This window comes from Uranotaenia lowii, chromosome 3 (genome assembly GCF_029784155.1).
Source record: "Uranotaenia lowii strain MFRU-FL chromosome 3, ASM2978415v1, whole genome shotgun sequence".
NCBI classification, from domain to species: domain Eukaryota; kingdom Metazoa; phylum Arthropoda; class Insecta; order Diptera; family Culicidae; genus Uranotaenia; species Uranotaenia lowii.
Window position 1 is genome coordinate 64590188 of NC_073693.1, and position 72089 is coordinate 64662276.

The 72089-nt window shown below is 34.0% G+C and overlaps 2 protein-coding genes across 2 annotated transcripts; one reads left to right on the forward strand and one right to left on the reverse strand.

Annotated features, from left to right (window-relative positions):
* Positions 1-26295: 26295 nt before the first annotated feature.
* Positions 26296-35058, forward strand: LOC129752255 (PR domain zinc finger protein 13). The gene is made up of 2 exons (XM_055748040.1): positions 26296-26815; positions 34301-35058. The coding sequence occupies exons 1-2, from the start codon at positions 26296-26298 to the stop codon at positions 35056-35058; spliced, it is 1278 nt and encodes a 425-aa protein (XP_055604015.1).
* A 213-nt stretch (positions 35059-35271) lies between these two features.
* On the reverse strand, positions 35272-49505 carry LOC129756556 (all trans-polyprenyl-diphosphate synthase PDSS2-like). The gene is made up of 3 exons (XM_055753463.1): positions 49142-49505; positions 35949-36688; positions 35272-35890 (listed from the first exon to the last, which is right to left on the reverse strand). Exons 1-3 carry the CDS (start codon positions 49492-49494, stop codon positions 35619-35621), a joined length of 1365 nt encoding a protein of 454 aa, XP_055609438.1. The 5' UTR covers positions 49495-49505; the 3' UTR covers positions 35272-35618.
* Between the last annotated feature and the right edge of the window lie 22584 nt (positions 49506-72089).

Genomic DNA, 72089 nt, shown 5'->3' on the forward strand with positions numbered 1-72089 from the left:
CCCATGGTGGATTACCTACATACATACAACATACATAATTTTAAGCAGTATGTATTAAAAATCTGGTAATATTGTGTGAGGTTATCAAGTCCATGTGGTTTAGATATTTTGATCGCTGTTCAGTAAAGGGCCAAGTGTCCCGAAATTGACAGGAGTCGAGAAACCGATGATGATAACTTATGACCCCGATACTCAAACCACAATACTCGAAGATTTTATGGGTTTTCTTCTAGTAAAATGTTTTCCGGAACCTATCGTAAAGTTCTGTCAATTCAACCGCGAAGGAAACAAGTTCAGAGCTATATGTTCTAGGTGTGTTAGCTCTAGACTAGTAATGGATTAAAGGAAAATATTTCCACTGTAAAAATATTTACTTTGTCGAAGGCGGCCGCGTTTATCTTATTGTAGAATTCAATAAGTTGCAGTGTTGTTTGTGGGGGTTAAGAAGTTCTTCTTGGTGAAGCACTTCACCAAGCCACGCTAACCAGGCGAACGACCGAGACCGTTCAACAAACCGCCACAAGAGCGGAGCGAAGAGATGTGAGCCGTAGTCTTAGAGCGAAGAGGCAAAGTGTGAGATAGAGCGAAGCGAAGATGAGCGCCGGACGGGGACAATGAACGGGAATCAGAGCCGGTAAAAATGAAAATGACCATTTACTCTGCAATTAGTTCGCGAACGCACAAAACCGGACCAACAAGCAACTGATATCATTCTCCTTTCAAAACTTTATAAAATTTTAACTGGGGTAATTTGTTTCACAAGATTCCTAACGAAACAGGAACCACCACCAGCAGATAATTCCTAAAGAAAAGGCCAATCTCGAGTCGCTATGAACTGGAACTTCAGGTAACCCTACGCCATTTTGCGCCTGCCCAAAAATTCCTTTATTCTTACCCTGAACCTTACCAGTACCCCGCTATTTCGGTTTGAGTTGAATCAACTAAACACCGCAGCGCTCTGCAACATCAACCAACCACCGTCGTACTGTGGTTCAAAAGGGCTAAAAGTGGAACTTTTTTCTTAGCGCCTCTGTCTTTTATCTTATCTCTTAAGTGTCTTCAGAACATGCTTCTTTAAACATGTTTCATAACTTGAAAGCATCAATATATATATATATATATATATATATATATATATATATATATATATATATATATATATATATATATATATATATATATATATATATATATATATATATATATATATATATATATATATATATATACCACAAAGTTGTAGATTACGTGAAAATATGAAACTTTATTTAATACATCAAAATTCTATCTCTTTTCAGAGCAGAGTTATAAAGGTTTTTTTTTGAAGTTGTTTAAAAGTAAGTTTTTAAGACTTAACTATAGTTAGATGAGGATATACATAAATAAAATGATCTGAACATTTGTTGGGGCATTCAAATCACACATTTTGCACAAAATTTCAACATTCTACGACGTTTCTTAGCCAACTTATTGCAACTTTAAATTTTATTTTTACACAACTTCACGAGCGCTTATTGCAAAAACGTGCAAGTGAATTTTTAAAACTAATGAACCACATTGAAGCTTGAAAAAGTGATGGGTGAACAAAACTGCGCTTAATAAAAGGTAACGACTGACGGTATCGGTAACGAGTTTTCTTTAGCTCCCGAATTTTCCTGTAACTTGTTTTTGCATAAGCTTGCCAACCCTAAGGATTATTAGGGGTTCACCGCACTCTACCGATAGGCAAACAGCCAATCTTCCAAAATTCAGGGTGCCAAGATTCCTTAAACAGTTTTATGAGAATGATCATTGGGAAATACAAAAATCCAAACTTTGCCCTTAACACATTACCTTTCCAAAAATACTCGGATGAGTGTATTCTCAATGAAGCTAAGTATGTTGTTACTGGATAATTGCATATTGATCGAGGATCTCAGTGGCTTCGACCCAAGCAACCAAAAGTTCGGATAACATTCCTCTATCAGGTTTGATCAGCTTAATCGAGTATGCTAATACAACTTCTTTTCAGCTCAATTTTTAAGTAGTTAAACGAACTTTAAAGTTGAAAAAAAGTTCGCATAAATCGCCAAACAACTTCTAACCAGCTTCAAAATCCACTTTATAAGCAGCATAAAAAATCGAAAAAATTACTCTTCCGCTCCTTCAATTGCCTTCTCAAGTCTGTTATTTTTTATTCATATTGATCAACTATATTTGTTACTAACTCACATTACATTTAAAAAACATGTTCTTACCAAGCCTCGAACCCGAGCTCACCGCTTGAAAGTCGAGATCCATACTTGTTGCCCTATATGAACATCATGAGTAGGCAACGATTTTACTCGATGTGATGATTTTCTTTAAAACGACTTTCAGGTTCTTTATTTCTACTTAATTCCCACTTTCAAGCTGTTAAAAAGTTCTTCCGGAACTTAATGTGTACTTCATATAGTTGTTTCCCAAGTAACGATGTGTTTATTTATGCAAACACGCGCTGAAGTTCGAAAAAAGTAGATTTTAGCCTTTAAATCTACTTCAAAGTTTCTATAATACGAAGTTGCTTTTGAACGCCCGTTGGGACTAATTAAAAACTTTCAAGTTTACAAAATAGTACAACAGAGACTTTTTACGAACTATTGAGCTGTACAAAAAGACTTGCAACCCTTTGATAGCTACTTGATTTTGAAAAAAATGAGAAGTACGTAACAAGTAGATTGTTTTTCTTAGCTTAGCTTAGCTTGATTGACTACTCACATCCACCTGGATCATTGAACCCGAAATGCACCATTAACAAATTTTACAAAATTATGTTTCTTCTAAAAAGGCCTTTAATAAACTAGTTGTAAATAAAAAAAAATGTTTCTTCTAATAATCAGTTAATGAAAGCGTTATTATAGTTACAATAAATGCATTTCGAAAACCATGATCGCAAGCGTGGCTCTGTAGAACGAATTCCACATCGCCAATGGTTGCTACTCCGTGATTGACCGAGGCCATCAATTTTGTACAAAGGTCAAAAGAATGATACTTGGGATTAGTGACTCATTCTCATTGTACAAAACTGATGCTCTCTCTTTGAACATCAATAACGGCGCCGGCCACGTCCTAGTAGTCAATAGATAGTTTGGAAAAATAGAGAAAGGGATGAAAGATATAAATTTACGCTTTAGGACCGAGGTCACCTCTGCATCCTAGCAAACAATTTTGTTTTGGAGTGTGGGGGGAAGGATATGACCAGGAAACACTTTTGACCAGTGCGATCTTTTTTTCAATCCTAATCTCGAAATTTTTGTTTGAAGAACATTTCTAACCTGCTAAATCCAAATTCCTGAATAATAATCCAATCTCTTTTTATTTTTGTTAACACTCTCTAACATAGCTCTATCACAAATTTAAATTTTAAAAATCTTTCATGTGGCTTTCCATTTTTAGTTAATTTTAAAACTTTTCTGTATGTTCCATCAAGGATTCATCAGTTTTTTGTTAAACCTTGGCTTATTCTGTTCATGTTCTAAAAACTGTAAAACTATACAGATAAGATTAATACTTTAATCAGTTATTTCATTTCATTCCACATCACTTCCCTTATTCTGTAAAAGTTAGATAATTGCCTTCTGAAGGATTATTCAATGTGATTCTTCAAATAAACTTTTCGTAAACTTTAAAAACAGCTTGTATACTCGTAACCAAACTTAAAGATGATTTAAGAGTACTGGAATAGTTCTAATGATTGATAGTTTTGCTCATTATCATGAATAATTTTGTTTGAGCACTAATTCGTCATGAGCCGTATCAATTAAACGAGATATTTAAAAAAAAAATCACTTAATCGTTTTAAGAAGCTTTATATAATAATAGAAATTTAATATTTGATTTTAATGTAAAAATTTGGTTATCCGTTAAAATGAATTAGAAAAAAAGGGTTTTTGAAAATTCATTGACATGATTTTCTAATGGTATTTAATAAGTTAATCCTGCTTGAATCAAAGAAAGAGATAACACACAATCTGTTTTATTGAAAAATGCTTGCGTTCATATTGAACACTGTCCTTCACGATTTGAAATAGTGATGATGATTGATGGGTATTGGTATTGGTTGAGGGTTTATGTTAATACCATAATTCCGTTATTCAAAGTTACCAGATGTTATGTGAGAAAATGTGACGAAAAGAAATCTCAATATAAGAATGAAAATGAATGAATTTTTTATGAATGAATTTCAAATATAAGAATGAAATGTGAATAAAATAAGAATAAAATAATAAAGTCTAGTCCCAGGTCTCTATGTTCGGTCTTGAAACTTGATAAAAGTTTTGTGTGTTAGAATTTAAGGAAGACAGTAAAATGAAATAGTTTTTTCCCCTAAGATTGAATATGATTGTTAATTACTAAAAGTGAAGGCTATATCGGTGTTCCTATTCCTGAGATATTTCATTTTATCAAAACTACACAGCAATCGATACAAGTCGACATACTCTTACGAAATATCATTCTTATTTCACTTTCGAATTAGCAAAAAAAACAATTAGAATTTGATTCACTTTGAATCAAAAACTTGTGATCCTAATAACTTATCTGGTCTGATTTTAATACAAACAAAATGGAAACTGTACATATTTCTAGTTTTACCTTACTCCAACATTTAATATTATCAACCAACGAATATTGGATACGGAAATACGAGTTTGATGAAATAAGTTTTAAGATCACACTGTAGAATATTAAAAAAATAAATAAAATCTCGTAAGTTCATTTGCGTAAGAGTCTGGTGTATCCCATACCAACTAACATCCAGCCAATTCTACTCAGAATTCAAAATTTAAAAGCAAATACTTAGCTTCGTTTTGTGTTCGATCATTCGGATATCTTCTCGAAATCTGCAGCCTCTGGACCGATTTTGAATTGATTTCTGCTAGCCAACTCCGTAACAAGTAGATTGTTTTTCTTCATACAAACTTTAAAGTTCCCAAAAAGTAGAAACAGAAACCAAAACAGTACTTTTAAGCTTTTTTTGAGTATTGGCTGAACTTGATAAAGAATGAAGTTCCATGGACCTTGAAAAAGCATTTTGAACAGCAAAAAAGTTCCACAGAACTTTTGTACAGCTATATATGAACTTATTAGTTCGTTCCTTAAGTGATATTCGAACTTTTGGTTGCTTGGGGATAGTCACTTTTTTCTGTAAGCCTCCGAATGTGACACCCATGATTCGACCCATAGACCATAATCATACAACACTGAAAATTGAGAATCGTCAAAAACGGTTGCTGCATTCATGACTTGCAACGTAAACATGCCTCCAATTTTTAATCTGTAGTCAACTACAGATCAATGTCTATTTACAATGCAGTGGGTGCAGTGAATTCTCCCAAAGAACCTGACAAGTTTCAATTTATTCCTGTCTTCCGGAACATTTCCGCAAGCCTGGAAAATGGCATCGATCACACCAGTGCATAAAAGCGGCAGCGCACATTGCTTCGAAATCTTTCGGCCAACTTCGATCCTCAACTGTTTAGCAAAAGTTCTGGAGAATTTAGTGTAAGATGCTGTTTACTCAGCCGCTGGACCTGTGGTCGGCAACCTGCGGTTCTTTGGATGTAAAGCTGCGGCTGTCTAGCTCGCGGCCGACTGTAACCGATATAAAAAAAAATACCGTCCTAAATTGATATTTGAGTTTGGTGACCAAAACCGATTTTTTATACCACACACAACTTTATAACTACTTATTTCAATTATTCATACCTTTATAAGTACGTGATTCAAAAAAGAAAACAGAAACTAATTTTTGATTCAGAAAACGATGTACAGTAAGGTTTAACACCCTTTTTTCACGCGGTTTTCGGGAATGAACGAGGTTTTTTACGCGGTTTTTGAAATTTACGCGGTATTTGAGAGAAAATATTCCTTTAAGTCCTCTAAAATCCTTTTCAAAGTCAGGTCTCAGGTCTCAAGTTTTATGTTTTTTGTCTCAGCTCTCAGGTCTCAGGTCTCAGGTCTCATGTCTTAGATCTCAGGTCTCATGTCTTGGTCTCAATTTCATTATCATGTCATTGTCATGTCATTGTGAATGTCATATCATGTGTTTCATGTGAGTGTGATGTGAGTGAGTGTCTCGGCAGGGGTTCCACAAGGATCGATACTTGACCCGGTATTATGGAACATTGTCTACGAAGAACTGCTGAGACTGCGTCTCCCCACGGGAGTGAGACTTGTGGGATTCACCGACGACATGGTGCTTCTGGCATCAAGCCCTTCAACCGGGGAGGTCCAACTACTCGCCACAGTGACGATTGAGAAGGTGTAAAGTTGGATGCGCTCCAAGAGCTTGCGTCTGGCTCACCACAAGACCGAGATGGTGATGATCACCAACCTGATTTTAGGACAATCAGGAACGATTGCAGCTGGACCTGGAATCGGATCCAAGCGTGCGATCAAGTACCTGGGGGTGATGATCGACGATCGGCTGAGCTTTACGGCCCACGTCGACTATGCCTGTAAAAGAGTGGTAATGGTGACAGCAGCCTCTCACAAGCCGTGTCGAATAACTCGGCGATCCGCTGCAGCAGAAGGAGGGTTCTGGCGAGTATGACCTCGTCCATTTTGCGGTATGGAGTGGCAGCCTGGAAGGTAGCCTTGAGCAGGCAGTGTAACCTGTAAAATCTCTGCAGTGTGCAGCGGCTGACGAACCTGCGAGTAATCAGCGCATACCGAACGGTAGCTGCTGATGTTGTGGCGTGATCATGCCCATCTCGGTCTTGCTAGAGGAAGATATATTCTACTACGAGCACAGGCACATGCCCGATGTGCGGAAACATGCCAGAGAGGCCTCGATGTCCAGCTGGCAGTACCAGTGGGACAGCTCGGAACGTGGCCGGTGGACCCATCGCTTGATCCCTAACGTTGGACTTTGGACGGATCGGAGACATGGAGAGGTGGATTTCTGCATGACACAGTTCGTGACTGGTCACGGATGCTTCATGCAGTACCACCACCGGTTTGGACACGTGGCTTCATCATTCTGTACAACCTACGGTGACACAATCGAGACACCAGAGCACTTAGTGTTCAACTGTCCGAGGTTCAAAGGGGTTCGCGCTAACATGCTTGCCGCCGGCGGACCAGACACAACAGCCGGCCGCATCGTGCGGAGGATGTGTGAGGATGCCAATACTTAGCGCGTAGTCAGCGATGGGTTCACCCGGATCATGACTGTCCTACAGAGGAATTGGAACCAGCATCAATCCGCGACCGGTGAAGTGTAACTCCTTCGTCGTGGATCATTTGAGTAGTGTGCGTCAGTACCTGGCAGTAAAGCATACAAAGATAAGACTCTACCTTCTGCGTATGCCGAGCTGTCTGGTACGTCGCACGTGTGTGTGTGTGTGTGTGTGTGTGTGTGTAGGATACCTCCACCGATACCGTCGCGGAGTATCCGAGTCGGACACCCCCTCTGCGACGGAGGCTGTGGGGATAAAACTTGACCTTCTCCGCAGTCGAACTCGTAGAGAGAAGAGTATTCACGTCGTGGAATACTCTCGGGTAGAATGGTCTCACGTTGCCGTTGGATGAGCCACTCGAGTCGGGTAGGATGACATCACCGTCGGGATTCATCTGAGTCGTAAGCGTAAAAGACCCGTACGTGTGCTGTGAAAGGCGCGAGTCCAGGATAAGCTGCTCTCGATTCGGCACCCGGACGGGCAAAGAGGAAAGGGCCTCGAGCCAAACTAAGCGGAGCCAAGATCTCGAGTCGTTAGAGGAGAGGTCATTGGCCTCTTGCAGTGGCCTCTTGGAATGCAATCCATAAAAAGGATTTACCACCTGGGTGATCAACTAATAAAAAACGGTCCTCCCTGTTCCAACTTCAAGTTTTTTTACACAGTTTTCCGCAATTTGCACGGTATTTACGCGGTTTTCGGGAATTAACGCTGTATTTTTTTCGCGGATTTTTTACGCGGTACGTATTACCGCGTATTATCTCCAAAATTTTGAAAATTTGTTGTTTTTGGATCTTTCTGCTCAAAAGAAGACCCTTGTGCTAGACAACTAATTGACGATGCTCAACACGGATCCATGAGAAAACGCTCAACCACCTCAATACCTTTTGGTCTTATCACGACACCGCTGGACTGTATCTTACTTAAGAATGGTCTTTATGTTGTTAAAAGATGGAACGTTAAACGGAATATTGTATAAACTAGTGACCCAGCAAACATTTAAGAAGGTATATCGAAGGAACAACAGAATTATTCAAACAAATATACCAGATGGAAAGATTGTATTAAACTTACCAAAATAGCATATAGCTACAAAAATGGAGGCGATATATCTACAATGACAAGATTCTAACTATTCGATTTCCACACAAAAAAAAAAACAAAATAAACAATTTTAAGTAATTTGAACAAAACGAACAAAAATTTCCCCGACCGAGATTTAAACTCCAGTTCTTCGAGTTTGTTGTCCGATATCCTACAACGATGCCAACTTTTCGGTTTATATGATCCACGATGTAGCTCTTTAGGTGAGATTTCCTTTTTACGAACCGGTCAAAAGAAGAAAGGGAGAGACCAGATAGAGTGTCAATTGAAGGACCACCGATTTATCGTAAATCAGTTCACTTTTAGATATCTCAAATCGTTATTGTCCAATAATTTTGGAGACATATTCCTCGTTCACGTTGCCAGCAAAGGCTTAAGCAATGCTTGGCTTCCTTCGTCGCGAAACCCACCATTTCATCGATATTGATACTCACAAAGGCTCTTTGTTGCTCGATTGTCAGAAGCATTCTCTTGGGAAATTCCGGCATGCAGTCTATTTTAGAGCAAAAACGATTTTTGTTTTATGTATCCAACGTTTCAATTCATTTTGGATCTTCTTCAGGGACTAAAAAGTGTCGTTTTCTTGTTTTTGTCGACTCGGCTGGTCTTGTAAAGCTGTCTATTTATTGTGTTGAGTGTTTCTCGGATAATATCCGGTTGTCCGGGGATTTTGGGATAAACTTTCCTCAGCATCGAAACTTTGGCACAGTTTTCACTTTTCACCTTTCGATTTTATCCGAGAAACACTCAACACAATAAATAGACAGCTTTACAAGAACAGCCAAGTCGACAAAAACAAGACAACAACACTTTTTAGTCCCTGAAGAAGATCCAAAACGGATTGAAACGTCGGATACATAAAACAAAAATCGTTTTTGCTCTAAAATAGACTGCAAGCCGGAATTTCCCAAGAAAAACACAAAAATCAGTCGATCCCCAAACATAAAAAATAACAGAAGCATTCACGAGTACACAGCTCATGTTTGGGTCCCGTATTAGTCGGCCCTCAGGTGTCCAGTGAGCCTTTATTTGCTATGCTCTACGAAAATTAGGAGGGAGTCCTAAAAAAGCAGCGCCAAACGAACACTGTTGTAACCTTATACAAGATGTTCGTCACACAGCTTGTATAACGTTCCATGCTCCTGGATATAACTCGATTATCTGAAAAGATACCGAGTTACGGGCTTGTTTGGACTATAACATGAGTCGCAAAAACAAAACAATGAACTAAACACCAATCAAATGGATGGTAATTAAAAACGTGTGGACCTTACAGGCATCTATGTATGTAACACTTTGTACCATCGATCACTAGCTATATTTACCTTCCGCCATCAGCTGTCTTCAGGGCAACTAGCAACTGTAAATGACGACTGGCAAAGCACCAAAGTCTATTAATTTGAAAACGTTTGTTTCTTCGTACATTCATAAAGATGTAACTGGTATTGTTTTTTTAAGTATACTTTTTAATTCAAATTGTTTATGTGGATTATTCTTGTATAAATTAAATCGTATATTACTTTCAGTGCTGATGGCACCTGAGTCTGAAAGGCTAATATTAGAAATTAAAGTGCCCTCATCACGCTACAGTAATCCACCCAACACATAACACTAAACTGTGCGGACTGACACACATGTCTAGCACGTGTCCAGGTTCCTGTCAACAGGTTCTTCCTAGTGCACACCAGACTCAATGCATCCATTCATAGAAGCATAATCCCTCCAAAGCAGAGAAGCGTTCTTATCAAATCAAAACCCTGCCAGTCCATTGACAAACCGTAACTGACACAACCTGATGACACCACACCGCAAACCCACCCGAGCAATGCAGTCCTTATTGCCCTTTTCGAATCTTGTGGTCTACGTTAAAATATGCGGACAGCTTACGTAACAAATTGCGTCCATCCCTCCAATTTCTTCGAGAGAAATGAAGAGAAGTAAAAAAATCAGCCTAATCTAAATCTAATCGTCACACAATAGAGGTCATCCCTTGCCGATGACGATGTTTCGCCTCTCCCGGGCCTGAACCAACCCCTCCCGAGCTCTAATTGAAACACAACAAGTGCAAAAACTCTCAATGCAACCCAGACTTTATAAAGTAGAAGCGAAATAACATAAAAAAAATCCACACGCGATGCACATTATGAGCACAAACTAAACATCATCCAACCCTCCCCGGAGTTTGCAGAAGACCACCACCCTACCACCATCATCGATTCACCATGATCGTCACAAGCATTTAGCGAAGTTAATAATCATCGGAAAAGATCTTCCTCATCCCTAGTCGTGGCGACCGAGGCTCTGTGATATCAGAGCACACAGCAGCAGCAGCAGTCCTACTTCTCTCATTCTCTCTTCTTTTCTCTAAGGGTGCGACACCCTAGCAACAACCCCCTGGCAATTCAGTCGGATGGACGAACTGCATTAAAAAGCCAATACATCAATTTAATTTTCCATACGTAACAAAACAATTAGGGGCGGTCGGGGACATGTTTTCGGTTCAGAGCAATCCCACTATCAGACTGAAACACATATATCGATAAATATTAAGGTGGAAGTATACAAAAACTTCCAAAGATTACCAGGATTTTGAATCTATATCAAAAGAGCATTATGCAGGTTTGTAACTTCTCTGTAGGTTAATTTTGTTTATGACTCAATATTAACAAACCCTAGTATTTTGTTTTTGTTTACATGACAAAAACAACAGTTCAATCTACATTAGACATTTAAAACTTAATTTTTCATTACGGTGATCCGTTCGATTCAAATAAGATGGTATTAAAAACTTTTGATAATAGAAAAAAAATAACTTGAACATGACAAACCTAAAAAAAATACAATATAAAATTGAAATGAATAAGAACTCCAAAAATGACAGAATAAGAACGACAAAAATCTCAAAATATTATTCAAAACAAAAATTTAACAACAATTGAGACATTCTTATAAATTCAGTTATTTTGGCCACTATTTCAGTTATTTTTTACAATTTTTGGCATTTTAAGTTATTTTGTGTAATTTTTTTGTTATTTTGTGTAATTATACGTAATTCTATATAATTTTATGTAATTTTATGTAATTTTATGTTATTTTATGTAATTTTATGTAATTTTATGTAATTTTATGTTATTTTTTGTATTTTTATGTAATTTTATGTATTTTTATGTAATTTTATGTAATTTTATGTAATTTTATGTAATTTTATGTAATTTTATGTAATTTTATGTAATTTTATGTAATTTTATGTAATTTTATGTAATTTTATGTAATTCATGTAATTTTATGTAATTTTATGTAATTTTATGTAATTTTATGTAATTTTATGTTATTTTATGTAATTTTATGTAATTTTATGTTATTTTATGTAATTTTATGTAATTTTATGTAATTTTATGTAATTTTATGTAATTTTATGTAATTTTATGTAATTTTATGTAATTTTATGTAATTTTATGTAATTTTATGTAATTTTATGTAATTTTATGTAATTTTATGTAATTTTATGGAATTTTATGTAATTTTATGTAATTTTATGTAATTTTATGGAATTTTATGTAATTTTATGTAATTTTATGTAATTTTATGTAATTTTATGTAATTTTATGTAATTTTATGTAATTTTATGTAATTTTATGTAATTTTATGTAATTTTATGTAATTTTATGTAATTTTATGTAATTTTAGGTAATTTTATGTCATTTTATGTAATTTTATGTAATTTTATGTAATTTTATGTAATTTTATTCAATTTTATGTAATTTTATGTCATTTTATATAATTTTATGTCATTTTATATAATTTTATGTAATTTGATATAATTTTTTGTAATTTTATGTCATTTTATTCAATTGAATGATTTTTTTTGTTTTTTTTTTTTTGTAATTTTATATAATTTTAAGTAATTTTATATTATTTTATGTAATTTTATGTAACTTTATGTAATTTTAGGTTATTTCATGTAATTTTCTGTAATTTTTTATTACTTTATGCCATTTTAAGTAATTTGATGCTGCTTTATGTTATTTTTATTTCATTTTATTTAAATTCCTGTTATTTTATGTAAGTTAGTGTAATTTTATTTTATTTAAAATTATTTTATGAAATTACATTTACTTTAAAACATGGCCGTATGAACGAAGGGGGGCTGTTGGGGCCTAAAATCCTGGTCCGAATTTGGTTTTGCATTTTTTATCAAATTTGAATCATGTTTTTCACAAATCATATGCATTTTCATTATTTTGATAATAGTTTTCCAAATATAAAAAACTGATTTTTTTTATTAAAATTCGAAGTTCTGAAAATTAATTGTTAAACTAAATTTATACATTTAAAGTTCTAAATGGCGATCCGAAATTGAAAACTGAAATTCAGATTCATCAAACTCACATTTTAATTCCGATACCCAATACATATTAACCCTTTAATGCATGACGTTTTTTAAATGAGAATATCAGCTGTTGGTTCATTAAAATAATAACATTTTAATTCGAATTACACAACACAACAAGATTGAAGTCATTATTTTGAGTATGTACTATAAAAGTTATGGGCAATCAAAGTTAAAAAGTAATTTTTGAAATTCTTAATTTATTACAATACGATTTTGCCAATTTCTTCCAAACCTTTATTATTGGGTGCAGGAAGGTGTATCTGATTGATTAAGATTAAAAAATTTGTTACAGGGCTAGAAGTTGGTCACTTTTTAGTAACTTTGTCACTATTTTTAGGCTGGTCACTTAGAAGTTACTTTTATTGAAATTCCCTAAAGTCACTATTTTGTATATAATTTCCTTACAACTGAGCTTATTTTTTAAACTTTTTCTACTCATTAAAAACGTTAAAAACGTTAGTGGTATTTATTTTTTTTTATAATTAGACTATTCGTTTATTATTTGACGGGTTCCTTTTCTTTCCTTTCGACCTAAATTTAGAGAATGGCTCGGATTCAGTAAGGAAGATTATTGTTTTGTTTTGCTTTGATATATCGCTTACACTTAAACATTATATGAATGACAATTGGAATTTAAACAAAAATAGTTTTTTTCCTAAAAAATATTTAGTTTTTTGTTTATTTGTGACACTTTACCAAAGTTTTGGCATTCGTGTCAAGAAATTTTTTTCCTGAAGTGACACTATTACAACAAGTTTAACCAAGATTTGAAGTGTTATGACTTTTAAAGCTTGAATTTGTTAAAAATAATTCTCAACTTAATTTTAAAAAAACCAATCAAAATCTGTACAGTGCACTAAATCACATGGCAGGAAACATTCCATGCTTTCAATGCTCTTGGTTGTATTGAATGGAAGGTAAACTTGTGAAAAGTGACTTAATTGAATCGAAAATATCAGATATTTCATTTCTAAGTTCCCTTATTTCAGATATTTTCGAATCATTTGAAAGATTGGTAGATATATATATATAGATTTCAAACTCTTTTTGAAGTTTTCGATAACTTTCAGTAATTTTTGCACCTTTTTAGAGGTTTACTGATATATTTTCTACAATATTCCAATAGGTGTTTCTTGAATGGATACAATATTTCCGAGGTGTTTCTTGGATCTGTTAATTTTTTAAAGAAATTGTCGTGTTAAATCATATATGAATATTTTATTTAAATTCCTTTTTGAACATCATTTTTTTCTAGTAAATCTTTCTAATGATTGATATGTGGATCATACAACAAAGTCTGCAGTGAATCTCTTAGGAAATGTTCCATTTTTGTAAGTATATTCTTTTTGAGTTAGTTTTAAATTTGAAAAATTATATTCTACCTTGAAGATTAGTCTCGTAAAATTATTTAGCCTGTTTTGTGTTACTATCATCTTAAGTCATTTTTTTCGCTAAGCTTCTTTAAGTCATTGTCAATCTTCTGTCAACATTTTGTCCTTTATCTTTTTTAAACATTTATCTTTGTTTTGGTACTTTTTCATGGGGTCCTCCCAATTTTTAATTTCATGACTTTTTTATGAAATGAAATTTCGATAAATGTAAATCTTAACTCAATTTCAAGTAATTTATTTAAACTTTTCGTTAAACATGTGCTGGTTTTTCATTTGCATTTGTAGATCTATCACATATCACACTTTTGTTGAAAATTTGGGTTATGTAAACTTATTTCGAATTGTTAACTTTTTTCAATATAATTTTCAAAATTTGCGGGTTTTTTTTTCAAAGAAAATGGATAAACTTGTAGTTTTTGTCGGGCAAAGTTGTCCTAGTCTTTACAGTATGATCTTTTGGTTCCCTGGTTTTATTTTAGTTTTAAATGTCATTTTTTAGTTAGTTTTCATCTTGATCTGGTCACTAATTTTACCCTAATTTCACTTCAAAGTAACTATTTTGCCCTACTTTTTTACCGCATGGTCGCTTCTAGCCCTGTTGTTAGAATTTGCAAATCTGAAGAAATAATAACGATTTTCCGAAAACTACTTTTTTCAAAAAAAATTGATAAATTTGATTTTTGCAATTTTTCCACATACTTTGTTCGATATCTCACATGAACATTGGAATATCACAATAAAAATACCATGGACTGTTTTCTTTTAATCACTAGAATATTTTTTGTAAATACATCACTCAAAAATTTCCATGCGTTTTCGAGATATTTGGATTTTGATTAGTGTTGTTTTAAAACAACACTATGCATTAAAGGGTTAAAAATAAATAATCAAAATATGAATTAAGATTAAACCAGAACTAAAGAATTTAAATATTTCATTCATGAATGAAGGCTCTGGACATAGAATTCTGATCTGGAATTTAGATTCTGTAATCGCGTTTTTGGTATATTTCAGAAATCGTATAGAAATCGTAAACTTTGAAAGAAATTCAAAGTTTAATTTTTGAATTCAAGTTCAGAATTCAGATTCAGATTACAAATTCAAAACTCAGAAGAAGATTTAGCTTGAAAATGAGTTTTTTAAATAAACATAAAATTGTAAATGAATTCAAGAGAACATGAACTTAAAAATTTGCTTTACAATTCAATTTCAAGATTTCAAATTTTTTAATCATAATTATTTTGTAGACACATCAGGATGAAAATCAAAAATATAAAATGGAATTTTAGTTTATTTTCAAAGTTTTGTTTTATGCAAAAAAAACCCGAATTTTATTTTAAAATATCATTCACAGGATTTTTATTATGGAATTGATTATTTATGGAAAGTATTTGCTGTTAAGGAATCATGTACCTGATCTTCACCTAAAAAATCTGCACAAAATTATATATATTCTCGGTGTATTGTTAAACATGATTAATATTGCAGCTTTTCTAAAGCCATATTTCAAACTAAAATCATAAATTTGGTAAAAGTTTGCACCAAGCAAATTTGATCAGTTAAAATTTATCGCCTACTTATTTTTGGAAATTTTTATTTATTTTCATCAAAGGTTAGAATCTTGGAATCTGCAAAAAAATTTGGAAGATTGAACTTGTTTGGCTTTGAGTATAGAATAAGTTTTTTTTTTTTTAATTGAAGGCAACCCTAAAAAGAACTAGTTGTATGCTGAAATCCAATAAGTTTGACCTACCAGACTCCTAAACGAATTCAAAGATTTTACCCGTCGATGGAAGCAAATTCCATATTTGATTTCATAAGGTTTAATTATAAAAATAAAGCCACCCTATAGGATAAGGACCACTTTTCTCAAGTTGCGATTTAATACGAATACTATTAAAAGGTACTTAAAAATGAATAATCATAAAGTAACAAACAGAATTTGCTTTAATTTTTTTTATTCGTGCATTGTTGGGCAAAAATCATATGTTAAAATCAGTCATCGAATAACAAAACTAAATTATTTAATTTTATTTATTTTATGCTTTTTGATTTAATAAAATGTAAATTTTTATTAATTTCGTCATTTTCGTCACTTTTATCATTTATGCCATTTTCGTCATTTTTGTCATTTTTGTCATTTTTGTCATTTTTGTCATTTTTGTCATTTTTGTCATTTTTGTCATTTTTGTCATTTTTGTCATTTTTGTCATTTTTGTCATTTTTGTCATTTTTGTCATTTTTGTCATTTTTGTCATTTTTGTCATTTTTGTCATTTTTGTCATTTTTGTCATTTTTGTCATTTTTGTCATTTTTGTCATTTTTGTCATTTTTGTCATTTTTGTCATTTTTGTCATTTTTGTCATTTTTGTCATTTTTGTCATTTTTGTCATTTTAATCATTTTTGTCATTTTTGTCATTTTTGTCATTTTTGTCATTTTTGTCATTTTTGTCATTTTTGTCATTTTTGTCATTTTTGTCATTTTTGTCATTTTTGTCATTTTTGTCATTTTTGTCATTTTTGTCATTTTTGTCATTTTTGTCATTTTTGTCATTTTTGTCATTTTTGTCATTTTTGTCATTTTTGTCATTTTTGTCATTTTTGTCATTTTTGTCATTTTTGTCATTTTTGTCATTTTTGTCATTTTTGTCATTTTTGTCATTTTTGTCATTTTTGTCATTTTTGTCATTTTTGTCATTTTTGTCATTTTTGTCATTTTTGTCATTTTTGTCATTTTTGTCATTTTTGTCATTTTTGTCATTTTTGTCATTTTTGTCATTTTTGTCATTTTTGTCATTTTTGTCATTTTTGTCATTTTTGTCATTTGTGTAATTTTGAAATTTTTGTCGTAGCTAAGCTTTTATCGAAAACTACATCGTTATGCTGTTTCACTACTATCTGGAAATAGATCTCTCTCTTCATAAAGTACCTCGAATTATGATTACAATCTTTTTTCTTCATTTTCATCCCTCTCTACGCTTGATTCGCGGGCGAATCATAGATTGGTAAGCACCATGTATATACAAACATGACATGCCCAACAAAAGGTAGCGAGCAGCACGTGGCAAAAATCTAAAAACATATGATTTCAATCTCAGCGTCACCCTAGCAAACTGGAAGCTATAGGCTACTCTCGCCATGCAGACCCTCAAGAGAAATTGCACCCCAATCTCTCCTGTAGCACTGCTGATAACCACTGATTCTGAGCCGAACAGAAGGAGGGTTGCAGAAATCTGCGCGGCAGCCACCACGTGGTCCAAGTTACACGACTAGCAGCTTAACTGGCCCCTAACAAAACAACCCGAACAAATCCCCGGGATGTTGCTTACTGAAAGCATGAAGGTAGGTAGGACTTGCTGTGGCACCAAGCCAAGCTCCGGGGCTTTGTAGTTTCGGCTTTACGCTTGGTCGAATTGGTGACGTGACGGGTTTATTGCTTTAGGGATGATGGTACTTCATGGTGGTGACAATTTGAAATGCAATGCTGCGCAACATGAGCTGAATGCTGCGCTACATCCGATAATGTTGCACACTTATTCAAGGGATACACTTTATTCAATTATCAGGAGAGCTTTATAATAGATGAGATGTTGTCCCCATTTTTTAAATCAATTCGGTGAAGCTCTGGAGTGTTGAGTGGGTTCTTATCCTTAAGCGGGCCATATATTACATTATAAAATGCGATGATTCTAAGACGACTGTTTGGTTCTATGAATCTTTCAGTATTTTTTTGTTCTTAAACATTTATGTATTTTTATTTAAAAAACCCATTTTTTATTAAAAAACACAATAAATTTACTACAAAATACTAGCACAAATATACAAAAATAATAAGCTAACTTATATTAGATTATTACGTTTACATATTAATTTATATCAATGAAATGGCTTGAAGACATTTAACTATTGCCATTGACCTTCGTAGACCTTTCTTGATTTTGACTCCCTGTCTTCAAATGTAGCGTCTTCTTCTAGATTTTTCGAAATATTTCAATGATTTTTTCTTACATTTAATACATTTTTACAAAGTTTTCACTTAATTATTTCTGATGTAACATTAGATTCAACCGAAAAGAAAAAATGTAGATAAACGATGATAGAAAAGATCAAAGCAATTTCATTGGTTCAGCACAGAAACGTCATCTTTATAGTTTATATAAGACAAAACTACATAACTCTAAAGTTCTTAGCATAACAGTAAGATTCTGATTCAGTTAAGTGTTCTTGGAGCAGGTTCATCCAATGCAATGTTAATATTTTTGGTATAAAGAAAACATTGTTTGAGTTGCTCCCAAATGATCATAGATCTTAATTTTTCGCCGGAATATTAATAAAATCGCTTTATATTATACACCACCTTTTTCGACTCAATTGTCAAAAGTAATCAATGATGGAAGTTTTCTTGAGTTTTCAATTTTCGCGGTATCGAATCTGCCGTTAACATGCAGAACTTGAAATATTCTCTCTCAAAAAACGTGTTCATTCGCGAGAACCGTGGAAAATTACCGTGCTTATGGTTAAAAACCGTGTAAACAGAAGACATTTAAGGAAAACAGAGCAAAATCAATCCGCGTTATAAAAAACCTTAGTGTACTTTCTATAAACAACTTTGGCTGAAGATATCAGTTTGGCTATATAATCAAACTTTTCTAATAGTTTCGTAAATGTCTCGCTTTTTTGGCAAGCCTAGTTTAAACTCATACCTATATAGTAGCCAGAACTTTTTCAGCACATATTTAAAAACTTGCAAAATCCAGGCATTTGATTTCAAAGTTGTCAACCAAAAATACAAGCAATATCCGGGCAAATTTGGGTAAAACCAAGAAATTACTTAACAAAAATCGAGAAAACATTGAAAAAAAAATTTTTTTTTTGAAGACTTTTCATGATTATTTTGTAAAACTTGCTCGAAAAATTTCGTTTGGACGCACAATTAAAAAAAAATTACTAAACCCTTTTTTTATTCGATTTGGCAAATAAGGTGAATAAGTCCGGGCAAAATCTGGGCTTTGTTCAATGAAATCCGGGCTACCGGGTCGAACCGGACTTTTCCTAAAGCCTGGATAAAACCGGGCAATCTGGCAAGCTTCTTATAAAGGTTACTCATTTTTGACCCACTTACTATTAACTGCAAAACTCTTGTTTGTTTTTTGACTTGTTACTTACTTGCTTCTATATTTATTATCATTTCAAGACTTACTAAGCATCAAGGTGGAAGTAGCATTTTGATGTATAGTGAATATTAATAAAAACCTTCATCCGTCCCAGAAATTTCTACCCGTTACGATCCTTGGAGTGTCAATTAGACTTTCCTGACTAAAACCAATATATCTCTCTTGTTTTTCAATCGATTTCAACAAATTTTATAGTTCTGGAATCCTCGTAATGTTATTCAAATGTCAAAGATAAAGGCAAAGTTCTGCTAAATCACCTCAATTTTCCGTTATTCAAAGTTTAAGAAAAAAAATCCCAAAAAAACATACTGCGGAAAAAAGACTATAGATCAGCTACGGAATGCTTAATTCAGTATCAAATAATTTATTGATACTGAATTAAGCATTCGCCCTTCGTGGTGAGAATCAATTACGCTACCACAAGACTACGCCTAGTTCAAACATGTTGGATCATGTGATTTGTAAGATTGCTGATCTTCAAAGATTGGAAAATTACACAATTTATACAGATGCCAGTGACCACTTGCAGGTTATAACTACTTTCAAACTTTTGGCTGAGAAAAATAAAATCTTTTTAGAAAAGTATTTAATTGATCACAGAAAACTTAGCGAACTACTTGCTGACTATTGTTGCTATTGAAGATGCTGATCTCTGTTTACAAAATATCATTTCAACCTACAACTCTTTGCTTGTAATTTGTTCTAAAATCTGCTAGTCTCAAAGAAAATAGCTGTCCATGGATGACTTTTGATCTTTGGACCTTAATAAAAATAAAAAATAATCATCTTAAACGCCTGAAACGTGATCCTGGTAACTCCCATCTAAAAGATATGCTCGCTGATGTTTCCAATAAAGTTAAAATGTATAAAAGAAAATGTAGAAAAAACTACTACTCCTCCATCTTTAACAATACTCTTAACTCGAAGCTTTGGAAGCACATCAACAATATTTTAGGTAGATCCAAGATGAAAACTTCACTTTGTCTGCAAGAAAATAATATACGTATTGAAGAAAATCCTGGAATGTCAAAGTTTCAATAATCACTTTACAAATGTTGGAAAAAAATTAGCTAGAGAGATTCCTGCCAACGCTTCTTTCAACACTTTTTCCTATATGGAACGAAACTCCAATCAATATTTTTGTACCCTACCAATCCAAATGAAGTTTAAAATATTATTATGGAATTAAAAAATAAGAAAAGTTGTGGACCTGATAAGATACCTACAGCACTTCTTAAATCTAACATTGAATATTTCGGAAATATAATCTCACAATGCTCCAATCTCATAATAGAAAATGGAGAATATCCCGATCGTTTGCAAACCGCGAAGGTCATACCAGTTTTTAAGTCAGGAGATACTGCCAACGTTAATAATTATCGAACGATATCTACTTTGAGTGTTTTTTACAATTTTTTTGAAAAACTATTAACAGTGAGGTTGAATAAATTCCTCAATGACAATTATATACTTTATTGTAGACAGTATGGTTTTAAATCTGGATCCAGTACTTTGATTGCAATATGCGAATTAGTTGACTCAATTATCAAAAATATTGATTCCAAGAATATCGTTGATGGTCTGTTTCTGGACTTAAAAAAGGCGTTTTACACTTTAGATCATGAAATACTCCTGACCAAACTAGTACTAATGCGTAGCTACTTATCAAATCGAAAGCAATTCGTGCCAATTGACAACACCAGCAGTGCACTTGAAAATATTGATATAGGGGTTCCACAGGGAAGTAACATTGGACCTTTACTTTTCCTGATATATTACAACGACTTAAGCAAGCTTCCCTTACATGGAACTCCTCGTCTATTTGCCGACGATACCGCACTTTTTTACCCTGACAAAAATCCTAATACGGTAATAAGGAAAATTGAGGAAGACCTCGAATTGCTGCTTAAATATTTCAACAGCAACCGTTTGTCATTAAACTTTTCAAAAGCTAAATATGTAATGTTCCACTCAGCACGAAAAATTGTACCGCCACACAATGATCCATTGGTTGGGAGGTGTACCATTGAAAAAGTAAAAGAGTTTAAGTATTTAGGCATACTTTTGGATGAATCGCTTTCTTGGAATAATCATATCACTCATATTCAAAGTAAAGTGTCCTCGTTTTGTTGAATTCTGTGGAAAATTAAACAATTTGTTCCACGCCGGGTTCTTTTCAAGCTTTACTATGCGTTCATATATTCCCATCTAGATTATTTGATAGCTGTATGGGGCTGGGCCTCTATATCGTCTTTATCTCAGCTTCAGACCTTACAAAACAGATGCCTGAAAACTATTTTAAATTTGCCTTTGCTTTATCCGACATCAGCACTATACTCAGACACTTCGCACAATATATTGCCTTTATCTCAGCTTTGTGACTTGCAAACAATGATTTTTGTGTTCGATAATCTCCGTTCCACTGATACCTCTCGTAATTTGAAATTCACTGTAGTATCGCACACCCATAATACCCGACAATCAAACTATTTACAATGCAGTAGATCTAATTCGGCTTTTGGTCAACGTAGAATATCTTTTACCGGACCTATTTACTAAATATAATTCTTTACCGCAGGAAATAAAAAATTCTCAAAACAGTAACATGTTTCAAACGAAACTAATACAACATCTTAAGGAAACGCTGAATCTATAACAACCAATCATCATGCCAGTTTTTTTTATTTGTAACATTTTTAATTTGTATTTCTCATTTTAATTTGTATTTTTTTTTAACTTTAATAGTTAAGCAGTAGTGTAATGTTCTTAAATATATTTTTTCTTTTATTTGTTATTTTTACTAAGTAATAATTTTGTAGCATACCTGCAGGCTCACCCGCCCACCAGACAGCCGACCAGCCTGAAATAAAGCACCTCAATGCACTTTATGTGACTAAGTAAATCCTGGTTTGAGAACTTTAGCGCCCTTTATGTGACTTAAGTCTCTTACAACGTACATACAAATCACTTTTGCAACTTTCAAGTTCATTAATGATTATATATTGTTCACTCATGGGAATTAGACAAAGTAAGTCACAAACAATGTACATATTAATCACTTTTGCAACTTTTGAAGTTCATTAATAAGTACAAAAAGTTCACTTAAGGGAATTGGGCAGTTGATTCTCTTTGACAGCCAATATGTAATAAGTGCAAAAATGATAAATCTGGAGTTAGCAATATCACACGATTCTTCATATTTCAAATTATATTTTATTTATTTTTCAGATTTTTGGAATTAACTTTTAACAATTTTAAATTTGAACAAAAATGACAACTTTAAAGTTCTCGAAAGTAACTTCTATGCATTTGGCTTCTAACGCTACTAACTAACTAACGCTTTCTAGTACTAGAAAATCATAATTTGTTCGTCACCTGAAAACCAAATTTCTTTTTAAATTTCCGTGTATGTATTCGAAATGAATAAAATATGCATAGTGTTTCAGGACGGAAATAGACAAATGATGTCATTAGCATAAATGCTCATCAAACCATGCGCTCTAATAATCTTAAATCAAATATTAGGACGTGTCATTTTTACATAATTTACACAAAAAAGCTTTTTTCAGTAAACAGATAGAGCCAAACTGTCTTCAACAAAGTTAAAGCCAACGGTTTTTGATGTAACATTGCCGAAGACACCACATATCTATCATTATTGAATGTTCGGGTGTGTCAAAAATAACAGTATTCTGGCTCAAACTTTTGTGGATGAAGTCATGCAAGCAATAAGTCTTCTTAGCATTGGTATGAAATCAAAATATGCACATTTTTCTTCGAAAGTGCTTACTTATATATGGGAGCGTTGCGTTCGTCAGTTAGAAGAGCAAAAACTTGTACTTTTTGAACTGTCAAACTATATACTTATCTTCTGACGGCATTATTAAGTTGAAAATGAAGTTTCAAATATACACTGCCGGCCAACATTAAATTTTTTATCGGCCATATCTCAGCCATGATATGAAATATTATAATTCTTTCGATTTCATTCAAAAGATCGTGAGAAAAACCTTCTTCATATGTTTTTGATAAAATCAGTAGTGAATTTTGAATAGGGCGAATGCACCAAATGTAAACAAATGGAGTTTATCAGCAGGGTGATAAAGTACGTTCAGAGACCTACATTTTGAGTTTGCAACGTTAACTGAAAGAAATTTGGTTTTCGAGAAATAAAGAAAACAACATAAAATTTTTGCTGGGAGCTTATGGAGCTGTCAAACTTTGAACGCGTTTTTCTCGAAACAGTGATGTTGGCGCATTCGCCGTATTCAAAAATCGATACCAAAATGTTTATGTGAAGTTTATATGACTTTAGCTTAGTTGGGACATTTTCCAAAAACTGCCCTTAAAATTCAAACCCGATCATCTCAGGGTCGAGTGGACCAAATTTAAAAATTTGAGTTACATTTAAATCCTTTTTCATACTTATCGAAAAATATTTGTTTAATTTTGTACCAAATCCAAATAACGGTCGGACTATTTGGTGAAAATTTCACAAAATGATCAAACTTTAGCTAAAGGTTTAATGAAGTTAGTCTTCAAAAATATTTCTGCTAAATATCCATGAAGAAAGCTCAACTCATTAGCTTTCAAATCAGCTTACCAGATAGACAATAAGTTGTTTGATAGCAGAGATACGAGTGATATTAAAATGCATGTTTTTGATCCCAAACTTTTGGACGATAACTTAAGTAGCTATTTTATTTATTTTAAGTGCATTGCAAATGTTTGGTACAAAATTAAACAAATGTGTTTTTATAAGAATGAAAAAAGAATTTGAATTCAACTCGAATTTGAAAATTTGGTCCACCCCACCCTGAGATAAAGGGTGATACGGTCAAAATTTGGTCAATATCAACTTGACGTATTTCTTTCAATTTTGCATTTCAAAAACCTGAACACCCCTCATTTTGAAGGTGTGTGTGTGTAGAATGTTGCTCCTATTTGAATTTTGGAATTCACTCTTCAGTTGTCAAAATGCCGTCCAAGGAAGAAGAGCAGCGTATCAAAATTTTGCTCGCGCATCGTGAAAATCCGGGCTACTTGCACGCAAAGCTGGCAAAATCGCTAAAAGTTGCCCAATCAACCGTTATAAATGTAATTAAAGTGTTTGGGGAACGTTTGTCGACAGCCAGGAAGTCTGGATTGGGGGAAAATCGAAAACCGGAAGCCACTGACACGACAAAGAGAGTTGCCGGTAGCTTCAAGCGAAACCCTAACCTCTGTCTCCGAGATGCTGCAAATAAGCTGGGTGTATCGTCTACAACCGTGTCTCGAGCCAAAAAACCAGCCGGACTATCGACTTACAAGAAGGTAGTGACTCCAAATCGCGATGATAAATAAAATACGACGGCCAAAGCGCGATCCCGGAGGCTGTACACGACGATGCTGACGAAGTTTGACTGCGTGGTAATGGACGACGAAACCTACGTCAAAGTCGACTACAAGCAGCTTCCGGGACAGGAATTTTTAACGGCAAAAGGAAGGGGAAAGGTAGCAGATATTTTCAAGCACATGAAACTGTCAAAGTTCGCGAAAAAATATCTGGTTTGGCAAGCCATCTGTACCTGTGCGTGGCTTGAAAAGCAGCATTTTCATAGCTTCCGGGACTGTCAACCAAGAAATTTACGTGAAAGAGTGTTTGAATAAACGTCTGCTGCCTTTCCTGAAGAAACACGGTTGTTCCGTACTGTTTTGGCCGGATTTGGTATCTTGCCATTACGGTAAAAAGGCCATGGAGTGGTACGCCGCCAACAACGTGCAGGTGGTTCCCAAGGACAAGAACCCTCCCAACATGCCAGAGCTCCGCCCAATTGAGAAATATTGGGCTTTTGTCAAGCGGAACCTAAAGAAGACCAAAAAAACTGCTAAGGACGAGCAGCAGTTCAAGGCAAACTGGCTTTCTGCGGCGAAGAAGGTGGACAAGGTGGCTGTACAAAATCTGATGGCAGGGGTTAAGCGTAAGACGCGGCAATTTGGATTTGGAAAAGCGGAAGCCTAACTGAATATTTTTCCTGAATTTTATACTAATTAAATTTGAAAAAGAAATTTTATTTGATTTTTTAAATAAACGATTTTACCGATTTACACGCGTTTTTCCTTGACCAAATTTTAACCATATCACCCTTTATATCTATGTTTGATCCGCTTCTTGGCTGGAAAAGCGTCTGCAGATTAACTTTAGCATGTTTAAATGTGAGTATTAGCTTATTGTTCCAATGCGATCCTAAAGATGCAAGTGCAATTACCTTCCTAACATTTCATTCATTGTTTTTGGGAAAGGATTTTCGTCATTCAATTTAGTCTTGTTTACAAAAACGTTTATAATTTTACTCTCTTCTTTACAGGTAGACTTTCTTAAGTCTGGACCAGGAAAAAAACGCTGTGGACTATAGTTAGATAACATAAAACGTGCAACAATCGCACTTTCACGCTACAACAAGTGCGAAAGCGTGCCACCAATTTCGAAGTTAAGCGACTGCAACCAATAAAAACACACGTGTCCTTCTGTATCGCTAGATTTCAACAGGGGAGTGAGCGCCCAAACTTACAATCCATGTTGATCTTTATCAATTCATTTAAAAACTATTATGTGTGTTTTTGCTTCCCCTCGCATTACCAACCCCCCTCCCTTTTTTCCACTTTCCGACCTGTTTCGAAACAGGACCTTCCGGAATGTCGTGAGATTTTTTGCACTTGTTCCAGCATCATTGAGGCCAGGCCGCAGCACAATCATTGGCAGCCAGCCACCGCAGTCAGAATCAGGATCAATTAGAACCGCTTTGCACATCAGGGGCAAGGCAAAGTCCGTCTCCCTCCCCTAGGCAGATTTTTTTTCCTGCTACATTAGATCCTGGCTGATGATCCCTAAATTTCGGAGGAGGGTTGCTCTTCTGCCTCGTTTTGCCAAAAAGTCGACTCCTGAGGGAAAAAGCTATAAAACATCCCGGCACTTTCGGAATGAACCTCACACCAGTGGCCACACAGCAACTGGAAGGAAGTTGTCCGGAGTTATCCGTGTGGTGTTGTGACTAACATGTATCCTGCTACGCCATCTCCTCCGGTTCTTTTACCGAGAAGTGCCCAGCTCCACACATTCGGAGCTCCCCGTTGTGATCTAGAAGTGTCCCTTAACTTTCCGGTGCCTACTAGTTCAGCCGCCATTCAGGCGTCGGCAGAAAGTGCTCAGGTTAGTGTCTGTGCCGTGGCGGATCTTTCCGCGGATTCCGTGTCCAAGGCTTACCCGGTGGAAGAAATTTGTTCGAAGACTGCCCTGCCCGGAGGGCGGAAGCTCTCGATCCGGAAGTCCAGTTCGACCGGACTTCTGACGCCTAACGAAGCCGATAGTGTGATGAAAAGTTGTAGCTGGATCCGGTCCATCAAGCTGGCCAGTGATGTGAGAAGCTACAATACGGTTCTGGAACTGACTGCCGGGCAGCTGATCCAGGTCCGGCTGGTTCGGGATGTTGCGGCGAATGAAGAGCTGCAGCTGTGGTTTTCCGAAGAAGTTGGGGCGCACATGCAGATTCCGTTCTTGACGCCTGGAAATATACAACGTGAGTAGTTTGGAGACGTGATTTTTAGGAAATGCTAAAAAAAAACTTTGAAAGTGTAGTTAAAATCTTAGTTCCATGATCTTAGTTCTGATTTCTGGATAATTGAATCTAATTTCTTAGTCCAGAACATGTCCTTATGAAACAGAGCTTAAACGCGTCAATGAAACCTGAATCCTGGACAAGGTTGCCAAAAAAAAAATCTGTGTTTTTGACTTAAAAAAATTCTCGAACTCTGTGATATGAACCTAAATTTTGTGACGGTTTTCTGTGACACTATTTCTATTGAGTTAATTAAGAAATCATGTGAAACATCAACAAATTGAAAACTACTTACAGTTTTAAAAGGAAAAATCAATTTATATTACCTTGTTTTCATATTTTCACAAATTAGAGTCAGAAATAAAAAGTCGAAAATGACATAAAAGTTTATAATTTTGGAAATCTGTGAATTCTGTGAAATTTTTAAAAATTCTTTGATTCGTGACACAGATTTTGTGACAAGTTTTGCTCAAAATTCTGTGATAATATAGATTTTTCTGTGATTTCGGCAACCTTGATCCTGGATTTTATGTCCGAATTAAATAATCTGAAAAATCACCTTAATCATCAACCTGAACCTAGATTCTCATTCTAAGCTTGAATCTGAATAGGAATCCTACAATTCTAATGGAAAATTTATAACTTCCAGTTGATGCGGAATCGTTCCTCAAAATTGAGAATTTTCCGGAATAAAACTGCACTGACTTAGAGACCTTATTAAATTGAGCAATGAAACGAATGATCGAATTATGAGGCGTCAGTCTATTTTACTAAAATTTCCTGGTATATAAATTAGGACGAAAAATATCGATATCGAAATCCAACTGAATTACTGATTGACAATTTTTTTACACAAAGGCAGACTCATATAATTCAATTACCAATATCATAAGAACAGTTGAAAATTCCTGTTTTTGCATAACAGCTATATAATAATAATTAAAAAATCAAGCTGTTCAAATTGTTTAAATATGTTGTAAAAATTTGTAGAAAATATGCTTAAATAAAAATGTTGATACCTAGTTTAATAAATGTCGTCGAAATTGTTATGGATTTTTCAAATTCTCAAAAAAAAAACACTAGAACAACTATTCGTTTTTTTATATACAAAAAAAATAGAAAATCTAAAGCTGTCAGAAATAGTCAAATATTCTTAAAAACTAGTTAATGTTTTCTAGATTTCAAATAAATTGAACAGCTCATTTCACCCCTAATGGCTTCTTGTACAACATTTTTAATCAAGTCAAAATCCGAATTGTGCATGATTGTCTGTTATGTTTTTTTATTTTTTTTTTTTTAAACGAGCACACACACATAGGATCTCAGTGAAACTTCATGTTGCTTTGAAGAGATCTTCTTTTTCTTAACTCTAAGCGTACATCTTTCGAAGTTATGATGGCTAGCATCTCACAAATGCTAAAACCACTAGACCACAGAAAGTGTACTATGTATGCCATGACCGGGATTCGATCTCATGAACCTTGGCGTAGAAGACTTGAGCTCTAACCACTACGCCAAAGCCGATGGCTAAATAATTTGAATGTCACTACATTAAAATTTCAAAACAAAAAATGTTAAAAACAGATCAATCTTAATATATTTTCAATTAATAAAACTTGAAATAATGTTACCAAGTTGTCAAAAAAACTGCAAAAAGGTAAAATCAAATTAAAATATTTTAAATCAACTACCTAGTTACTTTCAAATTGTTTAAATTTTAAGATGAATATTGATGTAATTTAACTGTTTTTTAAGATGTAAAAAATCATTAAAAAACTACCGAAAATTATCAAAAAAAAAATTAACACTCTAAATGATTCGAAAAAACAAATATCTTTGAAAAATATCAAATTTAAACATTTCCCTGATCTTTAAAAAAAAAACAAAACAAATAAAACTAGGTAAGTAAATTTATGCAAATTAACAAAATGAAAGATAATGAAATCTATGAAAGTCAAAGTTCTAGCGATATAAAATTTGTTCAAATATCTGAACTCGAAATCCAAAAATAGAAATGCTATAAAATTGCAGATTTAAAAAAAAAATGATTTTCATAAAACTAAAGAGAAGTTTACGACAGCAAATTTTCAAAAAGTTAGGGAGGTGTATTAATAAAAAAAATTGAAAATTACGTTCATTATCATCATATTTATCACATTTTTCTTCAATCACTATTTGACGATTGCCAATTTAATCCATTTAAATAATTCTTTTTCAATTGATAGAACTTGACATAATTTTACAATTTGTCATAAATCAAACTGCAAAATACTTGAAGGCGAAAACAAGAAAGATTATCAGAATATTTTAAATCTATTGGGTACTTCAAAATTGTTTAAATTTTTTGTAGAATTATTCATGAAATTTTAAATTTGTTTTAAACGTTCAAAATCATTACAAAAAATAACCAAAATTATAAAAAAAGATTAAACTCTCTAAATGGTCAGAAAACATGAAACTCTTCAAAAAGTATCTGACTTTACCATTTTTCTAATTTTGAAAATATCAAAGTTAATAAAACTGTCTAAATTGATAAAATTTACAAAATTAGAAATGAAAAAAAATTATGAAAGTCAAAGTTCTAGTGATTTAATTTTTTTTAAATTGTTTGAAAAGTTTAAAATTTGAAAAATCTAAATTACTCAAAACCCAAAAATAGAAATGCAACAAAATTGCAAATTTTCTAGAAAAAATATTTGATTTTAATAAAACTAAATAGAAGTTTACGACAGCAAATTTTCATAAAGTTAGGGAGGCTAATTTATCAAAATTTTTGAAGCTTAAGTTCATGATCATTATATTTATTTCATTTTTCTTCAATCGCGATGTGACGATAGCCAATTTAATCAGTTTTAATGTTTCTTTTTCAATTGATGAAACTCGAACTAATTATACAAGTTGTCACAAAACAAACTTCCAAATACTAGAAGGCGAAAATAAGAAAGTTTATTAAAATATTTAAATCTATTGGGTGCTTAAGAATTGTTTAAATTTTATAAATAATCATTCATGTAATTTGAAATTTTTTAAACGTTCAAAATCATTACAAAAATAACCAAAATTTTAAAAAGAAAGATTAAACTCTCTAAATGGTCAGAAAACATGAAACTCTTCAAAAAGTATCTAACTTTACCATTTTCCGAATTTTGAAAATACCAAAGTAAATAAAACTGTCTAAATTATTAAAATTTACAAAACAAGAAATGAAGAAAGTCTATAGAAGTTAAAGTTCTAGCGATTTAAAATTTGTTCAAATTTCTGAAAAGTATCAAATTAATAAAAAATCTAAATTACTCGAAACCCAAAAAAAAAATGCAAGAAAATTGCAAATTTTCTAAAACAAATATTTGATTTTTATAAAACTTAACAGAAGTTTACGACAGCAAAATTTTCATAAAGTTAGGAAGGTGAATATATCAACATTTTGAAACCTACGTTCATTTTAAATTTTTCATGTATTTTTCTTCCATCACTATTTTACGATTGACGATTTAATCAATTTTAATATCTCTTTTTTAATTGATAAAATTCTAAATAATTTAACAAGTTGTTAAAACCAAACTGCAAAATACTAGAAGGCGAAAACAAGAAAGTCTATCAAAATGTTTGAAATCTATTGGATACTACAAAATTGTTTAAATTTTTCGAACAAATATTCATGTAATTAAAATTTTTTCAAACGTTCAAAATCATTACAAAAATTAACAAAATTATAAAAAAAAAGTTTAAACTCTCTAAATGGTCAAAAAAAAATAAAACTGTTCAAAAAGTATCTAACTTTATTTTAAAAATATCCAAGTAAATAAAACTGAGTGAATTGATCAAATTTACAAAATTTGAAATGAAGAAAAATTATCATAGTCAAAGTTCTAGCGATTTAAATTTAGTTTAAATTTCTATAAAGTAAAGAATTTGAAAAAAAATAAATTACGCGAAATCCAAAAATAGGACTGCAACAAAATTGCAAATTTTCAAAAACTTTTTTTTGATTTTTAGAAAACTAAACAGAAGTTCGAGACTGCAAATTTTTATAGAGTGAAGGAGGTGAATTTATCAAAAAAATTTAAATAACGTTCTTTATACTTATTTCGTTTCTCTCTAAAAATTTTTATTGAATTTCTAAGGAAATTTTCTTGAAAAAAAAAACAAATATAATTTTTTTAAAAGAACATCCAAAAATAATAATTGTTGATATTTAAAAATAACAAAAAATTTCTGTAAAATTCAAACTAAGAACCCGATAATCTATTGTACTTTTTGAAAAAAAAACATTCAATTCCATTCTTAATTTGCAAAAGACCAAATTCAAAAAAAAAGTATAAATATGAGAAATTCTGAGCTGAAACAGAACAATAAAATTTTTAAAATAATCGAAAAAATTTGAAAAGATCAACTAAACAATTTCACAAAATGCAAATAAAAAAAAATAATTTGTCAAAATAAAGTAAATTCATGAAGTTAACAGAATCTAATAAATTGAATCCATTGAAATAAATGAATAGTTTAAGAAATTTAATTGAATTCATTGACAAAAATGACAAAATTTACAGAAATGACAGAATATAAAAAATTGGCAAAATAAACAAAATTGACAAAATCGACAAAAATGACGAAATCCGTTGAATTTAATCAAAATAATCAGATATTTAATCAATAAAAGCTTCAGAAAATTGGAACTCTAGAATTTTTAAAATTGTAAAAATTTCAGCCAAATTAAAACGAAGAAACCGTCAACTTAAATCAATCGTTCTTTTTGAAGAAAATAAAAAAAAATTCAATTCAATTCCAAATTTACAAATGTTGAAAATTCAAAAAAAAAAGTTTGTCAAATTCTGAGATTAAGAAAAACAATCTAAATTGTCAAATTTTCAAAAATGTCTCAAAAAATCAACGAAACAAATTTCAAAATTTTATTTTGAAAACTTGAAAACAAAAATTTATTAAATTTACAAAATTTAGGAAATTGAAAGAATTCAATCAATTGAAAAATTTAAGAAATGGAATTAAATCCATTAACTAATTGACGAAATTGACAAAATTGTCAGAATTAATAACATTGACAAAATTTTCCATTGATTAATTGAGAAAGTTTGCAAGATTCACAAAATTAAAAAAATTGTCAAAGATCGCAAAATTATGAAATTGATAAAATTCAAAAAAATGACAACATTGACAAAAATTACAAAATTGACAAAATCGACTGACAAACTGACGAAATTGACAAAATTAACATAATTGACAAAATTGACAAAATTGCCAAAACTGACAAAATTGACAAATTTGACGAAATTGAAAAAATTGAAAAAATTGAAAAAATTGAAAAAATTGAAAAAAATTGACAAAATTGTCGAAATTGACAAAATTGACAGAATTGTCAAAATTGACAAAATTGACAAAATTGACAAAATTGACAAAATTGACAAAATTGACAAAATTGACAAAATTGACAAAATTGACAAAATTGACAAAATTGACAAAATTGACAAAATTGACAAAATTGACAAAATTGACAAAATTGACAAAATTGACAAAATTGACAAAATTGACAAAATTGACAAAATTGACAAAATTGACAAAATTGACAAAATTGACAAAATTGACAAAATTGACAAAATTGACAGAATTGACAAAATTGACAGAATTGACAGAATTGACAAAATTGACAAAATTGACAAAATTGTCAAAATTGTCAAAATTGTCAAAATTGTCAAAATTGTCAAAATTGTCAAAATTGTCAAAATTGTCAAAATTGTCAAAATTGTCAAAATTGTCAAAATTGTCAAAATTGTCAAAATTGTCAAAATTGTCAAAATTGTCAAAATTGTCAAAATTGTCAAAATTGTCAAAATTGTCAAAATTGTCATAATTGACAAAATTGACAAAATTGACAAAATTGACAAAATTGACTAAATTGTCAAAATTGACAAAATTGACAAAATTGACAAAATTGACAAAATTGACCAAATTGACAAAATTGACAAAATTGACAAAATTGACCAAATTGACCAAATTGACAAAATTGACAAAATTAACAAAATTGAAAAAAAATGAAAAAATTGACAAATTTGACAAAATCGACAGAATTGACAGAATTGACTAAATTGACAGAATTTGACAAAATTCATAAAATTGACAAAATTGACAAAATTGACAAAATTGACAAAATTGACAAAATTGACAAAATTGACAAAATTGACAAAATTGACAAAATTGACAAAATTGACAAAATTGACAAAATTGACAAAATTGACAAAATTGACAAAATTGACAAAATTGACAAAATTGACAAAATTGACAAAATTGACAAAATTGACAAAATTAACAAAATTGACAAAATTGACAAAATTGACAAATTTGATCAAAATTGACAAAATTGAAAAAATTTACAAAATCGACCAAATTGACAAAATTGAGAAAAATTTACCAAATTGGCAAAATTGACAAAATTGACTAAATTGACCAAATTGACCAAATTCACAAAATTGACAAAATTAACAAAATTGACAAAATGGAAAAATTGACAAACTGACCAAACTGACAAATTTAACAAAACTGACAGAATTGACCAAATTGATAAAATTGACCAAATAAACAACATTGACAACATTGACATTATTGACAAAATTGAAAAACAATTACAAAATTGACAAAATTTAAAACATTGACAACATTCACAAAATTGACAATATTAACAAACTTGACCAAATTGATAAAATTAACAAAATTGACAAAATTGACAAATTTGACAAATTTGACAAAATTGTAAAATTGACCAAATTGACAAAATTGACGAAATTGACAAAATTGTCAAAATTTACGAAATTGACGAAATTGACAAAACAGACAAAATTTACGAAATCGACAAATTTGACATTTGACAAAATTTTCAAAACTGTGCAAATTTACACATTTGTCAGCTCAATAAATTTGTAAATTTTTCAAAAGTTTGGAAATTTTCTCAATTTTGTCTCTAAAAATTTACAAAATTAACAAGAATCTTAGTCAAAAAATTTGCAAAATTTGAAAATCTTTAAAAAACAAATTATTTAAGGAAGCTGGAATTGTGAAAATGTATTAAGTTGTAAGAATTCTAAAAAGTTATGGAGACTGTCAAAACCCTCTAATATATATTTAATGTTTAGAAAACTGCAACCAAGTTGCAAAAATGTTATAATTTCAACAATTTAAAAATTGATCTCTCTATCTTTGAAGTCTTTTTGTTAAAGTTTTCTGAATAATCAACAAAATCAAACTTTTAAAGATTTCAGATTAAGAGTTACGATTCTAATTTAGATCTAGACGTTCCCGTTAACAAGAACTTCAAATCTAGATCTTTAAATTCTGTAAGATATATTTCGATTTGTTAAAAAAAACCTACATTTTCCTAAGCAGAATTTGAATGATTGGTTAAATTAAACTAACATCTAAATTTTCTTTCATTTTCAGGTCAAAACTGCTACGTCTGTCACATCTGCCGGAAGTCCTACGAGTATCCAAACCCTCTGAAAATCCACCTGGCAACGAGTTGCGGCCAACAGTCAACGGCAATCCTGTGGCAACGATTACGCCAAAGCATTTCCCGGTTCAGCAACTATTCGGACACCGATTGCGACTTCCAGCCATGGCGAAGCTCGGCCTTCCGTCCGGTTCTGACTAATCACCCGATCAAATTGGAACATTCCCCACCGTTAGCGCATCCGATTCCGTCAGCGCCACTGAGAAAATCGCCTTTGAGGAATCCAACTACACCTCCTCACCAAGGGCATCATCTCGGGCACATGTCACACCACCACCTGCATCATCACCACCACCATATGCCCCTGGTGGATGAAAGTACCATGGTAACGGCCGCGCACCTTGAAACCATCGTCAGCAACATGGGCTCGTCGAAGCAGGGTCACATCTGCATCTACTGCGGCAAGCTGTACTCCCGGAAGTACGGGTTAAAAATCCACATCCGAACTCACACCGGGTTCAAACCACTCAAGTGCCAGTACTGCCTCAGGCCATTCGGGGATCCCAGCAACCTGAACAAGCACATCCGGCTGCATCGACAGCATGACAGTTCCCTGTACGAGTGTAACTTGTGCGGCAAGAAGCTGGCCAGGAGGAGGGATCTGCAGCGACATCTGCAGTCCCGGCACAACAGCAATCAGCTCATTGAATCTTCGACTTCTGAGGAGGATGACGAGGAGGTGGTGTGACCTTGGTCGATTGCCAGAAGCCTTGAGAGTTGTTATATCCGCACTGGAACCAATGATGATATTTTTAAGCTAGTCCGTAGAGCCAAAGATTTTGTTAAATTTAGAATATATATTTACACATATGAAAAAACTTTTTTAATATTTTTTTTTGGTATATTACCGAAGGCCTAATTTCTCTAGTCTGATAATAAATCATAAGACAACCATATTATAGAAAATAGATCAACAGATTTAAATATATTGCAGAAACATAGGTCAAACACAATCACCACTTACAAGCTAGTCATTTGTTCTTTTCGGAGTAGATTGCCTAAAACTATCGCATACATTCTCAGGTTCAATTTTATCGATTTATCGTCACCTTGTCTAGCAGGTGTCTTTGTTCTAACAAAAATTTCTCACTGGACGGAATGGTACTCAATTTTTAATATTCCTCCGACCGACCCTCACATTTTCTTAACTCGAATCGCAAAAGAAAACTAGAGCATCTTCTTAGTTCAACTCCAATCGTCGTCTTGGTCCATCATCAGTAGCAGTTCTTGAATTAACGTGGCGTTATTTCACAAATCCTGCATGGCTAGGATTATATTCTGCAGAGCTGTTCGCGCATCGGACGGGGCCAGTTCGTTGAGCACTGCCATGGCAGCCAAACTGTGCTTCTTCTGCAGTTTCCTAGTTTTCTCCGGACCTGGTCCCTTCATGATTACACTGTGCAGCTTGACGTAGTCGATGTTGTCGACCGATTCGCGTCCCTCCTTGATCTCTTCGTACAGACTGTGATCGTGTTCCAGATGAAATAAAACCGGAGCCGAAATTAAGCTGAAGCGTGTTCCTAAAATTGAAATTTCATTAGTAAAATACTCTAAACAAAAATACATACTCAAATATACCTGGAGGAAGTTTAGGGCTAGTAAACGGTTCCAGATCGATGCAAGCTTGCCAGGCCAACGAAAGATGTTTCCCGAAGAGGTATCCTTGTTTCTGCAGTTTCACCGGTTGTCCAGCCAAAATCAGTGCCCCCTGGCAACTCTTCCCTAGCAAACTTCCGGCACCCAAAATGTGACGCAACGACCATTCCTTCTCCGGATTCCCCAAAACGTCCTGAATTCTCATCGGTTGAATATTGTCCTCCAAATCTCCGAAACCCAAATCAGTACAATCCAACTGCTCGTCGACTCGTTCCTTCCTCTGGATCGGTTGCGATGGCAGCGGATTGTTCTGCTGATCACGATCCCCAATAAAATTAGACTCGGCCAAATCCCTCAAAGCCGATGCAATCAGTTCAATCAGTTCCTGATTTCTCAACCCGGCCAGCTGCAAACAAGCATTTCCCAGCAGATAATCGCCACTCAGCAAAGCAATCTTATTCCCGAAAATCATCTCACTCTCGCCGCTCAGTTCATTTCCGGCATTGGCCAACGGTTGCAGATTCACCAGACCCTGATGGACCAAATGAGAGGTACGGATCATCTCCGTTACTTCAGCCAAGGCACGCTGTGAATGCAGTACCCCGGCACTTTTGTCCTGTTCCAGATCCGGGATCGAGGGCGCGTGGCCAGCGGCTTTCGAGATCAGCAGCACGATTAAGCCCCACGCCTGCATGTTGTTTTTGCCATTGTAGATGAGGACTCTGTGGAAAGAAATCAAAATTTGAAGGTGAATATTTCGATCTAAGCAAGCAATACAAAGGCTAACTTTTTCAAACGACTTCAACGATAGCGTTACGAACGAAAAACGAACCCCCTTAAAAATAGGTAAAAAAACCAATAAAAAATACAATAGGAAGCTGGCAAAAGAAAGGAGTATAGCATAGTTCATCTTAAATCTGGACGCACTGAATATTACACCACAGCGCTCCTAGTTGTCGGATCTGGAATGTTTAGACAGTACTTTATTTTTAAATGTTTCATGCATACTATCGATCGGCAGGTTCATGCCAAGCGTCATAGTGGAACTAAGGATCGGAAACTGCATGTGAAAGTGTTGAGAACGATCAAGGTAAACCCAGGGCAGTCGGACTATGACATCGCCAAAAAATTCAATGCCGACCGGTGCACCGTCAGAAGGATTCGTCTGCGCGAAGGAATACGATCTTATCGGGCCAGTAAGCAACCAAACCGGACATTGAAGAAGAATGTAGGACGTGCCAGGAAGTTATACAACAAGGTTCTAACGAAGCACGACGGATGCATCATCATGGATGACGAAACGTACGCGAAGAAGGATTTTGGGCAGCTTCCTGGTCGAAAAAATTACAAAGCTACTGATGTCCCTGGCAAGTCCAAATTCGTTTTTGCCGATAAGTTTGCCAGAAAGTGTTTGATCTGGCAAGGTATTTGCAACTGAGGACGGAAAACCCCGGTTTTTGTGACAAACAAGACCATGGACTTCAAAAAGTCCAAGGAGGAGTACCTGAGAAAACGTATTCTTCCGTACATTAGATCTCACAAAGGACCAGTAAAGATTTGGCCAGATTTGACATGCTGCCACTACAGCAAAGAGGTACTACAGTGGTAGCGGAACAACGGGGTGGATTTTGTCGAAACGGACACCAACCTACCCAACTGCCCTCAATTCCGCTTAATCGAAAAATATTGGGTAATTGTCAATCCAAACTATAATGAGTGGTATTCGCCGAAAATCTCGAGATTTCATCAAAATTATATTGGAATAATTTTGTTGTTAATTTTACTTTAAAGTGCAATAAAAGACCTACATTTTAGTGCATAACATTTTTATTTCGTTTACATAGCTCCGAGATAGATCCGTTTTAAGGCGTCGATATTTAGGATGAACTATGCGTTAATTTGTAGGCATGAAAATCCGTTATTTGTTTATTTTAATCTACATACAGATCACATATTGATCAAAATGATAGGTTAAAAATTAAAGACAAACTACAATTACACGGAATTTACCCTATACTATACCTAAAGATTATTCTTCGGAATACATCTCTCGAAACGTCAAAATCAAAATGATCGGGGAAGTGGTTAAACGTCCTTATTGCACCAATTAGCGCTGTATTAGCTCCGTAGTTATTCCACGTTATTCTATCGAAGAGGAGCAAAGAGCTGAAGATCACGATTCCTCAAGCCTCGAGATCGTACGCTGAGTTGAAGTGCTTCTAGCAGTGCAGGGCAGTCGGTTCTCGACGAAAGTAGATCGGCGAAAATAGAGGCCCGTGTTGCGGTCCAGCAGGCCTGCAACGTGTTGATGTCGATAAGGCGGCAGCGGCTTTCGTAGCTAAGAAGTGGGAACGGGTCTTGCCAGTTCAGGTTCCGGAGAGCGAACCGCAAAAAACGCCTCTGGATGGTCTCGATACTCCTCGAGCCATTTTGGTAGTAGGGGCACCATATAGCCGAGGCATATTCAAGGGACGATCGAACCAAGCTGCAGTAAAGACTTTTGAGACAATAAATATCCTTAAAGTCTTTTGTCATGCGGAATAAAAGACCCAGGCATCTGGAAGCTTTATCGACGATGTAGTTTGTGTGGATCTTGAAATTCAGCCGTTTGTCCAGGATCACACCAAGGTCTTTCACATGCTCAACTCGTGCAACTGCCTCATGTCCCAGAAAATAATCAGCCGATAGCGGTAGCCGCTTGCGTGAAAACGAAATTACCGTACATTTGTTGCGATTCAAGGGAAGGCAATTGACATCACAGTAGGCGGCGAAGATGTTAAACTGGCTCTGCAAGACGTTGCCATCTTCGGGGCTGTTGATAGGTTGAAACAACTTCAAGTCGTCGGCATACGCCAGTTTTGGTCCATCGAGAAGCAGCAGCACGTCGTTGAAGTAGATCAGGAATATGATGGGTCCTAGGTGGTTCCCTTGAGGTACTCCAGAAGAGGCAGGAAATTGATTGGAAAATGATTCACCTGATCGTACAATAAGTTTACGTCCTACCAGGTAGCTATTGAACCATTCCATTAAAGAGCCGCAAATACCGATACGATCTAGTTTGGCTATGGCTATTTTGTGGTTTACCTTGTCGAAAGCTGCGGTCAGGTCGGTGTAGACTACGTCGGTTTGAGATCCTCTGGCAAAGCTGTATTGCACGGAAGATGTGAACGTCAACAAGTTTGTTGTCGTAGAGCGCTTGAACATGAATCCATGTTGTTCGTTAGAGAAATAAAAATGACAATACGAGATAAATGGATCTAATACAACCAGCTCAAACAGTTTGGCGATCGCAAATATGGCAGAAATACCGCGACAATTGTTAACGTTCTTCCTGTCAACTTTTTTTGTAGACCGGAAACATGCCTCTTTCCAAATGGAAAGGAACGTGTATTCCGTGAGCGATGCTTGAAAGATTCGTTTTATAGGATAGCATATGTGATATAAGCCTATGATCATTTAGAATCCGGGCAGTTACAAACGTGTGTATTTTAAAAACTATTCATTTGATCGAAAATCTTTCTATGGAGGAAAGGAAGGTGTTAATATGACTTTTAATTGTAAAATTATTATTCAAATTATTATATAAAAAAAATGATTTACCGTTGATTTCAATACATACTCATAATTTACTATAAAATCTCTTTTTTATCTTTGCACACCTTTTTTAGTCATGTATTGATCCATTATTATTACCACAGAAGCAAAACTTTTGCAAAATCATGATATTTACACAAATTAACCTAGAAAAACCAATTAGAACCTGGTTGGAACCTTTTCATGAGTAGACATCTCGAAGAACTTTACCTCTTAAATTCGGTTTAAACTCATGTCATTTTGCATTGTAAATATCTCAAACACACGTTGAGTTAAAAATCTGAAAAAATAGGCAAGATATTTAGTTGTTTTATAATCAACACAACGCTTTTTCATATCCGAGCTCTAGTAACATAGCTATCACCCAAATAAAATGCCCGCATACTAAATGATCATAGCTTTAAATCGTTTAAGGAAAGTCGCTGGAATGCCATCCGGCCATGCAGAAACACTGGATTTCAGCTTAGCAGTCGCCTTCAAGATGGTATCGTCATCGATAACGATGTGATGAAAGGAAGTGCTCTGACGTGGGACGTTACTAGCCGCAATAGTCAACTGGTCCGTGGATATTGAACCAGAATCAAAAGTTTTACGGAATTTGTCAGCAAAATTATCAAATAAAAAAAACACTAAGTCACATCAAATGTCCGTAGTAATTAAATTTGTAGTTAAGTGAATTAAATAAAAGTCATGCCTTCCATTTTTTTTCAAAATTAGCTTTCCTTTGGGGAGTTTGTTTTTCGTCTCCATGGTCGAGGCGTCGCACTGTGGGCCGAACCTATTAAAGTTGTGACAAAACCTCATAAAAGCCAGTTTTCTGACATGTACGGTAAATTTCTTTCTTGAACTGAAAATTTTACTGGGAAAAAATCTCCCACGGAGAGGGGTGGGACCCTCCTCCCTCCCCTTCCCATTCGCATGTCTTTGTAGAGGACCGATGGACTGATGTATTGAGAGGCCGAGTGCAGAGAACTTTTTGAGTTTCTGCAAGCATAAGTAAAATAAACCACTTTTTTATAACAAAAAGTGAGGATATGCATTCTTTGGAAAAAATTTCAGTTGAGACGGTACACTAGAACAAGCAATTGAAGTGCTACATTGAAATAAACGTTTGAATTGATCAAAACAACAACTTTTTATTTCAAATTCATTCTATTTCTCTTGAAAACAAATTACTTTTCAAAACCCACTGGTAAAGTTCGACTTGTTCGCCCTTGAGTTTAACCACTCGTATGAGGCCCACAGGTGTTCTTGTCGTATTTTATCCCAGGCTGCCACGAGATGTCGCTTCAGGACCTCCACACCTCCATGTTTCTTAGAGCAGACTTCGGCCTCCAACATACTCCCAACGAAGTCGTTGGCTAACTCCTTAAAAAATTACATCGGGTATCGTTTCATTTTTTTTTTTGCTGTGCATAGGGTTCAGGGGTTCAGGTCTGGCGAACTCACCGGCCACTCGGAGCTCGAAATGAACTCTGAAAAATGTTGCGCAATCCAAAGTTGGATTTTCTTCGCTTTGTGAGCCGGCGTCGAGTCCTGTTGGAAAACCCAATCCCTGTAACCAAAATGTCGATGCCCACGGTTCGTCGACATTCTGTAGAACTAGTTCCCGATATGCATTTTGGTTGATCTTCACTCCTTAAGGGACAAAAACCAGCGGAGTCCGGTCTTCGCCATGGCAGGTGTCACCACACCACAGTAGGTCGGCGTCCCCCACCATATCGTTTTTGGCACTTCCGGTCTCCAGGTATCTTTTAACTGTACGGTATACAAAACTTCTGCACACACTTATCTATATCGGACAGTTCAAGAACTATGTCCTTTTGCCGTTTTCCAGCTAGGAACAAGGTAAACACAGCGCTACGTTTCTGTTCGAGATCCATTTTTCCAGATAACACCTGATTACAAAAATAACACTTACATCCAATGATAGCTAAGACTTAATGTAAACAAAGCTAAGAGGGGTCGTTCAATACTGTTTCGTGTGCAACGAAATAATTACTGTTGAAGCCAATTGCCGGACCCTGCAAACGTTCAACATTTATCAAAAAAATATAAATTATTTCTTCTTCTATAAATGTTTTGTTTGAGCCCGAAAAAAACTGAATAAACTTCATTTTTTTTGAATAATTCACCAAAAACACTGTACTGTGTGTATACAGAATACAGACAATTCAAGTACGTTCTTAATATGAAAAATGTGTGTTTTGTTTTTCATATTTTGGCTACATAAGAGAGACTTTTGATCCTCTGTTTTGTTGGAAAGTTTTTTTTTTTTTTGGATCGATATTCCAGTGGAAGCAAAATTTTTTTTGATAAATTTTCAATGAATCCTGAAAGTGTTGAAAACAATATTAACTCCTGTTATTTCTCACGGTAAAACAAATGCGCTAAAATTAGCCATGAAACATCACGTTTTTAAGATAAAACAAACAGGAACTTGTATTAAGTTCATTTCAAAGCCTTTACACTTTGTTACGCATCCATGTATCGGTACAGAAAAAGCATATTTTCACTTGCCTCAATAAACGAGACAAATGTTAACATAGAAATATGCATTTGTCAACATTTTTGAATATTTTACTTTCAACGACAGTTTGTTGAGGATTGTATCCCAAAAGCTCGACAACATTTACCCTGAATGATTATTCTCCAGACTGACAAATGCCCAAAATCCTTTTTGGAAATGGGTTAAAAAGAACCCTCAGCAAAATCGCTGTGATTCGGTCGAATAAGAAAACAAATCTAATTTTTTTTTTCTTTGAAAAAACATTGATTCATTGGGTTACAGCTTTTTTATGGATTTCCATAAGGTGACAGCTTATCTGAATGAATTTAATTTGTTGTTTGGCATCACTCAAGTTGTAATGTGATATCCACAAGTTTAATATATTGCGAAAAAAAATATTAACATGATTTTAACATGGGAAGTAGGGTGTTCCAAAATTGCATAATATCTGGAAATATGGGGACTCACCCTTCGAATGGTAGATTAGGATGTGAAGAAAAAACTTTTGTATGAAGCCAACTAAAAAAAAATCATGTTCAGAGATTCCGCAAACGCGATCTTAAAAAAAAGTCCGGTTTTTAAAGATTTGAATTAAAATAAATTCTGGCTCCAAAAATTTTCACATAATTTATATATTTTATATTTTTTTATGAAACGCTATGAGTAAAATGTACTCATTGCGTGTTAAACGACAATTTGGGACCAAAACACAATCTTTAAACCGCTATAGCTTTTTTGTTTGATTGCAGACTTGAGATGGAATGGTTAGTCTTAGCTAAAATTTTGATAAAATCAACATAAATAAGCAATGGATTGGTAAAGAAAAAAGTATTTGATGAAAAAACCAGTTTTTTTATGCTTCTTCAGAACACAATGTCTCAGAACCTTTTCATTCTTGAGATTCAGTGCAGCCCCTTCCCGTTATCAGATTCAGGTCAAAATTGACATATGGCTTTCTGATGATTCCCTCAAATCATCTTAGTCTTTTCTTTGTAAGAATTTTGATTATCAAGTAGGTATTTATAAAGACGAATTTGATAAATTAAATAAAAAATATCTTGAATTGTGATTTTTAATAAGGATTGAACCGTAAATAGCGCTTCAGCTTCTTCATTGATATAAAAAACAAACTGATTAAGTGTACAAAAATCTGCATCTTTTGATGGCATTGATAAAAAAAATCACGCTAGGTACACATTTTCATCAGCTGAATACAAAATTTTAGGACGAAATTTTTTTCTGGAAAATGGTTTGCTGATTTCAAATTTAGATACAAATTTGGGTAATTTTTTTAATTTTTAAGTGTAGTATTTAATCCAAGTAAAATTTAAAAAAAAAAAATTTTTGTGTTAATTTTTGGACCCAGAATTAATTTAAAACCAAACCTTTAAAAACTGGACTTTTTTCCAAAATGTTTAGTTGTCCCCATATAAATTAATTAAGATTTAAAAAAAATGTTCTGTATATAAAGTCTGATTTTAAGTTGTTTTGCACATCTGAAACTGTTATCCGTTTCGGATTCCAAATTTTTAATTTTGAACATTAGTTTTGAAATGCACATGCACATTAGACTGCTGCAAGCCTTGTATGGAAACTTCAAATTCTTAAATTTTTACACTTCCCATAACTTTTTTTGGTTGTTTTTGCTGCCAGAAATAGCAATATTTTTTTTTAAGCGATCCATCCAGTCCTGAATTAGCGCAACGAGTTTTAATTTTGTATGGAAATTTGTATGGGATAACATAATTTTCCATTCAGAAATCACCAGAGATTTTCAACAAGTTCCAAAAAATATAACTTTGGATGAAAAATGTTCCTTGATTCTTGCAGTAGATTTCTTGCGAACAAAGCACAAACCTAAATTGTACCCCAGAAAAGATATTCAATGTTTTATAAAATTTTTGTTTTCAAAATTCATTATTTTAATTATATAGTTTTTGACTGCTTGTTTGAAAGCTGTGTAACAGTAGGATGGAAATAAAAAATCTCAAAAAAACTGCTTTGCAATGCCAGAGAATTTATTGATTAATATAACCTATGCCATAACATTTCATGAAATTATTAACAGCTCAAGCAAGCAAAGTCTGCCATTTTGGAATACTTTTCAATGGATTCAGATTTTTTATATTGAAATTGTTATAACTTTTTCCATGAACTTCTTAGCTGCTTGTCATGTAAGCAAAAAATGAAGCTTAAGAATAGTCAAAACCAAAAATTAAAGCCCTACTTCATTTCAAGCTTATTTAAATTTTCTGGATGATTTAATGTGCAAAAATTTCTTCTTCCATACAAATTTCCATACAAAATTGAAACGCGTTGCGCTAACTCAGGAATCAACCAAATCATCTCAAATTTTACACTGATGCTTGGGACCCAAAAGGCATCGGAAAAACATATGGGAGCAAAAAGTCATTTTTTGCAGTGGTCTAATGCACATACCAGGGTGGCCACAGAACCGGGAAAACCGGGAAAAAACCGGGAATTGAAAATCGAACCGGGAAAACCGGGAAAAACCGGGAATTTAGACCCAAAACCGGAAAAATTGACAAAAGCAAACCGAAATTCAGTTTTGGTTCCAAGTTCAGGAATCCAACCCAAAATTGAAAACTCAGAATCATAAAACTTAAAATTCCAAGACAGAATTGAACAGTTAAAAAAATGTGTAAAAAGAATATCTTAATTATTTAAATTTATTAACTACTCTGATCTCTCATCAATTACTCCTCTTAAAAATAAAAAAAACACAAATTTTACCGAAACTCAGAGTTTAAAACTTCGAAGAACCAGATGAGAAATTCAAAAAGATTTTCTCAAGTACCACACATCATGATTCATTGAAAAAAAACTATCAATCATATAAAAACAAACGAATCAAAGCTAAATTTTTGTCGCAAATTTGAAAATTTCATAAAGATACTAATATTCTGATTTTCCAGTGATAATGTTTAATTCGAGAGTTAAATACAAAACAATCATCTTTTCGCACGGCACGATGTTTTTTGTAGCTTAATAATAATAAATTTTACTTGCTGAGTTAAAAATGAAACCATCTCCTATCAAACACACTGTTTGGAAAAAAAAAAACATCACGGGGTATTTTTGTTGTGCTTTCAAAGTTAACTTTTTTCGATAACCTGTCATAATTTATCCAGAAAAATCCGAATTACCCTTTTTAAAGTTTGAATATGTTGAGATTACTATGAAAATTTGCGAAAATCGTGACGAAAATTGAAATAAAATGGTCATATGAATTTTTTGCAACACTGTACAGAATTTTTATGAGCTTTTTTATGAGGGTGTGTTTATGTCGATAGTAGACACTGAGTAAATTCTTCAAAAATGTTAAAATGATTCAACATTGCATGGTAATTTACTTAAAATATACATATTTGCGTTTCGAATGAAGTAATTAAACAAAATATCAAAATATTGCGATAAAATTGATTATTTTTACTTTTTTTCGGTGGCACAAGGCAACTAAATTTACGGCTTAAATAGCTGATTTTTAATTAGAAGAGGGTTAAAGAGCTGATTTTTAATGATTTGAGGGCGGCAAATCAAAGTATGCAGTTTGGTTTTTTTTTCTGCCAGCTCTAGTTTTTTAAATTCAAGAGTTAATTTTTGAATATTTTTAGTAGCATTTTAGAACATTTCGAATAGTCCTCCCTTGAAGTTTATTACTCACAGTCTGGTTAAATATGAAAATTACGATATTGTGGATTTTTTTAATAAACATTAATCAAATATTTTTTTTAAAACATAAATAAAAAAAATCGCCGTCTCCAAAGAAGATGTTAATGAAATTTGAATCATTGATACCATGTTCATAAATGTTTTTCAATGATGTCGAAAATTGTTACGTTTTTGCTATTGTATTTTTAAAAGTGATGAATTTTTTTTCAAGCATTGTTTCTTTGAAACTAGAAATGCTAGGTAATATATATATTAATCCTCTATCAAATAAAGGATAATAAATAGATTTCAAATCTGTTTTTGTTTTTTTTTAAAGAGGGTTATTGGTTTATTAGTTATAGCAATGATTGATTTAGCTCAAAACTTAGTAATTTTAAGTCTCAAAACCCAAAGGTCTCTTTGATTTTCAAAACCTTATCTGTCCACTTTTCAACTTGGATTTTGCATAACTCTTACATTAGCTTAGCAAGCTTAGCTTAGCATGTGTTTGCAAAAACTCATAAGATTTATTTCCCTGATACTGGGGTTGTTTTCAAATAAACACTTCAAAATATTTAATAGCTTTCTCATTTAACGCAACAGTTATTTGTTCATAATTTTACCCCAATAAACTGACTCAAAATAAAAAATATTTGTTGAACAATTAACTGTTACTTTTTCACTGAAATCGAATCCATATTTTTCTGCATAACAAAGCTAACTCTCTACTGAATGAACCACAAAAAAATTGAGAATTTTTATTGATAAAATAATTTTATTTTGCAAAAAAAGATCTGTTCTTATTGATTTTCATTGTGTAAATAATGTATGAAATAACTTTTTTTTTTTAATTATAAAAATATATTTCAATTATTTACAGAACTGAATCATGCTAAAGCTATTTGTAAAAAAGTTCGAGACCATATATGTAGTAGAGGATTTAGAAAGTTTTTTTGAAACTTTAATAACTGCTACAAAAAAAAATACATTGTTCTTTCGAAATTTGCAATTTCAATTTAAAATCAATATTTTATCTTGAACTTAAAATTCATGGGTTCTAAAGTTCGTTGATTTTAAAATAGTTTAGTTAGTTTAGTTCAAGTTTTAGTCAATTTAAATTGCAAAATTATGAATTACAATTTCACTATGCTATGAAAATAAAAAAAATATTGATTTACGATAATAAACTTAAATATTCATTTGCAAATTGAATTGAATTTTAAATTTTCTTTTATCTCAAATATTGATTTGCTTTTAAACAATCCCTAAAACTGTTAAATCAAAACAATGTAACACGTTGTTCATATTTTTTTTTTTAAACATTTGATGTCAGAATTCAAAATAGATCATGATTCCCATGTTCTGCATTCAGAACTTACATAGAAAGGATGCAAAAACAATGTTTGGTGATAAGTTTTTTATTAGTTATTTATTACAACAAGTTGCAAATATTGATTTCTTTAGCACGAGTTGTAAATTTATCCAACGGGGCTTGCCGAGTTTAAAAATTACGTCGAGTGCAGAAAATGTCGAATCTTTTCACGAGTGGCATAAACAATGCAAATTCAGAAAATTCCTTTGAAAAAATTTTGATTGACTTACAAGAGTTGCATCCTTACAGATAACCACATGTGACCGACCATGCAAAACTGTAAATCTCTGATCAAGTAGATCGTGGACTGCAGGCAAAAATTAGCAGGTATCGATAATTATCGCTTTTCGATACAGTTTTCAGTGTCTGGAAGTTAACTGTGCTAATACTGAGTGACATTAAAAAGAATTATAACAACGATAAAATTTTTTTTTCTTTCAATGATTGGCCTTTTCAATATAAAAAATCTTCACTGAATACCTACTAAAGAAATTCTTTTTAAAATTTGGCTGAAAACAGAAGGCATGTTTTTCGAAAAACGTTAGGGTCAACTGAGGTTATTTTGTACAAAGATTATTCTTTTTTGTTTTTATATCTGTTCATAATTACCCAGGTGAACATGGGATAATAATGAACACTGTTAAGATTCTTTTTACGTAATAATTTTTAGTGTTGGCAATATTTCTAGATGAATCTAAACACTGCTTCTAGATAGGAAGTTTCGAAGTTTACCTTCAATTAGTCATGGGCAATGTTTGAAGGAACAGGGGATCATGTCCTATGTAAAATCTCATATTTAAAGATTTTTAGAAACTGATAAAATTATGTATAACGGTTTATTTTAAAAATCTTGATGATTATTAATACATATTTAAACATTAAAGATAAGTTTAGATAATCAAACAATGCCTCAAAACTAGTGTTCATACTTATTTGCCCCGTATTTTGAAAAACATGGACAAATTATAAACAGTCCTCTGTAAACCATTAAGATAAATTTCCAATTACTTAGCAGGCGGAAAATAGCTTTCTTTTTCTAAAGATGGTTGAAATAAATAGTAAACCGAAACGTTAGAACTAAAACGAATCTTTTCATCTAAACATCACCGAACAACATCAACAAGAGCCCCTAAAAATAAATTTTTAGTAAAAATTTATATTACACTTGAAGATGCATTTATTACTGAATGTAAAACCTCTGAAAACAACATTTTAACTGAATTTACTGTGACAAGAGAGTTACATGATTAAAGGCCCTCAGAACAATTTTGAATACCCTCAGACAAGAGGATTTAGTATAACACTTGATATCTGTAACTTATGAAAACATTATTGAATGTTACATGACGAATGATTGATTGAAAAGTCCTGACACACCATTTTTAATTTTTTTGTAAACATGATTTAAAAACCCATAACAATTTTGTGTATGATGTTTTTTAATCATTTTAAGGAAATGTGATGATAACCTTAAAATAGAACCGAGTTTGTCTAAGTGCAATGATTCGAGTGTTATGAAACAACTAAATCACAGAAATATGTTGAAAACTTTGCTATATTTCGACGAAAGTGGACAACAAAAGTCTGGAAAACCTTGAATTTTTGACCGGGAAACCGGGAAAAAACCGGGAATTTGAAAATGAAAATATTGTGGCCACCCTGCATACGTAGATCTTTAGATCTTAGCTTGCAATATTAATTCTGAATCCCAATGTTCAACTAATCAGAGCTTTTGGCTTCACAAAACGACTTGAAACTTCGTCATTCCTAACCGATCACACATTCAAATGTCGTCACCATTTTTGAGGAAACCTGTTTAGATGGATTTTCCACCGTATTATTTTCGTCAGTCCAATAAAAAAGAACAAGCTGCTATCATAAACTCAACCAAGCTTTTCGGTTGAGTCAGAGAAGATGAAACAAATTAAGGTCTGAAAATCGTCTAATTGGGAAAGTGTCTTAGCCCTACTCAAAATAACCTAGCTTAGTTATAACAAAACTTAATAAAAACACACTCTCGAAACTTACTTGGCCGTCTTGAGCAGCGGATGATTGCTGCCGACCAGCTTCCGCAGGTGCAGTGCCACATTGGCGATTTCGTCGCTCAGAAGCCACCGCAAGCTCAGGAACGACGTCGGATATCCGACAATCTTTTCCGCCTCGCTGACGGCTCGATTCCAATCATGCTGCTTCTGAACGGGTTTGGCCGCCGTAACCGTTGTTTGCTTATCGCGAACCAGCGAAGTGGAACTAAGCACCCTTAGCTGGGGCACCGTGGGTATTGCGTTGAGGGTCTTCTTGCCAAGGTATGGGCCGCTGCCGAGGGATTTGCCCACTGCACGCAGATGACCTTGCAGGTTGTAGATCCGACACAGTGACATGTTCGAAGCACTTGTTGTGTAATCAAACGCGCGCGCGACTTTGAACCTAAGTTTGTCAAAAATTATGCTAAACACGGACCGAAATTCCTTCAACCAGAAAACTTTTGCTTTCTCAGACGCCTCGAGAAAGTGGCACAGACTTCACGCGCTTCCCCAATAGCTTCAGGCGCGCGCGAGCTCTATGCGAAATGCTCGATACGATACCGAACGACGAACCGAAACAAACTGCTCTCACGGTAATCTGCTAGCTTCTGCTGGCTGATGATCCACGATTTCGCGCTGGGCGTTGGGAGTTTGGATGATTTGCTTGGCTCCGGCTTCCTCTTAGTATCGAGTTGCTGAGTCCCAAACGGCGGCGGCGAAGACGTCCAGTGAGAGCGAGAGCTTCAATCCGAAAGAAGTAAATTCCATTACCAAAACGGCAACAATTCCGCCAAGAGAGAGAACCAGGTGTGATCGATTATTTTCTTATCTGAAAAGAAGTAAAGGAATATGGAGAACTGATAATAGATTTGATGGTTAGATTTGGATAAAATTGTTTCAAACTAAGGCTTTGGCGCAATAATTCAAAAACGTTCTTGTTTCTGGTCCATTGTGTCCAACTTATAAATTGCAAGTGCAACTCAAGTGGAACTTTCCTGTGCATAAAAATCATACATGGATCTTTCAGACAAGAAGTCAGAATTAAAATTGATCTCAGAAATCAGATTCGAATGAAAGATCAACCTACAATTATGAATTTTCAGGTGTTCGCTTCCAACAACCCGTATGATTCGATTTAATATTATCTTCGAACAACCCGTATGATTCGATTTAATATAATATTCGAAGTTGTTAACTTCAAGTTTTTGATAAAAACGAACACACACATATAGGATCTCATTGAAACTTCATGTTTCTTTAAAGAGATCTAATTTACTTAACTCTAGGGCGTACATCTTTCAAGGATATTATGGCTAGCATCTTACAAATGCTAAAACCACCGGACCACAGAAAGAGTACTATGTGTGCCGTGATCGGGATTCTATCTCATGGACTCTGGCTTAGAAGACTGGAACGCTTGTAACACTGTTACATGTTGTAAATATTTGCATAGATATATTGTATACATTTTCTTAACTGTTATTTATTTATTTATTTATTTAATATTCGTTATTTATTTATTTAATATTCATTATTTATTCATTTAATATTTGTTATTTATTTATTTAAGATTCGTTATTTATTAATTAAATACTATTGTATAGTTTTGTTACTTATTTATTCGTTATTAGATTACCAACAAAGAGCAACTAGACCAATAAGCCTTTCCACAAAAAGAATAATTTCAAACTATTCGTTTCGAGTCAAACGATCTTGCATGCAACTTCGCATACTAGCTTTTTCTCAAAGGAAGTCGAACTCATAGGTTTTAACATGGCGTTCTTGATTTGGCGTCGCCTTCTGAATTGGACCTAGTAAATGTTGAGATTCAAGGGCGGATCGGGATGAGAAGGAAGATTGATGTTATGGGGGAATGAAAGGGATATTGCCAACCCGTGCCGAGTGCGTATATATGACAAGAACCGACGCTCGAAAGGTCGATGACCGTCTTCGGAGATCATCGGATTTCCTTTGAAATAAACCAAGATTTTAAAAAACTTGCGACCTAACTGAGGATCCCAGGAATTCACCTCTTTCACTTTGATCCTGCCCGTGATAAAGGCCGTAGCGAGTGTTTGTTTTTTTTATTTGTTCCGCTTGTAGTAAATGTAATGTAACACGTGAAGTGCCTCACTTGACTAGACTTTAACCGTTCTAAATTAATTTGTTCCTCAAAAACAGAATAGCGCAGTTAGCTAGCTAGTTGTTGTGCGTGTGCTTTAAACCGTGTGCAAACCTTCAAAATAAAAAGGTAAAAATCTTTATGATTTTGTGTGTTCTATACTGTGTGTGCTAATTTCTCTGTTGAACAGCCGTTCAACGGCTTTTTATGTAGGAGGCCACCACAACGCTTCTAGCGATACACAACCACCACTCGAGCCCGCTATAGGTCCACGGTTCTGGAAACAAGGTTTTCCCGGCTCTGGATTGCCGGAAGTGAACCACCCGTCAACACGTGGTTTCAGTGGTCTGGCCCGTTACACCCCTTCCAGACCACCAAAACATCCAGTTCCTTGATCGAAACCGCTAAACTTCATCAACATCGACACGCCGTAAGGTAATCCGTTCCCGGTCTCTGAGTCCGTCGGTGATATTCCGCCAGCAGAAGGATCTATTTTCGGCAACCGGCCGACCAATCAACTCTACTTTGCCGACGTAAGCCGAATGGTACTGTAAGTACAGAAATAGATCATACCCATGCGCATGTGAGGAGATATTTTTGGCCAACTATAATTAATTAGCCACACACAGTTTTGGAAACCCTTGCGATCTGAGGTTTCCCAGTTGGGCTTAGCCAATAACAGCCCATTCTGAACCAAAAGCACACGTAGGGAAAGTAATAGTAGGAAAAGGAACAATAAAGTCAAAATGTAATCCTAGGTAAAACCAAATAAAATAACTAGAATAAAATTTTGTAAAACCATGTAAATACGTTCGGATCTTGTTTTTTCTCGTTCGCCAATATACGACACAACATGTCTCGTCAACCCACTAATTAAATCTACTTACTTTCCCAGAACTTAAAGTCGAAATTGAGAAAGTCGTTTCACGTGTTCTATCCGTTAGTTTATAGTCTATTTTTTCCTGTAGTTTATTTTCTTCTACTTCGGGACGAACTGCTCGAGAAATCAGTTCCCTCGCTTACGCCTCGATCACTAAGGGGAGAAGGGGAAAGTGAGTTCTTCCTGTGACGAGAACGCAAGCGTGTGTTTTTTCAAACGGATAGACCGTGGTTTGCGTTCCAGCTACCTCTTCGAATCGAAGGTGTAACTTCCGGAGTAATTTTCTCTAATGTTGGTCTTCCCGATTGTTCCGCATCCGTTTTTGGATCTTTAGGAAAACCCGCCCTGAGGTTGGGATTCTCGCCGGGCAACAACCCTTGACGAGCGGTCCTCGAAAGAGGTGGCGCTTAAATCGCTCGTTTACGAACGCAACAAAATATTCAGAGATTCTCAATCCCTAGTCACACACGTGCGTACTTATACTGGCATCCCGCGCCTGCTACACGCTATCCTCTAGGCCACGGCCGCGGCAATTCAATTTGAAGAACAACTCCTGAAGTAGGGGAGGAGCGAGCTATATACGCCTATTAAGCAGAATACTGATTTTATGAAATATTACAATCGAATATGGGTACAAAAACTATATACACATGAGCCGACATCTGTTTTCTATACATGCATTGGAGTAATTTGAAATGTTGAAATTTCCTTACATTTTTGAGAAATCGCTTTTATTATAACTATTGTCAAAATTGGCGAACCTCAAACTGTGCGGGCTAAATGCGCCTATTTATGTTTTAGGCAAAATTCCGGAATTTTTGGCAATATTTCCATATAATTTCATTGGAAATGCTAGAAACGGATAATTTTCATTCGGCAAAGCTGAAGTTTTATATAAATTTATTTCTTTTACTAATTTATAGAATAAAACAAAAGGTAGGGTTGCCATATTATAGAGGAAATTCATCCATAAGAAAAACCTTTTCAAATCTATTTTGAGATCTTCAATTCTCTCTAAAGGTGTTAATTAGAGCTTAAATTCGAAGTTTTTATGATAAATATCATATATTTATTCTATTTAACCTGTTATTTTAGGATAGCGGCATTTTACAAACATGGTAGGGGCATACAGAAACATCCTCTTATTCCACTTTCCAATCATCATGAAACCATCATAAAAGCTTAAATTTGTTTTGCTTCTAAGGTTCATTTGAATAAAAAACAAAAACCACCCAACTTTTTGTTTTGAGCTTCTTACGTATAATTTTAAAAAATCAAAATATTACATCAAATAATATCAAAACCTTGTATAAATTTTTAATTTTTTTTAATTGGTTTATTCATAAAATTCTTTCTCGCCTTATGTTCCAAGCGTATTACCCTCAAAATGCATATATTAGATAAGTTGTCTTGTCAGCAATTTCGTCAAACGGCCGTAGGGTCATTTAACCCGATAGGCCCATTTTAGAAAACTCTCCCCTACGAAATAAATTAATCAGTTCAGCCAAAAATCCTCAGAGCATTAAGATAAAATGAATTAAAAATAGTATAAAATTGATAAACTAACAAGACTTTATTTTAAATCTTGTAGTTTTCGAGTAGAACAATAAATTTTAGCTATAGAAATTTAAAATAAAAGATACATAAATTTGCTTACCTAAACCCAATTTATCAGCACTTCAAATATCGTTTATTATAATAAAGTTCCCCGACCTCTGGAAAAGATCGTTTATGAGCCCAGTTTATAAAAACCCGATTTAATACACTTAACAGTGGATTGGAGCCTTTCTTACAGATTGAAAACATTTTTGTTTTTATAAGGAATACATTGTCTTTGTTTTAGATTCCGATTGCTTGTCACATGTTGAAGAATATTTTTTTAAAACCAATGTGTATTGTAATTATTATTTGATTTTAAATATGACTTTCATTGGAAAACGCTTATAAGGCATGATTTAGAAATCTTGGGTAGAAACGTTCAATTTTACTATTTTGAGATGTACACTGTAATGTTATTATACAAAAATATACCATGTGCGTAGTATTTTGTTGATATGAATTGGTGACACAATGTCTAAATTACTATGCGGACGCTATTTGTAATAGAAATGATGATGAAATCATCATGATCATAGTATTTTCAACAACACACATTGACAGTTATCGAAAATTACCAGGTACATAGTAATTTCACGGTGTGTCAAAATACGTTATTAAAAATAAAAAATGACCACAAAAACGGTACTCGACATTCGAAAGATATAGTATTCAGGCATCTATCCTGAAAATTTGGAAATGTTTCATCGGGCTTTTTTCAAATTAGAGCGATTTTAAATTTTAAGTCAATTTGCATTAGATTTCCAATGGGGTTTTTCGACCTTATGTTCTATGACCATGGATTTTTCTGACTACACATATTTTATGACAATCATCCAATTCAATGACTTTATAGAAATTTCATGCCCGACAACTTTGTGGAAGACTGGAAAAAGATTTGAGTTGATCCTGAAAAGTTATTGGCAATTTTCTAAAAATTTACTAGACTGATTGACATTTTTCCATGTTTCTTAAGTTTATTTTTTCAATTCCGCTTCACTAAAAAGCGAATATCTTTCCAGGCGTAGTTTGAATCGTGTTTGGGTCTTCAACCATTTTTTTCGTGCTTAAAATATGCTTAGTCGAACAAGGCAAATAGCGTAATATTGGCTTTAAAAAAGTCATTTTTGACTACATTCTTGGATTCAACAATAAAAATAAACTATATTTTTTATTTAAAATTTCACTGCAGCATTTAAGAGATGATCATAGTACAACGATGTATTGGGGGTTTGATATCGTTTCCACGTTTCTGAAAAATCATGATGAACACTCACGGAGGCTTGTTCTCCGAATACATCCAGCGGTTTTCCGGTGTATTCGCAAAAATCCTTTACATGGAATCGTAGAATGTGGAATTTGGAAGAGTTTGGCAGTTTAAGATGCTCCCACACTGTACAAAACTCATCAATGAGTGATGTGTACTCGGAATCTAAGTTTTCCTTAAAGCATGTTTTGTAAATCTCCTGGAACAGCTTTAGTGCCTGCAATATCGGTATTTTTACAGTTTTAAGTGTTTTTTTTATTTATCTATTTTGCTAACCTTTAAATGTTCTTGCACATCAAAATGACCTTCAAGCACATCTGAGGAATCCATTAGATTATGGCAACATCGATGTCTTGCAACTGTAGCGCTTTCCAAATTGGAGCAATATTCTCATGTTTTTCATCTAGTTTTAGGGCAAGAGCAAGAATCAAAAGCCTAATAGTTGATTAAATAATTTGACGTTAATAATGTAAGCCTAATGTTCGTAAATATTTCTGAAATACCTTCGAACACCGCCATCCTTGAAACGTTCAGCTTTGGACTGCTGTCCCAGAGAAGTCACCGACAAAGTAATTTTAAAAGAACCACCTCCGTCGTTCATTCCAAATTTAAAAATGAGTTCTTCATCAGTCATATTTCGCGAGTCTCGAATCTTTTGAATAATTTCTTATACATCAACGCAGTATACTACAGGTGCTTCTTCGACGCTTTCGTTTCCTCCCATATCACCCAACTTCTTTATTTCGAAGAAATCCTTTAATTGCCGGTTATATGAGCCTAACTTTTCATAAAGATTAGGCTCAAAATTTATACCCATTTTACGGAAGTTTCGTGTAATACTAAGGGTTTTCCTCACGCTTAAGTTGTTGTCAATTTTCATTTCGAACACATTCTGGGCAGATACAGGAGCAATTGGTTTCAAAGAGCTGTGAGCTCGTATGATGACTATTACCCATAGATTTACTATTACATACACATTTGTGCTGAAAATTCTATCCTAAACAACTTTATCGAAGACCCAAAAACGATTCAAACTACGCCTAGAAAGATATTCGCTTTTTAGTAAAGCGGAATTGAAAAAAAAACTTAAAAAACATGGGAAAATGTCAATCAGTCTAGTAATTTTTTAGAAAATTGCCAATAACTTTTCAGGATCAACTCAAATCTTTTTCCAGTCTTCCACAAAGTTGTCGGGCATGAAATTTTCTATAAAGTCATTGAACTGGGTGATTGTCATAAAATATGTATAGTCAGAAAAATCCATGGCCATAGAACATAAAGTCGAAAAACCCCATTGGAAATCTAATGCAAATTGACTTAAAATTTAAAATCGCTCTAATTTCAAAAAAGCCCGATGAAACATTTCCAAATTTTCAGGATAGATGCCTGAATACTATATCTTTCGAATGTAGAGTGCCGTTTTTGTGGTCATTTTTTATTTTTAATAACGTATTTTGGCACACCGTGATTTCAATAATGTTTCATGTGCACTTTTACAAAATTGATGCTATAATTTGCGTGGTTGAAAATACTATAACGCAGAAATGGTTAAATTATCGTGACAACGTCTTTGAAATAGCAACGCAATTTTTTTCCGTGCATAAATCGATTTTAGCAGATATTAGCAAACCACAACAACACAGTCAGACACCCGTTCTAACTGCGCGGTCGTCGGCCGCACCAAAAAAGAGCCTTAACTGTAACACTACCATTGCCACCAACCACCCGAAGCCTAGTACGCAAAAACTAGGGAGAGGGGAAGCGGTGACAGTTCTTAGCCATACAGCGCACCAGGGGGCAAACATATATTATTCGCACCAATATTAAATCTGATTCTCAGGTGTACTCATAATAAGACAACATGTTGAATAAGTAATCGTTGTACAGTGTCAGCATACTGCCTGCAACATTGCCGACTTACGCGAGCATGTGATATCTTTCCGAAACATTATAAATCCGGACTGCAAAGCTTAATTTGGACTTGCAAGCCGTACAAAGTAATCTTTATTCTCGCAAGGGAAAGCTTCTTTGATCAAAATACCCGTTATAAATTGAGTATTGAAATTTTCAATGAATCTATTTCGATTACAGGATTTGGAAATCGAAACTAATCATTTGAAATTGGTTATGCAGGAAAAAAAGGAATATAAAACCTCATTAAAAACAAAATCTGTACTCTTAAATACTTGTTTGAATCTGAATTGCTATCATTTCAGTCATTAATAACTCAACTTAAAATTTTTTGAACTGAGTTCATGACCTTATAATATATAATTTATAAATTTAAATTCTCATTAAATATCATAAATCTGAATCTGGATGTCTTAGTTTGAAAATATTTATGTACATTTTGAATTTCAAACCTGAAATTTATTTATATTTCATTTTTTAAAACCTGAAAATGAAATCATAAATGTGAATTCCAAATCAAAAATCGGGGTTCTAATCTTGCATTTGAATATGAATTCGTGACTGAATAATGATTGAATTCAAACTGTAATTCTTAATTGAGTGTCTGCATCAAATTTGAATTCTATTAGTATGCTGTATTTTGAATTCCAATTCTGAATTGTAACTGCATCTCAATTATGAATCTCAATTCTGTATTTGAATCATAAATATGAATCTGAATACTGGATATAAGTTCTGATTCTGGAAACATACATTGTTTCCTTGAATAATTATACTATCACCTCTATTTGTTTCGTCTCGGTTTTGACTTCTTGGAAAGCGTAAAAAGTAAAATATTTGACTTATGACAAGCAGTATTATAAGAGTCCTGGTAATAAGTTGTTTCAAAACTAAACGAAAATAGATGTTTTCTGAATGATCCCTTTGAAACTGGGGTAGAATTTGGTTGATTATTGGTGTAAATATAAAAGCATACTGTGGGATACTGAGTTGTGGTGGTAGGCCTGGCTGGTCTGTACACATTCTAAAATACCGATCATAAAAACATAGCGATCAAAATAAATTAAAAACACGAATACGAAATTAAAGAATACAATATTTTAAAAAAGGTCCCAAACTGTTAAGTGTATTAAATCGGGTTTTTATTGAATAATCGAATACAAATCTGCTGGCGAGACGTAAAATTCTGCCTGAAAAAATTATTTGAGTGAAATCTGTTTGCGATTTGTGCACTTCTGCGAAACTGAAGATGTTGTGCGAGGTTGAGCCCCGCCAAGTTGACAAGATACAACACATTCAATGGTACCGATGAAATTGAATCTGAGTAAGTTAACAAAAAATGCGCGACATGACCTTCTTGAAAACACCCCAATACATTAGCTTTATACAGACTTCCACAAGACGAAATTATTGGTGTGACTTTCCGTAACCCCACCATCAGCCTTGTTCTCTATATTTGCGCGATGTAATCTTCTGCAAAGCTGTGACTGTAAGTGCTTAACATATTTCTAAAGGTTGGCGCGATGTACAGGCCTGCGGCAAGTTCGCTGGAAACCATTCTGACTCACTTCGGGCCGAAGCTTTAATCATAGGTCGAGCGATGTGAATTTTTTAAATGTTTTTAGAATTACTCCACATTCTTTCCTCCAACTCCAGTTTGCTTATTCACGATGATGCACCGGGTTTGCATCGCAGTAGGAATCCTTGGTTCGAAAATTATCACCAATGTATCTACTTCTCGGCATACGCGACCCAAGCGATAAAGTACTGTATAACGGTGGTCACAAGCAGCGGGGTAATAGCATCTCCCTAGAACCCTCCGCACCCGTCGAGAGCACCACAGCGCAGACTTCTAGTTGGGCATTTCCTTCTTAAACACCTCGTCGTACTTTCAACGCTTGCCGGCATCCTTGATAATCTCGCAAACCGGTACCAAATTTCGAAGCTGGATGTTCGCATCTTCGGTGTCTTTCTGGTCCAAATGCAGCATCACCTAGAGCGCCCGAAAAAATCGTTTCAATTCTTGGTTGGTGGCATTGGTGTTCTGCATAAAGTTGTAAAAGGTTTTCGTTGGCCTCCTCCACCAGATCGAAGATTTCTAAATCCTCTACCCACAGCCATGTGTCCTTGCGGAACTCAACAATGCCGCCATTCTGAGCAGGATTGCACCGGGAGAACATAATCGACGTTTTGTCCCTCACATTCGGTGAAAGCTTTCAGAAAATTCCTATCTTAATTCGTCATTCTAGTATGTTACGAAAATTCAGCAAAATATTGAAAATTAAAGTGCAAGCTCACTTTACAATCTTGTTGCGGTTCTTCAAACATGAAACAGCAAGCCCTGTCGAATATCTTTAAGCATACAGTATTTGTACCCTGGCCGATTGTCCTTTTGATTAACAATTATTTCGTACGAATGGATCCAACCATGTATTTTGCGTTGTGTATTTCTTCGCTGAGCTAGGGTTTGTTGTCTAATTTGCTTAGAAAAGAGGTACATCGTGGTTTAAAGCTGTTTCAACTAGCTCAAACGCCGCACATCGAGACGACAAAAGTCAGTTTATCCAAAAAAGAAAAAGGTTGGAGGACTCCTAGAAATCAGCTCCAGTTAGTCGGACACCCTCAAATGTTGACACCGATCAAAAGATATGGGTCCAAGTTTTTCTGTAGTTGATTTGCTGTAAATTGAACGAAAATCAGATTGAAGAAAATAATTCTGATGGTGTTTTAAATTTTACCTTTGTCGTCGGATAGGCAAAAGCAGTGACCTAAAATTTCAGCCTTCAGTGATGAAAGCCCTATTTCTTAGAAAAATTTCCCCAACCGATTCTTTTCCATCGTTTTCTTCAACTTAACTGGATCGTTTGAAACTGACCTTGAGAAAGGTCCAATTGAACAGTTCGCTCGAAAACTAAACGCAGGGAAGATTGTGCGTGTTCGATAGACTTCGTAGTATTTGATAAGCCGCGTAGGCGTGTATTTCTTCGGTGCTGATCCCTGTGAATTTGAATCCTTCCTCTTATCCAATTGACCAGATTCCATAATAGTATCTGCCTGTAGCCTATGCATGTATTGTCACCAGCTGTATGTATATGAAAAGGCTCGTGTGCTTCGAAAAAGGAGGACAGACGTTCTGGTATCGAACTTTACGACAATTTGCGGGAAAAAAGTATCGAAATCCACGGCGACAAAACTAATAGCGAGATACCTGGCGTAAATTCTCACGGCGTTTTGTTTACATTTGCAAAAATGCACACTCAAACTGATTTACTCATAAAAAGATTTAATTAATCAGGAATAACATTTGAGAAAGACGTTTAAGTTTTATTACACTGAAAAATTTTATCACTAATTCGTTCTCCATATTTATTTCGTAGATCTTAAATAACAATCCAAGAATTTTAGATAACAAAAAGCATAAGAAACTTTCAAATTTCGAAGGCCAGAGCATCAAGATTTTATTTTCTTTTTTATGGGGAAAATGGGAGATGTGGGATACCAGAAGTTAGTTAATGGCATGATAGGCATATATAGGTAAATTTTTGTCCGGGAAAAACCGGGAATTTCATAATGAAAAAGTTGTGGCCATCCTGTATTTTATAACAGATTTATAAGTTTTTTCATAGTTTAACTACAAATTTGATAAAATTTAAGAGGTTTTCATAAAAATCAGAATAATTCAGGACATTTAGGCACCAATTTTTAAAAAATCAGGACAACTCGAGAGTTTTTAAAAAATTAGGACGGTCTTTCAAAATCAGGACAAATCCTGATAAATCAGGCTACCTGGCACCTCTGAGCATAAGAGAAACAACAACTGAACAATTGTAATGCACGGCAGAGGTGCCATTTGTTCTTATTTTTCAGGACTTGTCCTGACTCGAGGGGTTGTCCTAATTTTTCTAAAACTTTCGAATTGTCCTGATGTTTGAAAATTTGTTTTCATAATGTACTTAATTGTCCTGATTGTCAAAAAAAAATCTCTAATCACAATCGAATTTGTAATGGAACTATGAAAACTACGAACAAATCTGTTATGTCCTGATTTATGACAAAACAACCTGGCACCCCTTATGTACGTATAACTATGCCCTGGGGTGTCTGGTGTCCTGATTTTTCAGGATTTGTCCTGATTTTCGAGAGGCCGTCCTGGTTTTTGAAAAACGCTTGAATTGTCCTGGTTTTTAAAAAATGGCCCATCAATGTCCTGATTTGAAAAAATATCCAAATTATAACTAAGTATATTGTTAAACGATGAGAACATCAAACAAATCTTAAATAAAGTAGTTTAATCAGTTTAACCAACCAAGTAACCTTTGAATCAAATAATATTTAAATGATGTTTTTCGATATTAACTACAGGCCAGCCAAGGTTATTCTTGCGTTGCATAGTTCGAGGCATCTTCAGTACCTATATTGAATGGCATGGAATAAGAATTCAATATTTTTAGTTTAAATATAGCCACGGATTCCAAAAAATACATCTCCAAGCAAAATTGCTTCCTTCAATAAGTTCATGACGAATTTTACTGTTGTTGCAATTGGCGGCTTTGGACTCCCGTCTAGCGCTGGATTGCATCTGAATTTTTTCGATTTTAGTCTGAATTCTGAAACTCACTATTGGGCCCGATTTTTTCAAATAAAGTTTAAAATCAGAAATACTTTAAAGTCCAGGGAATTCAACAGCTTGAAATTAACGCGTCTGTACAAAAAAAATCACTTTAAACTTTAAAACAGTTGATAAAATTAAATTGGGCGAAACTTTTTGTTGATGCATTTTCGTTGGAACAGGTTGGAACGTCAAATTACGCCTATTAAAAATGGGGTTATTTTTTTGTTCGGGTAGGGCCAATAGATAGCGTCGATTTGTTAAATAGGATTTGATTAGATGCTCCGAAATTTCAAAAGCGTTTTTTTTTTGTTCCGAGCTAACTGATAGTTTCGTCCTCATGAAATGTTACGCTAGGTTTGTTTACATTTGGCGCGTTCGCCCTTTTCCAAACTTACTACAAAATTATCTGACAGATTTCCTTTTGCGTCGTAGTATCGAAGCCCTCCATCGCTACAGAAGAATGCGATGTAGGGCTCTAGGCCCATCGGTTTGACTTGCCTAATTCGGGGTCGTACCCCTTCATGAAAATCCATACTGTCACAATATGGTCTAGAGCTTCGGCCCTAAAATTTTTGAAATCGGTTCGGTTTAAACTGAACTGGTACATAAACTATAAATGATATAGATATTTTACCTAACTCCTACTCCATCCTCCCGCTCTTTTTGTCGTCATGAAGACATCATGAGTGGGAGTGAAGGTTTGTCACTTACCACTAAACACAGCGAGCGCGCCCATCGTGTATATGACGTCATGTATAATTTGACGTCATGTATACGATAATCTTGATTTTAGTGATTGCTGGTTGTGGCTAGCAAGCCAAATTGACACGTTTTTCGGAGTGATGATTTGATGATAATTACTATGAAAATTTATTTTTCAAACTATTTTGTATTTTTTTCTTTCTTTTATAGGTTGAAGAAGAAAAAAAATCAAATTTTTCAAGATAAAAATCATTTTTATTGTACTGCTCAGTTTCACAAAAACGTCGAGAACAAAGTTTACAAAAATTCACACAAATACACACAAATACACAGACATCATCAGAACTCATCGAGCTGATTCGATAGGTACCTATAAAGGTATATCTAAGACCCATAATTAATGATCTCCCAAATCGACCGATAACTATACCTTTCTGTAAGAAAGGCAAAAAAAGGTGACAAGCAAAATATTCTCAACTACCGTGGTTTCACATCACTTGAGTGTCCTACCCGGGATGTCCTGTTCGGGAATTCCCAGGAATTAGGAAAAATCCGGGAATTAAAAAATCTCGGGAATTCCCGAAGCCAGTAAAATGGGCTAAATTACAACAAATTTTTACAATATTAATTAGAAAAAATGAACCAGATCAAGCAAGGAAAGTGAAAGTTCTACCACTAACCACTGACTGGACACTCGATTTAGTTTGTTGAATAATTTTTACAACAGTACGCAATATCGATTTCAGAGTGCGCATCGATCGATTTGAAGAAATGCTATCCCAGTTAGAAAGCGCCATCCAAATTAAAATAGAGGCAATTTCTACAATAAAATCGGGTTAAACAGATACATTTTTTCTACAGGGCATTTTAGGCCAAATTTTGCACCGTCAGTATTGCGAACCTGCAAAATTTGACAACAAAATTCGCCAGAAAATGGTCGAATTTTTGTTCTAAGTGTCATGTCTGTGTGATCAGTGGTTCTACCTTGATGGCTCAGTCTTAGTCATAAATATTTTTTTTCTTAATACATTGAATTTGATAAAAAAAAAAAGTTTTTCCAATCGCAAACTTAGTGTAAAAGTGAAAAACGAAAAAAAATCTATAAAACCAAAAAAATCCAATTATGAAACGCTACGGAAAGAATCTGAATATTCTATTTTGCAACACTCATCATTTAGAATTTTCGTTTCGGATACTGTTGACAGTAGCAAAACCATCAGCAAAGAAATGACATATTGTAAAAAAAATGGATAGTTGTCCGAAAATTTACGATAATTGATGAATAACCTGAAGTCTATCAAACTAACTTCTATCGATAGTGAGAAATCACTCTCATTTACTTCAAAATTTACAGCTAGAATCAGACCAGTTTGTCGGTTAAACTGTTTGTTTTTGGGTCTTTGGTTAGCTTATTGAATTTTTAATGCATTAAAAAAGATCTAAATGTTTTGCAATACTAGGTAATACCTCAAATTTAAAAATACCGTATTGATAAGAATTCGTACGTAGTAGAGAGTTCAGATCTTCATGTTGAAATCTTCATTTTAAATTTTTCCCGGGAAAAGGATCGTCAGATTTCTCGATTTCCGGGAACGCTAAAATGGCCGGGAAATGGACACTCTACACATCACTAGCTGCCTGTTCGAAGGTATTAGAGAGGATCGTAAACGATGTTATTTTCTCAGCTTGTCGGAACTGGATCTCTGAAAATCAGTACGGATTTTTCCCTAAACGTTCGGTAACCACGAATTTGACAGTTTTTACATCATATTGCATATCACAAATGGATGGCGGAAAGCAAATTGATGCAAATTATACTGATATTTCGGCAGCATTCGATTCAGTGAATCACGATATTCTCCTGAAAAAATTGCAACGTTTGGGATGCTCTGAACGACTATGTGCTTGGATAAAAAGTTATCTTACGAATCGCCGTTTAGCTGTTAGAATAGGTTCTGCCGAATCTCCTGATTTTATTCCAAAATCTGGGGTTCCACAAGGCAGCAACTTGGGCCCTCTGTTGTTTACATTGTTCTGTAATGACATTAATTTGCATCTTATTGGCTGTGGAGTTCTCCTGTATGCTGACGACCTAAAAATATTTTTGGTCATAAACAGTTTAGCTGATTGTTACGAGTTACAAGGCTTCCTGGACATGGTTGTGAACTGGTGTGCTGATGATTTACTGGTTTTAAGCGTTGCTAAGTGTTGTGTTATTAAATTCGGTCATAGGAAACATCCATTCATATATGAATACAGCATACTGGGTGAGTCACTGCAACGTGTGGATCAGATAAAGGATCTTGGAGTTTTATTGGACCGTCATATGACTTTTAAGCCCCATTACTCTGTGGTACTCGTGAAGGCCAACAGGATGCTGGGATTTATTATACGCCTGAGTACAGAATTCACTGATCCCGTCAGCCTGCGAGCTTTATATTGCTGCCTGGTTCGATCAATATTGGAATCTGCGAATCTGGTATGGTGGCCGTTTGAGACTTTGTGGGTTGCACGTTTCGAAGCAATTCAACGGCGATTTGTGCGGTATGCTCTCCGTGATCTACCTTGGGAAAACCCGTTAAATCTACCGCCTTATCCACAACGATGTGCTCTGCTTGGACTCCACACGCTGGCGGATCGTCATTCCATTGGTCGATCACTATTTGTGGCAAAGATCTTTAGAAATGAAATTGACTGCTGTTGGCTGCTTTCCCGTTGTAACATTTATGCTCCGGAACGAACCCTTCGTAATCGAGACTGGCTCTCATTGGAACCACGAAGTAGGCGCTATGGCAGTAACGACCCCCTTCGTTCCGCAAACATATGCTTCCTCCGTTATTATACCCTATTCGATTTTAATGTGTCCATTGCAACTTTCAAACAACGGATTGAGCATAGCATGAGTAAACGATTAAGAAACTAGCAAACGATTTATGTAAACCTAGATTTAAGTTTTATTCATTCTTTTTGGAGCATTCAAATACACATTTACTACTTTTTTATGAAAAAGCTGCACAATGTTGATTTTGCACAGAAATTATTAATTGGCACTGTACCGAAAAATCTAAGTTTAAATTTTTTTTTAACTTCCTTTCTGGAATATGAACTAAATTTATTCACACCAAATATTTATTGACACCAAAAACGGTAAATACAAAGTGTCGGTATTTTTTTCTATATTATAGAGACTTTCGGTGTGTCGGTATGTTTAGGGTTAATATTGAGGATACAAGTTCCAACACTCATACCAAGTTGAAATATCACGAGATTAGACAGTTAACTAATAGCTTTCATAAACAATTTACCTTCAATTAATTTATTTATTTTATTTAGCTACCTTGAAAATTCCCAAAAAATTTACCTAAAAAAAACGAAGTTTTAAAAAAACATTTCTCAAAACCAAAATATTAATAAACTCAAAACGCCAAACTGAACCGTTTTAAAAACGCCTATACCCATTTTCGTTGAAATTTTGGATAAAATCTAAGGTATTTCAGCGCTTGCAATAACTAAAATTACCATACGTATAAGTATTATTGAATTCACTCTTCTATATAAAAAAATACAAATCATTCACCAGCTTGTGAAGTTTTTGAAAAGTGCCATTTGTTGAATCTCAAGCTAGGCGAAGTTAAGTTATTTATGTTTAATGTGATGTCTATAGAATGTTGAACTCTCATTGCTCAGAAAAAAAAACTTTGGGAACATTTGATGTAGGTAATTTTTGGAACTTAGAATATCGATTTGATTCTCAAGATGCCTCCAAAATATCCTGCGATTTTCCAAGGACCACCCTGTTTATTTTTTCGACTCGGAGCAGTGGGCTACGCTTTTGTTAATAAACGTTCTATTAAACATTTGACACAAAAATGTGTAACTTTTGCAAAAAAAAACTCCGGCAATATCCACGCAATGTCCGTCTTAAAAAAAAGTTTTGAAAAGTATTAATGGCGATTATGTTTAAAAATGCAATAGATCATGACGAAAATATTCTTATATCAATAGTAAGTACTGTAGCAATAGACTTAAGTTGCCACCTTACTAGTTTTTCAAACAGTTTTTTTTTTAGTTTTGCCCACGAGGTTTCGAATCGGATGAGAAGTGAAACTGAATTTATAATACATAATCTTAAAAAGATTATTCAATCTAAAATACTAGGCAATGGATGCATGGGAATAATTTAATGATCGAATCATGAAAACCGACCATATACATTTTGTAGATTGGCTCAAAAACTGACCTGTGCCAAATTTCAGCTCAATCGGACTTGATTTAGGGCTGCCTCGAAGTGCTCAAAGTTTCGGTTTTTACCCTCAAAAATCATCAAAGGAAAACGGGAAAAATCGAAATTATAATATTGATGCTAAATGATTTAAAAATGTATAAAACGTCGAAGTCAGGTGCTATTTAGTCAAAAATCGAATTTCTGTGATTTAGTAGTTTTTGGAACACCAGTGAGTTTTGAGGGTATAAAAACCGAAACTTTGAGCTCTTAGAGACAAATCAAGTCCGATTGAGCAAAAATTTGGCACAGGTCAGTTTTTTATGGCCAATCGACAAAATGAATATCTGTACCAACACATGAAAAGGATGTATCTCCATATATGGCGAATCGAGAAAAACGCGTTTAAAAAAAAATGCAACCTATTTTAAATCGCTAATTAAAATTCACTTGAAATGCTCGCATTTTATGGTAGACAAACGATTTTTAGAAGCATCCCTCATATGTTGGAAATAAGGAATATCAATTTTCATGTAAAAACAACGCACTATCGTAGATAGAACCTAGCTCACATGATATTTTAGCTAACCTGTTTATACACCCTTTGCTATTTTCTTATTTTAGGCTTTAGTTATAAGCTCGCATTCATTTGCAAATATGTTTTCATGTTGAAAAAAGAGTCAAATTGATTATTTTGAGTTTTTTTTTGCGGAGTAGTGGGGAAAAATTTGTTCCGGAATAAAGGGTGTATATCCATGTCATCGCAGTTCTGATTTTAGAATGTTTATAGATCCTTCACTGAAATTGAGTTTTTCAATTCTCAAATTATTTTCTTTGTAGAGAAATGAATCCAACTTAGATGAAATATCAGGGACTAGATAAGAGAAAATCGATGTTGAAAAATGTTGTTGTTTGGATATCCAAATACGGCAAACGCATCATTTCTCATCATAACTGACAACCCGTGCAGGATATGAGAAGGCAATGCAAATCTTGCCGTGCTTAAAAATGTCCAAACTTGATTCCAACTACCATAAGATGAAATGATGGGAATAGAAATAGACCAAGAAAAATGATTATGATCACATGGGAGAACTATTCCCTTCATTCCGATAGACATCGACACTCAACCAGTATAATATTCATACGCCAGGTTGGTCTCCTGTAGTAGAATGTTAATACATGGGCCCCGGAGAGGCGCAAGATGTGGGTTCGAGTCTCACCGGGAGACAAGGCGAATTTTTTTCGCATGTTTTCCAACATCGATTTTCTCTTATCTAGTCCCTGATATTTCATCTAAGTTGGATTCATTTCTCTACAAAAAAAAGTTTCGCTGACTGAATGTTTGAGTCAAGACCCATCTCTGGGTCGCAGTTTACAAATTATTTTCTCAAAAGGATTTTACCGTTAAGTAGTGCAAATGTTGCCTATCATGAGGTACTGAAAATGGTTTTTGTTTACTCTTGGAGATAGATCCTTTTCACGAGTTGGTACAGATATGGTCGGTTTTCGGAACTCGACATGACCCTAATAAATATATAATCGAGTTCCGGTAATGATAAACAAAAAGTCTGGATTCATGGTATAAAAAATATGTCTAATAAAAAAAGAGGCTTGGTTTCTATAGCAACATGTGTATAAATACATGAGTGATTTTGCGTATGAAAACTTTTGGCTTGTAAACATCAAACACAGTTGTCCCGGATAAGTTTTTCATTAACTGTCAGCCAACTGCAACGTTGATAAGTCGCGAATGCTATAAAGATGATATTTAAAACGATTGTAATCGCAACAAAAAAAAAGTATGACAACATAGATAAGAATAGTCATGTGTCTAAAAATATTTAAATAATGTTTGAATTACAAGAAAAACTTTAAAAAAAAACGAGACACACCTCAGCCTCTACAGAGGCCGTTCAAATATTATTTAACAAAACTTTCGATCATTTACAACAAGTGCCGCAAATGACCCGACTTTTGAAAAAGTTATGCGCTGCAGGCTAAAATTGATCCTAGGCCTAGTACAAGATCTCATGCCAAATTTCGACCAGATCGGATCACGGGAAGGGGTCGTTCAACGAGCCTGAAGTTTGTATGAGATTTTAAGACAAAATATTGAAAACCCAATATGTCAGTATGTTCGAACGCCCCGACTCATTAACAGTGATGAATACCACTCTTAAATAAAATTAGCCAATTTTTGAAGCCTAATAACTTCTTTATCTCGACTCTAATCGAAATACAGTCTTGGGATGAAATATTGGTCATAATTTAGGCTTTGAGAAAAACCGCATTCAAAGGAAATCAATCAAAGGGAACCATAAAATATTGATAAAATACTGGTTTTTCATATTTCTTCCGAACAAAATGTCGCAATATTCCATACAAACTTCAGGCACGTTGAGCGGCCCTTCTCGTTAACCGATCTGGCCTTCGATCAATTTTAGTCTGCAGCGCATAACTCTTCACAGGTTTTAAATTTCCCATACAAATTTGGGGCAGTGCGAACTACACAGTAAATCTTTGCCTCGATTTCCAAAAAAAAATACTGGAAACGTCCAGCAATCCAAATATTTATTTGCTCGAAACCAGTAAACATTTTCTTTCATTTTATAAGTATAACATTAACCTTTGTTTTCCTTCATTTTCTAACATTGCATGAAACAAACCAAAGGCAGAGGTTGATGTTCGCCCGAGCAGACTTTAATGCCAAAATCGAAAGCAAACTCAGACCAAAATTAGTTGTCAACAGCAAACTGATAGCATCATATGCTATTGACATTTTTATGATAGCAAAATAAGGCATCTCTAAGGTTTCAATAATTTCGATTCAATAGCAAACTGAAACCAAAATGAGATCGTAAAAGCCAGCTGTAAGAATAACTTGACGTAAAATAAATCTAACAGAAAAATGAGGCATCGTTGAGGTATCATTAGATTTTAAGATAATATTATTAAATTTTTATACATGTTTAGTAATGTCCTGCCCAAGGCCGTGCGAAGGGGGGGGGGGGGGGAGTTTTAGGCGTTTAACCCCCCCCCCCCCCCCCCCCATGGAGATTTTTTCAATTCAAATTTTCAGTACAAAAAATGAATTTACCGGGGAATCAGTTGATTCCAAAAGGTGTTTAAAAATAATTGTCAAACATGTCAGAAAATCGGCTCGCCTCCGGCGGAATTTAGTCTTAAATCACTCTCTAGGCCTAAGATATTTCATTTTACCACTGTATATGACGTTTACTAATCTAATCAATTGTAGATTTTGATTTGCAATTCAGTTATCCTTTTGTATTGAAACTCAAATTTTGACACACAAAACCTTAACTCGTGTTTGGAACGGATTTTTAATAAGAAGTGTAACTAAAATTTGAAACCAACCATTTGAACTTCAAAATTCATTCAAAGAATACAAATTCTAAGTATCACAAGATGGTAAGCATGTGACAGGTGTTGACAGAGATGTCAACAGATTTTGTAAAATAAAAACAAAAACCTAGTATCGATGACTTTATAAAACATCACTTTGATTCTTAAAAAAGGGTTAAAGTCATCTAAAATTTTATGATGGTATGAAATATTTCTCAAGAAACCAATTTCAGCCTCAATTTTCCTGTTTCTCATTCTTCTGAATCCATAATTCTATATTTAAAATAGTTTTTATGAATTACTGAAAGCCTCAAATTTCACATTTTTCCCAGATGCAAAGAATTAAAAAGCTTTTTTGATTAATTTCAGTTCCTTGAATGAGCTTTGGTTTTTGAAATCACTTTTCAAAATATTTAAAAATCATTTGAGAAATTTCTTTTTTAACAAAACTTCAAAACATAAAAAAGAAAGGCTTAAAATCAATTATCCAGTTTCCCCAAGATCGCAAGTAATTTTCGTTTCGGCGGAAAAAGTTTTAGCAGTCTCCTACTGGTTGACTTTACTTCACTACTTTTATCTTAAAACCTGTCAAAATCTGAGCCTTTTTTTCAAAATTGTCGTCCAAAATCCGGGCAATATCCAAGCAAATCTACTTATCAAAAATCAAGAAAAAATAAACTTTTTAATTTTTTTATCTTAATTAATTAGCAGATTTTGATTCGTATTAAAGGTTTTCAAAAAACCTTTCATGAGTATATTTATGTAACTTGCTATTTTTTTCATTATTTTCACATAAATTTAATTATTTTAATGGCAAACCGTTTTTAATTTTTTTAAAAGTAGTTTTAATATGTTTCTCATTGTTTTTTAATTCTGAATTTTTGCGAAGAATAGAAAATCATAGTTCTACGTTTTTAAACTTTTTTAGCGTGATAACTGGAAGAATATAAATATAAAAAATGATTTTATATCTGATTTTGATCACTGGAACTCTTGAAATAATATAGATATTTTTCTTTGTATCAAATTATATTTAATCTCAAGTAGGTATATGATTTGAACAAATTCTTTCGAATAAATGTTTTGAATAAATAAGTTCAAACTGGATGTTTTTTCCTTAATCATGATTTTGCAATTCAAATCGTTAATAAATATTTCTTGAAGTTCAAAATAAAACAGGGAAATTTTTAAATCAAGCATTGAGTTGAAAATAATGAAAACGGAATGTTGATTAAGACAAATTATTATCGTTTTGCTGAATAATTTCAAATCATGTTTAATTTTTACCTGGTTTGAAATTTATCTTTGAATTCGGATTTAGATTCTATTTAAATCTGTTTGATTTTTTTTAATTGTATTTCTATGATTCTGTTGTCCGAAGCATTAAATTCTGGTTTTAAATCAAAATTTTAAATCGCATTCGTTTTCTGTGTTTTCGGAAAAATTGAAGTTAAATTTGTAAACTTGACTTCTTAGTATTTATTTTCAAGCAAATGTCTAGTTCAGGATAAGGAACATCATTTTAAATACATTATTGATGCCTTGCCTAAAAAGGAATGATTCTAAACCTTGAAAATCTGGCTTCTGAATTTTGAATGTTGAAAACCCCCCCATGAGCGGGTCCTTCGCACGGGCCTGGTCCTGCCAAATTTTGCTTATTTTGAGGTCTAAACAATGCTTAGTATTTTATCATTTTTGAGAGCATATTTATGTCAAATTTTGCTGTAAGAAGAATTTTTTTGATGCCTCATATTGACATAATTGTGGCCTCCAAGCTCTCAAAAAACGTGGGGTAGTTAAGGTCTCAGTTTTAGCAAAATTAGGTATCACTTTGCTAACCATGTATGAAATTTTCTGCTCTAATTTTTTTCTGTGTACCACCTTATGTCAAGCAAAATGAGAGCAAATTTGGCTCAATCTTTTGTTTAATTATAGCTTCAGAACTCCTAATGTTGATTAATGGAAATTGAACGAGACAATCAAACTAGAATCCAAAACTTTTCGATTATTTTTGAATGAAATTACTGATTTCCAGCAATTGAGATTGCTTATCGTTGTTGGAAAACCAGCGGGACTAAAATTAGCCAGATTTTGCTGGTCATGTCATACCTTTATGAATTTTATTTGCAATTTATCCAATATCAGTTCCAACCAAAAAAGTCTGTTTTATTCTTCTTCCGATCGAAAAAGCACGTCAAATTTTGAGCATAATATGTTCTAACATATCATATTATGTTCTAGTTTCTCAGATTGCGGCCTTTAAGAGTCTCAAAT

Bases quoted from the DNA above. Each gene is read 5' to 3' on its own strand.
- LOC129756556 (XM_055753463.1), bottom strand. From the start codon at position 49,494: ATGTCACTGTGTCGGATCTACAACCTGCAAGGTCATCTGCGTGCAGTG. The intron at 36,689-49,141 runs GTAAGTTTCGAG...TTCTTTCCACAG, and splicing joins CCGCTGCTCAAGACGGCCAA to AGTCCTCATCTACAATGGCA. The intron at 35,891-35,948 runs GTATATTTGAGT...TTTCAATTTTAG, and splicing joins TAGCCCTAAACTTCCTCCAG to GAACACGCTTCAGCTTAATT.
- LOC129752255 (XM_055748040.1), top strand. From the start codon at position 26,296: ATGTATCCTGCTACGCCATCTCCTCCGGTTCTTTTACCGAGAAGTGCC. The intron at 26,816-34,300 runs GTGAGTAGTTTG...TTTCATTTTCAG, and splicing joins GACGCCTGGAAATATACAAC to GTCAAAACTGCTACGTCTGT.